Source organism: Podarcis bocagei, assembly GCF_964188305.1.
Source record: "Podarcis bocagei genome assembly, chromosome: 5".
Lineage (NCBI taxonomy): Eukaryota > Metazoa > Chordata > Lepidosauria > Squamata > Lacertidae > Podarcis > Podarcis bocagei.
In genome coordinates, this window is record NC_138129.1 from 82044545 (window position 1) to 82116633 (window position 72089).

General features: G+C 43.3%; 1 long non-coding RNA gene across 1 annotated transcript; it reads right to left on the reverse strand.

The window, feature by feature from the left end:
* Nucleotides 1–15410: 15410 nt before the first annotated feature.
* LOC308587446 lies at nucleotides 15411–21055 on the reverse strand. Its single transcript, XR_014008391.1, has 3 exons — nucleotides 20978–21055; nucleotides 20190–20271; nucleotides 15411–15534 (listed from the first exon to the last, which is right to left on the reverse strand). It is a non-coding gene; the product is annotated as an uncharacterized lncRNA (long non-coding RNA).
* Between the last annotated feature and the right edge of the window lie 51034 nt (nucleotides 21056–72089).

The window sequence follows — 72089 nt, forward strand, 5'->3', positions numbered from 1 at the left end:
CCACTGGTCCCATCACCTCCTGGCAAATAGAAGGGGAAGAAATGGAGGCAGTGAGAGATTTTACTTTCTTGGGCTCCATGATCACTGCAGATGGTGACAGCAGCCACGAAATTAAAAGACGGCTGCTTTTGGGAGAAAAGCAATGACAAACCTGGACAGCATCTTAAAAAGCAGAGACATCACCTTGCCAACAAAGGTCCGTATAGTTAAAGCTATGGTTTTCCCAGTAGTGATGTATGGAAGTTTGAGCTGGACCATAAAGAAGGCTGATCGCTGAAGAATTGATGCTTTTGAATTATGGTGCTGGAGGAGACTCTTGAGAGTCCCATGGACTGCAAGAAGATCAAACCTATCCATTCTGGAGGAAATCAGCCCTGAGTGCTCACTGGAAGGACAGATGGTGAAGCTGAGGCTCCAATACTTTGGCCACCTCATGAGAAGAGAAGACTCCCTGGATAGACCCTGATGTTAGGAAAGATGGAGGGCACAAGGAGAAGGGGACGACAGAGGACGAGATGGTTGGATAGTGTTCTCGAAGCTACCAGCATGAGTTTGACCAAACTGCGGGAAGCAGTAGAAGACAGGAGTGCCTGGCATGCTCTGGTTCATAGGGTCACAAAGAGTCGGATACGACTAAACGACTAAACAACAAAATTCATTTTAGTGAAACAGAATTTCTTAAATAAGAACATTCCAATAACTGAGACTATTTCTCCTCTCCAATGAACTGTCTGTACAAAAGGAATAGTTGTGCAAGCCTAACCATATTTCCCCAGAAGCAGGCTGTATAGGGAGTAAGTGATGCTTACTCCCCGGTAAGTGAGGTTGGATCACAGCCTCCTAGTGGTTTCTCACATGCTGCTCAATGCCTTGCTTAATTGCAAGTACAGTGTCAAGATAGACTTCATTCGAGCCAATTTAAGTGTTTCTCACGCCTTTTATTTTACCGCTTAGAATACTAAATCCAATCACCCAGTATTTAGGGTAAGATTAAAATAAGAAATGGGGCAGAGAAGTCCCTGAACATTAATATGGAAAGCTGTTAAAATGCTCACTTTTAATAAACAAGAGACCATGAACTAAGCTTCTCGTGCAGACTTCTGCACCTGAGAAAATATCTAACTGGGGAAAACTTATTACAAGAAGCATCAGCATCGTAAGTGATGAACAGATTTGAAAACACCGGCATGAAGCTGGGGAAACAGGAGTTGGGATTTGGTAGGAGGAGAGGGTGGAACTGACAGCCATTGAGTTTTGAAAGGAGGAACACATAGTTTGGGAAACAATTTGGAATTCCTTCTGTGCTGTATTCTCAACTGCCTAGGCTTTCCACTGTGACATTGGATCATTCAGGGAGGAATTGAAGGGGTAGAGGATGAGAGAGAGAGTGGCAGCCTCCATTCATGAAGATCGACAGGGGGCAGCATAGGAGGAAACATCGGAAGCTATTTCATATCGACTCAGGCCATTGGTCCATTTAGTTCAATTGAATCTACAGTGACTATAGCAATACAGAGACTGCAGCAACAGCACTCCAGACTTTCAGAAGGGGAACATTCCCAGTTCCACCCAAAGATGCAGGAATTAAATTTTCTGCATGGAAATCAGATGTTCTAACTCTGAGCTATGGTCTTTCTCCACATCATGTAGGCTGGGGTGTTCTCTCCCTCAGTTTCCCAACATTTCAGATGTAAGTTCTCTTTAGAGAACCTTTTTCCCTAGCCCTGCTTTAAGGACATGCAGCGCCGTCTACTTGCATTCATCCTTTGTTATCCACTGCTTCATCTGTTGTGTTCTCCCCATTGTCTAATATTGATTTCAAGCTCTTATGCAGGAGGCCCTTCTTTCAGACTTTGCAGAGCACTGTATTCAGTCACTGATAGTAGTACCCAACACCTTTACTTACTTACTTACTTACTTACTTACTTACTTACTTATATCATCTGTGTGGCCTATGACACTTTACAAAGAACAGGTAAGGTGCATCCCTAACCCCAGGGTGTTTACAGTCTAAATTCATAATTAAATACTCTTTCAGTTATAATGCATGCACAGCCCAGCCGAATGCATGTCCCACTGATTCTAATAGTGCTCATTTCCAAGTAAGTGTGCCTGAGATCACAGCTGCACAGCCTGATCCTAAGCAGATTGGCTTGGGAGTAAGTCCCATTGAGTTCAATGTCACTTCCATCTTGATAAGTACAATTATGATTGCAGACTTAGCATGCTGCTTTACTGTGGTTTCCCAGCCCTTTAAGCACGTGCCTACTTACCAAGAGATCCTGTGTCTCAATTTCGTGATTGTTTAACTTTCACTTGATTTGTTCATGCGGTCTTTTTCTCACGGAAAAACAACCTTGGTTGGTTTATATCCTGCAACAGTTTCTGTAAAATTCAAACAATTTAAATGCATGCCCATGGGCAACGTCAGACTAATGTTGTTGTTGTTGTTGTTGTTGTTGTTGTTGTTGTTGTTGTTGTTGTTGTTGTTGTGCACTTTGCAAGATTCTAACCATTCTCAGAAGCCAGCCTACAGTATCTGTTAGTTTCTGTTTTGCCACTGAGCAGCTGCTTGGAGTCACAGGACTCTGTTTACATTCCAGAGACAGTCCAGGCTATTGGAAGTCTCACAGGAGAGGAGATGGATGTGACATTACTGGTTTCCTTTGTTCAGTTGCTCTCTGCTTTCATAGAGAAAGGATGTGTTTTTTGTCTGCGTAATTAGGATAATAAAACTCTTTGCAATGTAGCCCAAACCTCTTGTCTCTTTCCTATGCTGGAAACTCTGCTGAAGAATGTGCCTGAGGCCTCATCAAAGGCTCAGGTTGTTAAACAAGTCGGGAGGCGATTCCAAAGGACTCGGGGGAGCTTGGCTGAGCGGAGATCCCAACAGTATCTAGGGTATCAAGGTATAAAACAACTAGCCTTAAAAAAAAAGAAACAAATTATTGCATGTGTCATTTCCTAGCTGCCAAACTATCTGTTTTCTTCTAGCAGCTATTATTAGTGCCATTAGCTCAGCATGTTTAGAGGGAGCTGGGATAAATTCTGGATATGCTGCAGAGGTCAGTGTGGTACTACTACTACTACTACTACTACTACTACTACTACTACTAATGATTTATTATTTATACTCCGCCCATCTGGCTGGGTTTCCCCAGCCACTCTGGGCAGCTTCCAATAAAACACTAAAATACAATAACCTATTAAACATTAAAAGCTTCCCTAAGCAGGGCTGCCTTCAGATGTCTTCTAAAATTTTGGTAGTTATTTTTCTCTTTGACATCTGGTGGGAGGGCGTTCCACAGGGCAGGTGCCACTACCGAGAAGGCCCTCTGCCTGATTCCCTGTAACTTGGCTTCTCGCAGCAAGGGAACCGCCAGAAGGCCCTCGACGCTGGACCTCAGTGCCCGGGCAGAACGATGGAGGTGGAGACGCTCCTACAGGTATACTGAACCGAGGCCGTTTAGGGCTTTAAAGGTCAGCACCAACACTTTGAATTGTGCTCGGAAACATACTGGGAGCCAGTGTAGTTCTTTCAAGACCGGTGTTATATGGTCTCTATATAATGCCCTGGCTGGAGCCAATCTAGCCCTCCTCCTTCTAGGCTGCTGGTTAGCTACAAGGACAAGTTGAAGGCATTGGTTTTGGTTTCCAAAGCCACAAACAGCTTGGCACCAGGTTATTTGCAGGACCACCTCTTCCTGTATCGGTCAATCAGTTTAAGAAGCTCTGAAGAACTTAAGATTGGTGTGAGTTTCTGTTGTGGTGCCCATCATGAGGAATGCTCTCCCTACTGAAATTAGGCAACAGAACTACTTTGAGATGCTTTTGCTGTCATTTAGAGATCCAGCTTTGTTCCTTGGCCTTCCCTGACTGATAGAATTGGTTCTGGATGCCTGGCTTATTATGCCTTTTCAGAGTTACTACAGCCACACTAGGCATTGTTTTGTCATCTAAGTGCCTATAAATTAGGAGAAAATTTCTTTCACATTAATTTATATGACAAAGCAGCACAAAACAAATCTCATCACTTACACTGATAGAAATAACTAGGCATTAGGTTCCCATGAATTAAAAATGTCTCATATTATCAGTAATAAGTACTATGTATTATCATCACTGATTGCATCCATCTTCTTGGATTTTTAATGAAAATCATTATGCACATGCAAATTTCAGTTGACAATTACAACATACACTGCTTAGCAAAATTCAGTTTATTCAATTTGCCTTTCCTACATTCGAGAGCATGCTAATGCAGAGTTTTTGTTTCATGGAAAGAAAAGAACAACCGCAGAATTATTCTTGTGCAAAACGAGCTAATGAGCAGATTCACCTGCCGGCAGCTTTGCAATAATACAAAATGCAGTACAATGCTGGTGACGAAGATTGCATATTCATGTAGCCCGTTTTGCCTCACTGCTCTGTGATCTTTCCTAGCACTCACAGCAAGTAGTCTTCTTATGCACATTCTCACACTGACAGTTCAAACTGCTATGTATATCTCACGTACACTCCATTCTTCTGCTTCTTCCACCTATCCTTCCCTCCGCTTTGCCACATGTCCTTCAGCAACCCTGCCTCTAAACTCTTAGCTCCATTCAGTTTCCTTGGCTTCAGCTACCTGCTTGCGCATGACTCCACATATGCCCCCATTCCCACCAACAGCAGAACCCTCTTTACACCTCCCCTTCTGCTTTTCTCACAACCAAACTTGCATTCCCCTCCAACCCCTTTGCTGGAGCTGCACCCTTGACATCCGATTTTTCACAACTTCCCTCAGAATGCTGATTTCTCTAATATTCTGTGACATCACAGCAGCTCAGCCAATGACTAGCAGGTGTCACAGGTGATAGCTTGTACAGATGGTCATAGAAGTATAGGGGTGGGGTGGGGATTTTATTTTTTATTCTTCCCACAGAATCTCCATGGAATGTGTTAGGATACAAGTGGAAGCATGCAGTGTTCTCTCATGGCAAATCAGGGGTTGCAAGTGACTACAGCCTTACTCAACAATGCGGTAAATTATATCACTTCAGATTGGGGGTGGTACACGTGTCCTACTTTACAGAGGCCAGCCCTCTACTGAAGTGCGGTGCAGTCCAAAAATCATCACTGCCCATCAGCAGTAAACAGCTGTGCAGTACACTGATCAGGCAACACAGGACACCTGCTAACAATACCGTTCACCTGCTGAAGGTATTTGATCTATTGTATTCCTCTTTTGGGGGAATGCACAAGTGACTACCTGAACAGCTGGGGCTCACATAATTGAATGCTCTTCCACACATAAATCTTTATATACAGTGGGGGGTTTTTTGGTAAGAATAAAGAAATGATGTGCTGCTACTTGATAAAAGTGTCATGTGTGCCAGCACAAAATGGCTGCCATGGGCTTCAGAAAAACAACGGTTGATGGTACTCCATCCTGGTGAGTACCATTGCACACCAAAAAGCATAGCCTAGAACATCAAATAAAAGACTAGATTAGAACCCTGAAAACTTGTTTTCTACGTTGAGCAGCTTTTAATCAACTGACACCACCATCCCTACAATTTGACAACAGTAGAACCTAGACACTGGTTGATCTCCTCAGTAAAAACTAGGCCTATGTAAAGCACCTGAAAGGTGGTGAGAGGAATGTTAGGTACTTTCTGAAACAAGAACAGGATAAAATAATCTTAAGAATCTTCTATGTTTATGGTTGAAGTGCATTTGACTATACATCTATCTGACATAGGCATTTCAATTTCAATGAACAGGGAGTCTGCCTGGATTAAACAAAGTTCAAATGAATTGACCAAGCATTGCTCAGCTTCGTTAAGCAGGCAAATTAAATGATATTCAGATTTAATTGTAAAAGATCACAACAATATGAATTTGCGGACTTATTAAGGATACTAAATTCACTCATGAGGGTTCGTTTCAGTTCCAAGAAATAGATTCTTTGAACAAGAAAGAACCAATGTGATAAGCACATAGAACGGTAGCTTTACCTATGGCATTTGAAATCTATGCCAAGTTGGCTAATAAAGCACAGTATTTATGAAGCATGGAAGTAAAATTTGTGTCTTTCAATGCATGCACAATGTGTTTCTAAAAAAACAACTTGTGTTTAACTGTTCTGTTCTTAAGTGTTTAACCTTAATGCTTTTCAAAAGACTACTAACTGGTATCATTCAGAAGGGAAGCAATTAGCAGGTTGGGGAAATGGCATGAATTTAAGCCCTGTTCCATCGCCAATAAGCACGGGATGCCTTTGCCCGGCGGTGCTGTGGTCCATAGATTGCAGCAAAATACTGGGAAAGGTTTTGCCCAGTAGCTTCTCTGTGTGATGGGCTCATGAGAAAAAGCTGTCCCATGAGCCCTTGCTGAAGAAGGGAGGGGAAAACCCATATAAGGCTTCTTCCCCCTGGAGCTCCCCATTTTGCTTTGAGAACTTTTTTCGCCTTCCCCTCAGTGAAATTATGGCTTTCCTTTGTTAGGCAGAAGAACGTTGTTTGTATGAGGGAGGAAATAGCATTGGTTAGGATCAACATAGTATGGGGGGGGTCCATAAAGGGCCTGAGGGGAGGAATGACCAGGGCAAACCCGTGTGGGTTTGGTATCTGCCTGTTTGGAATCTGCACCCTGGTCCCCCAGTGAGACCTTGCTTGGTTGGCTTGCACCCACCGTACAGGTATGGGCTGCCAAGAGTAATCTACTTGTGCTAAAAAAAATTCACCCCAGAATAGTTCTGAGAGTCATAGCTGTCAAGTGTCCCTTATTTGAAGGGACAGCCCCTTATTCCAGTGCCATGTCCTGCTGCTATCCCTTATTGATGGATGTCCCTTAAATGTCCCTTAAATGATGTCCCTTAAATTTCAAAGGATGCAGCTCCTCTCCCTCCCTCCCTGCCGGCCAGGGAGGAGGGAGGCTCCAACTGTGTTGCTTGGCTGTGTTGCTCACCCAATAAGAAGTCTAAGAACGACTGGGGGGTGGAGCTTGCATGCCTTGTGTGTGGCTAGTTAATGCAAGCTGAGGAGGTTTTTGAATGCTGGACGCCATTTTGTTGCACGTGCTGCTGCAAACTTTGCAGTGCAAAGCCAGGCCGGGGAGCCATCTTAAGTTGAGGCTGCATAGGCCTTGTGGTGCATGTGATTCAGATTCTATTCAGTTGAACCTCTGGTTACAAAGTTGGTTGGACAGTGTTCTCGAAGCTACCAGCATGAGTTTGACCAGACTGCAGGAAGACAGGAAGACTGGAGTGCCTGGAACAGGTGAGGTTGTAGGTCCCTTATTTTGGCTGCTGGTCCCTTATTTTCAAGGCTGCCGGTCCCTTATTTTCAAATCTGTAAGTTGACAGCTATGCTGAGAGTAGTAAGCTTGTAGAGCCACCAATTACAGCCTCTGGGTTGCATCAAGAGGAATGGAAGTTACAGACAGTAACAACTATAATGAAACTGCTATCTGTAATCAGTAAAGCTACAAATTCCAAATATTAACATACCACTAAAAATTGTATTTTGAGCAAAAGATTTAGAAACCCTTCCCATGTTGATCTTCATGAAGACTAATGTCTAGATAGATACTGTAAGTGTTGTCTTCATTATGAGTAAGCAAATAGAACAGATCAATTATTCCCCATGCAGAAAACAATCTGATCCATAAAAATGTACGTAGCGCGCATAGCTTAAATGAATAATAGGAAAAATGCAGATTTGATGTTAAGTGTGTGCTTGCAGAACCCACATTGTTTAAGAGGGAAATAACAACAATAATAATTAGGACCCTGACAAAGAGCAATTCAATTTAATCATAGATTACAAAGCAACTTCAGAATTTCCCAGAAAAGATTTTGCAGGAGTGATATAAACAAATCTCAAATTAATCTCTCCTTTGTTCCTAATCTCTCTCCATGTCAAAGGATTATGCAAGCTTTATCTCCTATCAGATATTAAATTTCAGTTATCCATAATAGCTTGTTGGAGAGGGGTCTGTTTAAACAGCAAAGTAAAAGAACACAGAAGAAAGTTCCGAGTCCTTTCCACTTTGATATGTCTGATGTTTTTAGCCGATTGTCAAGAGGCTACAGGTTACTAACAAAAGGGATCATCACAGAGGAGAACAGCTGAAGGGACAAGGGTTGCAAAAAATGGATCTGACTCCCAGCATGGGAATAGGAAGTGTGTCACATATTCAGTAATCAGGTTCTTGAAATAAGGGTAACTTGCCCTGAATGTGAAGCCTATGTATAGCGAACTACGTTTTTGAACATATTTAGAGCAATTTGTACTCTGAGCTTTAAAAATAAAATGAAAATGAAATCCCAGGCAAAGTATTCCCAAGGCTAGGGATGAAAATAAAAAGTTGAATTCATCAGCTAGTGTAAATTATACAACTTGAGCAAATTTGCATAATGGTTCTTGTTTTGAATATCCACCCCCCCCCCAGCAACATTTAGTATTTTGAAGAGCTTCTTCTGCTATTTCTAATCATAGGGAGGAGCAATAATCTAGGGGGAATACAGATGCCCTGCCTTCCATCAAGAGAAATTTTATTCAACCACACCTCTGCCTCCTAGGGGTGTGCAAGGACATGTTGTTTGTTTGTTCCATTATTCATTGTTGTTGTTAAAAGCTTTTGATTCATAATTTATCTGTTAGACTCACATATGGTTAGTTCATTTTTACTGTTCTTTCTTTCTTTCTTTCTTTCTTTCTTTCTTTCTTTCTTTCTTTCTCTGTCTTGGCTATTGTCTTGGTGGTGGAGGTTGCAGAACATTTCCAAATCCCTGTTTCACCCCCAAATGGGCAAGTAGCAAAGCCCATACAGAATATGGGATGAAGAACACATCAAGGATAAGAGGGCAATATATGAGGAAAAGCCAGCTCATAAAACTGAGCTTCCTACCCATTCACATTGGACAAACTCACCTTGCAAGTAGAACAGTCCTCCTCGGGAGGTTGTGAACTCTCCTTCTTTGGATGTTTTTAAGCAGAGGTGGGGTGGCCATCTGTCACAGAGATTCCTGCATTGCAGGGGGTTTAACTTGATTACTCTTGAGGTCCCTTCCAATTCTACAATTCTATGATTCTACGAAATCCAGAATGGAGTCCCTGAGATGGTTGGACGGTGGCTTGTACGCCTCCTTCTGACAACTCCTGCAGCCAAGCTGGTGCCAAACATATTGCTCTGCTTTCCTTTGGACAACATCCACGAGGCCTAGTGGGGAGCGTCTTGTCATCTGGGCAGCTCAGGACCTCCATACACATTGCCCAGACTTGTGCCCTGGGAAGGTCAGTTCAGTCCTGCTAACACAGCGGTTTGCCTTCACCCCCGAAGGTGCACTTCATTGTCTGTCGAGACAGACAAATGCCAACAACTGTATTTGGCCCTGTAATATGCCTTTCCAAATCCTTCAAGACATCGTCTATAGCCTCCTTGTCTGAAAGTTCCAAACATGTTAACCGCACACTCTGCAACTTTTATAACGTTGCATAGAACTATTGTGCAATATAGTTATGGACTTGCTCCATTTGTTCAAACACTAATGCCTTTCTCTCTTTATATCATGTTTCATTTGTATCTTCCCAAGAGGAAAGTCAGGCTGCTCGTAATCTTCCACGTACATTCTGTTCACAGATTGCAGTCTGGCTGTTTGCATGACACAGAACACCCTTTTTGTGTTAAATGATGCTACAATTGTGTTGAAATCAACACAGGTACTGTTTACCTCCAGCTCTCGGTCTTCGGTTAGTTTTACTGTTGCTGTTTTACATGATAGATTTCAGTTTCCATATCTTCAGGCTTCCCATCTGGAAAGCAGACTCTTCAAACCCTTGTCTCATGAGACACAGTTTGCCTTTTGAGTTTACATCAGGACATACTCCTAACCAGACTCACCTGTAGAGGCACCTCAGAAATTTGGAGGATGGATTCAAGAGCATACTGGAGCTTTAGGTTTGGCAATTAAAGTGGATTAAAGAGCTCCTGTTGTGTCCTGTCACAACGAAATCACATTTTTAAAAGGAATGGATTTCTTGCACCTAAGAAAGTGTCAGAGAAATTCACTGAGAAATGCAGAGTGAATGCATGACTAATGAGAAGACATGTAAACACCAGGCAAGCAACTCAAGATGGATATGGAGTGAATGTTCAATAGACTACGGCAAGGAAGCAGAACTTCTCACTCTGCAGTTGTTCTTGGACTCCAACTCCCATCATCCCCAGCCAGTGTGGGCAATAAAGGATAATGTGATTTTTGGTACAGTTACAGATTTCTCATCCCTGACTGATGGGATATGCCCTTCCTGCAAGGGTACTTGACGTAGATCAGCTAGTAAACTATTTACAAGTTATATACTGTATTTTTTAAAGCCAAATATCAAGTTATCAATGCAGTGTTCCTAATTAGAACTGGAAACCAGAGAGCAGCATAGAGGGATGTCTTGCGCAGAGTTTACTTTGAGACACAAACCCCACCTGCCCAAGCAGCAATGCTGGTCCTTTTATTTGAAAACTTCAGTTACAGTCCAAGGCCATAAAGATTTCTAGCCAATGCTCTTCAGAGCAACAAAACCATCCAGTTCTTTTGTTTTGAAAATTCATTTAAATGTTAGTTTTATAATTTATAATCAAATATTCCAGCCATTCAATAGGATTGCCTGGTTGTTCACTGGAAGAAGGAAGAAAACATTAGTCCAAATGTGGACATGAGATGTGATATACTGATGGTGCATCATTGGGGGAACATGCATTTTGGAATAGATTAAAATACTGTATATATTGAGATATGTGTGCTTTGGAGCAAATAGCATTGCATAGTAAACAAATGGGATCAAATAGCATTGAAAAACCTTGCAAAGTTCCACAATGCCCGACCATTGGTAAGTCAGGATATTCATGGTGAGGCATACAAGCTAGGGGTGATGAAAATGATTTCTTTCAAGAGTGCATCAGATGGCATTAGAGACATTTTTCATATCCTGTAACATATTCCCTTAGTGGTATCAAGTGTTTTATCACTGCACACTCAGAAAGGCTTTATTTAACTGCTGCTGAAGAATAAGACAACAAATGTACAAACCCGAATCCCATCAGCATCACTTTCATCTGCCTGTCGGACCTGACTGTGAAAACACAATAAAAACATTTTAATCTTTTGTTCATTTGCTTATTTGGAGAGCTCTGGTCATATATCAAAGTAAGGCACAAGGCCCACTTTCAAGCATGCAATCTGTCTTTTGTTAAAGTTACATTTCTTGACTATAATTGACTGCTTACTTTTGAGCAGGGGTCAGTAAACTTTTTCAGCAGGGGGCCAGTCCACTGTCCCTCAGACCTTGTGGGGGGCTGGACTATATTTTTTTGGGGGAAATGAATGAATTCATATGCCCCACAAATAACTCAGAGATGCATTTTAAATAAAAGGACACATTCTACCCATGTAAAAACACACTGATTCTCGGACTGTCCGCGGGCCGGATTTAGAAGGAGATTGGGCTGGATTCAGCCCCGGGCCATAGTTTGCCTACCCATGCTTTTGAGCAACCCTAGTGAAGTCAGAGATGCTTTGCTGCTCAGGAGTGGACAAGGGAATTCATCTGCCCCATGATAAAATGTGGATATTGCTCTTTTGAATGCATTGCTTTTAATGGGACACACTAGGGATGGTGAAGGAATCTGTAGCCCTCCAAATGTTGCTAGACTGCAGCTTCCATCGTTCACTAACCATTGGCCATGGTGGCTGGGGGCTGATGGGAGCTGGAGTGCAACAACATCTGAAGAACCACAGGTTCCCCATTTCTTGGCATATATTGAAAAATGATGTTCTTCATGATGCTGCTCCTTTGCACTGCACGTACATCTCAGCGCAAGGGGGTGTTGACAAGGTGGCCAGGACAAGGATAATGCCTTTCCTCTTCTTCCAGATACCTACCCCCTTGCAGATAATTTCACAGCCTTTTCTGAGGGATGCAATAATTGCTGAAAGGGGAAATAGGCTAATTTGCAGTGGTCCAAAACAAATTGCCCCTACATTTCAGTTCAGCACTTGTTTGGAAGGTTAGATATCAGGGAAAGGGCTGTTCAGGGAATGTGTTTCCTCTAATATCTGAGTGAGGTAATGGGAATGAAGCAAAGGATGCTCTCTGGTGTGTGAAGTGTGAACAACAAACTTGTAGGATGGGTTTGGAATGTTTTGCCATATTGTCCCTGGTTTGCACTCCGGAAAGGATGCACAAATGGCGAGGAGCTCCAGTAGGCATGCCATTGTGGTAGGGTAAGGGTGTGTGTGTCAAACATTGTCTCTGTCTTTGTGTGTTTCCATCATAGTCAGGGTCTTCTCCATATCTCCCACCCTAAGATATCATGTTCTAAAGTTGGTTGGCACCATAGATGAGGCAGGTGAGGCAGAGCAGAGTGGGGCTAGACTACAGCTATGCTACAACCTCATTGTAGAACTGAGGTTTGAAATGATGTCTGCTTCATAGTTCATGCTCTTTACAATTATACCACTTTACACCATTATATGGAAGGGCTATAGCTCAGTGATCTGGGACGCAGGTGGCGCTGTGGTGTAAACCACTGAGCCTTGGGCTTGCCAATCGGAAGGTTGGTGGTTCAAATCCCCACGAGGGGGTGAGCTCCTGTTGTTCAGTCCCAGCTCCTGCCAACCTAGCAGTTCAAAAGCACGTCAAAGTGCAAGTAGATAAATAGGTACCACTCCGGCAGGAAGGTAAACAGCATTTCCGTGCACCGCTCTGGTTTCACCAGAAGTGGCTTAGTCACTGCTGGCCACACGACCCGGAAAAACTGCAGACAAACGTCGGCTCCCTCGGCCAGTAAAGCGAGGTGAGTGCCGCAACTCCAGAGTCATTTGCGACTGGACTTAGCTGTCAGGGGTCCTTTACCTTTTTTATAGCTCAGTGGTAGCATATGTATTTTGTACGCAGAAGGTTCCCAATTCAATCCCTGCCATCTCTGGATGGCACTAGAAGACAACTTGACCTGAAAGCCTGGAGAAGTGAGTTAGCACGGACAATACTGAACTAACTGAACCAATGGTCTAACGCAGTATAAGGCGGCTTCTTATGTTCCTAAGAGGGCTTAGTGTGTAGGGTTGCAGCCTGAATCAACCACCAACTGCTCATTTTTATTCTATTTTGTTTTTTTGTTAGACCACATCTCTCCCTATGTAGAAAACATAGAAAATTTGACCGTGCTCTTAGCACTTGCCACTTGTTGGAGAAGTGCAAGGGGACTTATAATTAATTTGTGCTGCAAATTGATGAGATCCCTGGTTCACCAGTTAGCAATGGAGAGATGTGCAGACAAGTTGACGACATTACCCTATCTCTCCATCCCTCAACTCTACTTGACAGAATGAAGGATCAGGGCTGCCATCTTCTGGAGCTGGCAGAGATAGATGCAAGCACCTTTCTCCTGAATAATAATAATAATAGTAGTAGTAATAATAAATTTACGACACTATCAGGATTATCTGTATCACAAAACTTTAACTTCCCGCATATATTGCTGTGCTGTAAAAAGTGCATAAATCACCATCGTACAACCCCTTTCCATTTTTGCTTCCTCAAGACCCGTCATCAATCAGAATTAATGAGTCAGAATCGGAAGTTTGGAGCTTGCTGACTTACACCAGCCTTTTTAGTGCCACGGGATATTGAAAATCCTGGAGAGGAAGTTAAAATGGGCAGCAGTGCAGTGAAGAATGGAAAGGAAAGAAAGGGAGCGTTAAGTGACTTGAGGAGTGCTGAAGCCAGGGAAGTCTCAGTGGGGGAACGCTACTTACAGACTTCACGTAAGAAAGGCCTGAGAAGTGTACAGAAACTGTATGCGGAGTGTGGAACTAGAAACACTTGTGTGCTTCTACACCTTTCACGTTCACAACCACCTAAACTTTCAGCTCCACTCTCTTTGAAACATTCAGTCCAGCACGGAATAGCAAACCAATCAATCCTTCAGCCAAATTCAGTGCCCTATTCATAAATGACAAATTTCAGAAAGCATTCTGGAGATTCTTTTTTTAAGGGTATGGGTGAAATGATTTAAAATAATAATAATTAATTATAAGGTGTCTCATTAACACCGGCTCCCCATTCTCTCTCTCTCGTTGCTCAGTCCATAAAATGGTTGTCTGGGTGATGTACAATAGAGAAGTTTAAAACAAATTTCTGCTCCTCTTTTTCTGCAGTGGCAGAAATAACTCTGCGATTTCAGCTGCCTGAGCGTGCAAATGTGCAATGGCAAAATATCACACAAAGGCATAATATTAGGCAGGTACCTTTGCTCCCTGGCTTTCAATGCCTGCTAAGAATATAAGAAGACCATTGCTGGATCAAGCCAAAGGCCCATCTAATCTTGCATTCCATCCTCACAGTGGCCAACCAAATGTCCACAAGAAGCTGAGAAGAAGTCCTGAATGCAACAGCACTCTGTCCACTTGCGACTCCCAGCAGGTGCCATTCAGAGGCATACTGATTCCAAGAATGGAGTTAGAGCATAGCCGTCATGGCAAGTAGCCATTGCCAGTCTTATCTTCCATGAATTTGTGTAATCATCTTTGAAAGCTGTCCAAATTGATGCCCATCTCTACCACGACCTAAATCCCTTTTTGTTTGTTTAGGCAATCCTACCCAGACATGTCATTTTATCCAGTGTATTTTGGTTTTTTAAAAAACTGTTGATTTTAATTTATATATTGATAAATTTATGATGTTTATTTGTCTTAAAAGTCTGCTGATTTTATTGGAACTTTCTTAGGAACTTAAGGTGGGAACAATGAGAAAGCGAGAGAATTTGAAATGGACACATTTGCCCATCCCTGTCTTTCACTATTGAGGGAGACCCCTGGGTCAACAATGAGAAGGGTGTGTGTCGGTGTGCGACTAAGTTGTTAGGACCTCTTTTATGCACTACCACTGAAAGGATCCTTAGGGACAGATAGCTGGAATCAAGAGGAGTAAATGGGGCTATTCCTCCCTCAGCTACTATTGGTTTCTCAGGTGATCAGATACATTAGCATCACTCTTCTGTGTTGTTTACTAGCTGACATTCCATCTGGCAATCCCAGCAGTTCAAATCGAGTTGCAAAAAGTGATGGGAGCAGATGCTTGGCTTATTAGGCTACTCTGGCCTAACAATAGTCAGTGGTAAATGTTTTCTGTTTTCAAGCCAATTCATGGGCTGAACATTTTTCATCCCCGTAATCTGACAGCTATTAGAAAAGGCTGAAGCCGGGAGGGAATGCAATAATACTCTCTTTCTGGTGGGTTTTAGATTAGAAAAGAAATTTCATTTGACAAAAGTATTTCTTTGCAGCTTCAGTCACAAGACGTAAGCTTAATGAGATATAAACCCCACCTTACAGCTTACAGGAAGCAAAGCAGGTTGTGATTTGCGGCACAGCTGGAATGACAAAATGGAGAGAAGCCTAGATGCCATGGGGCACATAACTGGCTCGTCAAACAGCCTCAGTGACTTCAGAAGTTGTGGTTCTTTCAAACTTATCCTCATCTGAACTTCTCCCTGGATGCTGGAGTTTTAAATGGCTATCAAAGCAATCCAAAACCTCAATCTACCATGCTGAATGGGGTGGAGATGCCCTTCTGCCCAGCTCTACAAGCATCTATAGGTCATCAAGTTGGAAGCCTCACTATTGAGGAGAACCCACCCACATGGTGGGCAGAAGTTACCACCAACAGCATCCCTACCAGTGGTAGGCAGTGGGACTCCCTCTTGAACCTGAGAATTTTGTGGGCAGGGAAGGATAAGGGTAGGTCAACCCAGCCAACATAACTTGAGGACATCAGGTCAGATGCGGGCCTCTTCACCACTGGAAGTAGTGGAGCTGTGGAAGTACTGATGCTCAAGCTGTTCCATCAAGCCCATCACTGCTGGCTAGGGATTTGCATTGACCCCCTTGGTCTTCTTTCTGAGGTGGAATAGATGCACAACTGCAGTGGCTACTAATATGTTTCCAGGCCCAGTTTAAGGGCTTGTTTATGCTATAAAGCCTTTTATAGCCCAGGATCCCAGAATGCCTGTACCAGCATGAATGTACCTGGAACCTAAGATAATCCTCTGAAGTCCTTACCTAAGTGCCCCTCTGAGGAGTCTCAGGGTGGCAACAGAGGAGAGAGACCTTCCAGTTGAGTTCTGTATCTCAGAATGCTCTTCCCAGTGAGGCCCACCTGGCGCCAACAAGCATTTGATCCACTAGACTATGATAAAGCAGTGTCAAGCTTTTGTGTTAGTCTCCTTGGTTGCTAATAAGCTTGTTTGTTGATATCTGTGGAAGTTGGTGTTCATGCATCGAAGTAGTGCAGCAACAAAACTGCTAGCACATTTACAAAGCTAAGCAGGGTCTGGTCTGGTTTCAAGTTGGATAAGGGGTTGTGTGTTGAGATTCCTGAATTGCAAAAGGTTGCACAGGGTCCCTCCCAACCCTACAGTTCTATGATTGTACAATTTATTAAATTTTAATGTTTTAAAGTACATTTTTAAACTTGATTGCAAGTCGCCTAGAGTCTGTCCTGTGTTAGGTGACTAACAAATTAAAGACAAAGAAAAGGATAATACTTAACTTAATTATTCTGTTGTGTGCCCTCTCCAACAATTTTGTACAAAGGATTATGTATGCATGGACTTTGCCCCTTTCATTTCCTTCAGTGAATTTCTCTCTCTCTCTCTCTCCCGCCACCCTCCACATCATCAATTAATAAACCACCACACATGAAAACAACAAATTAAGTAAAAACTCTCCAAATTAAGGCATAGCTTTTGGAAAAGAGAAAGACCTGATGATACTTCCAGTTAAATGTAAAAGTCTGAAATGGTTTTATTGCATATTACCATGTATAGAGTAGGAATACAATGGTGAATACATCATAAGTGGAGTCTGTGATGACCTTTTGTGGTCATTCTTTCTGGGTTTCAATAATAATAATAATAATAATAATAATAATAATAATAATAATAATAATACCCTGCCCATCTGGCTGGGTTTCCCCAGCCACTTTGAGCAGATTACAGCATATATAAAACATAGTAAAATATCAAACATTAAAAACTTCCCAATACAGGGCTGCTTTCAAATGTCTTCTAAAAGTTATGTAGTTCTTTATCTCCTTGACTCTGAAGGGAGGGCATTCCACACAGAGGGCGCCACTACCGAGAAGGCCCTAAGCCCGGTGCCTTACTCATCCACTTTCCCCCTCAGTTTAACACCCCCTGGAAGTATGAACTAAACCTATATTGTAGAGCAGCAGGGGGAAGTAGTTATTGGATCATTAAATGGGTCTTTAAATATGGAGTCATTTAAAGAAGAGATGCTCATCAACTTGGTCTGGTACACAGTGTTAAGTGAACCAAGCTGATTTGTATTGTGCAGATTAGTATGTATATCAGAATGAAAATTATCATTAGGTTTGGGCAATGCTTTTTTCTGGGGGGGGGACACAGGGGTATGCATACCCCTAAACATTTTGTGAATCTAAGTTTGGCCTCATTGAGGGGCAGTATTTCAATATGAGTAGGAAAATGGAAGTACCCCTAAACATTTTTTTTAGAAAAAAGCACTGGGTTTGGGTACTTCTCTGCATTTTGGGATACAGTTTTTGATGGCGGGGGGCGGACAGACACCTAATACATATAAAATGCATACTGTATTATTGTTTTCCTTATTGTATTCCACCATAGGACTTCCTGACAAATATTTACAATAAATATTTTAGGTTAAAATTGTTTGAAAGGATGCTTATTTTAGGCTAAGACTGGGAAGGAGTCTCACTGTTCCCTGTGCAATTTTAGTAGGATTTCCAGTTTTAAGGTGAGAGAGACACCACAGAGCAGATGAGTCTTATTTTAGGCAATAGAGCTTCATATACATATTAAAAAGCTGCATTTTACATGCATTATAGATTAAGGCCTGTGTGCATTTTTGTTGTTTTATTCTGGCAAGCTTTATATTCTGTGTAAGCTATAATTAAGGAAAGAAGGATTACAGCTTAAGTCCTAAACAGACTACCCAGGGACTGCATGTCCTCAAGCGCAATGGGACTTACTTCTGAGTAAATTTGCATAGGTTCACAGTGCACATCTCCTTCCTGGGTTGTACTTAGACCTCAATTCTCAGAATTGCACAGCTGCTGCTGCATATGCTAACTTCTAGCTGCTGGTGAGACGCGCAAAAGTGGCCATGGACAGGCCAACAGCTCATGCAGACTTTGCATGCATTGACTTTTAGCATGCTGCTCTGAGAGGGGCTTGCTGAGAGCCTTCAGCGGCAATGCTAAATGTCAGTGTCCCCAAAGCTCGGTTGGACAACCACTGTGATCAGCCCTGGAAACTAGTGCAAGACACAGCTCCCTCAACCTGGTGAGAATTGGCACTCTGAGTGCATTCAGGGCTGGAGGGGAAACCGAATTTTGGTTCAGTTCACATTTAAAGGTGAAACTTCCCCATTTAGATTTCCTAAAACTGTATGTGAACAAGAAAGCAGTCATCCTTCAAAAAATTGCACTTCTCTGAATTTTGCAATGCAGTTCTCCAAGCAAGTGATATGTGGATAAAATGCTTGCGTGAGTGAAAATAACATTCCAAAGTACATTGCATTAGAGGGGGATGGACTGCAAAAAAATGTGCATATTAGGCAATGGTCTGTTTATTAGGAGAAGTTTGCACCAAAGCTCTAGCATATGTTGATGACAGTTTTTGAAAGAAAGAAGAATACGCAAACTGATGTGGAATTGAAAGACTGGGACAGTGAGAAACTGAGATAAAACAAAACTGGCAGATTCACCCATTGCTATATGTTGCTGTTGTTAGCCACTCTGAGCACGGCTTCGGCTGGGGAGGGCGGGATATAAATAAAATTTATTATTATTATTATTATTATTATTATTATTATTATTATTATTATACCACTGTGAATACTTCAAAAGGGAGAAGATGCCATTACAAGTAGGTCTTAGATTGGCCAATGCCTGGATTAGGGATTGTCAAGGAACCCCGGTTTGAAAAATCAAGGTTGGTGATAAAGGTAAAGGTAAAGGGACCCCTGACCATTAGGTCCAGTCGTGACCAACTCTGGGGTTGTGGCGCTCATCTCGCTTTATTGGCCGAGGGAGCCGGCGTACAGCCAGCATGACTAAGCCACTTCTGGTGAACCAGAGCAGCACATGGAAACACCGTTTACCTTCCTGCCGGAGCTGTACCTATTTATTTACTTGCACTTTGATGTGCTTTCAAGCTGCTAGGTTGGCAGGAGCAGGGACCGAGCAACGGGAGCTCACCCCGTCACAGGGATTTGAACCGCCAACCTTCTGATCGGCAAATCCTAGGCTCTGTTGTTTAACCCACAGCGCCACCCGCGTCCCTAAGGTTGGTGATAAATGTAATTAAATGTAGCTATATTCTTAAATTCCTGGAAAGCCAGATGAGCCTTGTTCTTCAGGCATTTATTTAATCTTATACAGTGATACCTCGGGTTGCATACGCTTCAGGTTACAGACTCCGCTAACCCAGAAATAGTACCTCGGATTAAGAACTTTGCTTCAGGATGAGAATAGAAATCGTTTCTCTGGCGGCGCGGCGGCAGCAGGAGGCCCCATTAGCTAAAGTGGTGCTTCAGGTTAAGAAAAGTTTCAGTTTAAGAACGGACCTCCGGAACAAATTAAGTACTTAACCTGAGGTACCACTGTATATTTAATTTTCTGTTTGATTCATTTTGCCCCAGTCAATCCAAAGCAGTTTACAAGCAGACAATAAACCCCACATAGATACATTAAAACCAAAAGGGAGAGAGGAACACGTTAAAAACCTCCCACCCAGTTCTAAAAGACATATAGTTAAAGGTCAAACACCTGATTATAGAATAAAGTTTTTGCAGTCAGTCCATGACTGGCATTGTATGTTCAAACTGTATTGCCAGGTCAAAAGGATCCCCTGTATGTTGTTGGGAATTGCAGATCGAGAGAGGGCTCTTGTGATCAAGTTCCACTTGCAGGATTCACAGAATGTTGGACCAGAGAGGTATTTGGGCTCATTCAGCAGGGCGCGTCTTATGTTCTTGCATCAGCTGATATGAGAAAATATAATCCCAGGAAGACAACCTACTTAGGGAATTTGAGAATGAGGTGTGGTCTGGGGAGACAGATCTGTAGGCCAGAAGTTTCTCCTACCTGAAATAGGTAGCTAATGGTCTACTTTTCAATGAAGCACCTCAAACAGGAGATTAGGGCTCACATGATTGAATGTTCTTCCCTATCAAGAAAGGAAAGAATTAATCTTGCACATAGGAAACAAGCCTACCAGGGACGAGGCTATTTTAGAATATTACAGTGCTTCCCAGGGTTTTGTTTGTTTGTTTTAAAGGTGCCGGTACTCACCAGTAAATGGGACACGGGTGGCGCTGTGGGTTAAACCACAGAGCCTAGGACTTGCCGATCTGAAGGTCGGCGGTTCAAATCCCCGTGATGGGGTGAGCTCCCGTTACTCAGTCCCTGCTCCTGCCAGCCTAGCAGTTCGAAAGCATGTCAAAGTGCAAGTAGATAAATAGGTACCACTCCGGCGGGAAGGTAAACGGCGTTTCCGTGCGCTGCTCTGGTTCACCAGAAGCGGCTTAATCATGCTGGCCACATGACCCGGCTCCCTCGGCCAATAAAGCAAGATGAGCGCCCCAACCCCAGAGTCGGCCACGACTGGACCTAATGGTCAGGAGTCCCCTTTACCTTATTCACCAGTAAGCACCTCATCTTTAACATTGGGGATGGGGGAGATGCTGGTACTGCATACTATTGAGTTCCCCCAGGGGGGAGCATTGGGACTTTCTATGTTCTTTGTTATGGAAGAGGAGGAGCATTCAATCATGTGAGTGTCATCGAAACCTGTTAATTCAATGGTACTATAAACTGATCCTGCACCTTGAAGGCAAGGATGTACACAAAAACATTTCCTTTTTAGAGCTCACCTCTCCCTCCTCACACAGGCACCTGAACTCTGGATTCATGGAAAAGAACCCTATTTCGGTAAGTGGTTTTTATTATGCATTACTGCCACAGGGAGCACAAAAGCCAAGCTCTTCAAAAGGGCTCAGCGGTGGAGCCAACACTGCTTACATCGCTTGCATGAAATAATGTGGCAATTATGACTAGCGCTTATGCTTCCTAACCATCCCTTTCTCAAGGGTAGTGAGTCAGAGAAGAGGGCATAGAAGTACTTGAAAGGGGAACACTTTTTGACAGCAGGCTCCATAGCGACTGGCTGAAACTGACTCACTCTAGCCACCGAAGCATGACATCTTTTCTCCTTCTCGCTCATCCTTTCCATTATTAGGACCTGAGAAGTGACTTCACTTTGGCTACAGGCATATGCTCACTGCTCAGGTATTTGGCTTTTTTTTCCAACAGGAAGCCATAAACCAGATCCGTCTTGTTCCTCGATCAAGAAGTAAGGTTCAAACCATGATCACAAAAAGACAGTCTACTAACGCTGCCGGAGACTAAATCCTTATGAAACAGGTCCTCTAATAAGGAGACACCAACATTGTGCTGCCTGTCTATTATGAAGAGCTGGCAGTGATCAAGCAGTCTTGACAATCCCGGGTGGAATTTGTATGGGCCATCCTTTCTGGTTTCAACTTGTATGTTCTTTGTAACTGTTCCTTAAGGGGTGTTTTTGGAAGTTCAAAAGGCCTCTGTTAAGGCCTACTGTCGTTCAGTACTTGACCTGATTTGAGAAAGCCAGTTTTAAGAAACAGAGCAAAGAAACCAGAGGACTACATGAGGTTTGGAAGATTATATGGCAGAGAAGTTTTACCAACAAAACAAAACAGAACGGAGAAGATTTAAGTCATTCATGTACTCATGCCGTTTTGGGATTAAATCACAATTTTGTTGTTTTGGCACAGATATATCCAACTGAAAATATAGCACAGTATCTATACCATATTTATACATTATTCCAGGCAATTCATTCCAGTTTTCAGATTAATTTCATAATAACATATATCTTAAAATATAGCTAACTTTGTTTTTAAGCCAACAAGGTTCTTTGAACCACTTAATCTTGTATGGTAAAGACAGAGGATTGTTACAATTCCACCAGTGCTTAAAATTATCAGACTTTGTTTTTAGGTTCTTAGATGTGTGTAACTTCAACTAATGGAAATTTTATTAGTAATTAGAAATCATTTCATTCATTCATTCATTCATTCATTCACACACACACACACACAGAGAGAGAGAGAGAGAGAGAGAGAGAGAGAGAGAGAGAGAGATTAGTTGAGTGTTCCTTTCATTGAACCAATCCTGGCCCTATTATACTAATGGACCTTGCGCATGCACATTAGGATGAAAATGAACTCTTTTATCTTTGCCATTTTAATTAAGCATTTGAATTGTTTTGATGTGTCCTATAATGCAGTAATTTTATTGATACCTAATATCTTAAAAGCTCAGTGAATGGTGAGGGAAGCAGTCCATTTTATGGGGCAGTAAAACGAAGTGATGGGAATATCTGTGCTCAGAAGGTACGAAAGAGCATTAGAGATCAAGATTTCCTTCTCATCTGGTGGGAGTCCTCCCTCCCCTTTTCATGCCAGGCAGGGGCAGAACCAGGACAGAGGCAGCTTACGATCTCTACTGGATCTAAACCACTTTTCCTCATCAGAGAGACCCAAGGACTGGGCCCTCCAGCTTAGAGCTGACATAACTGACACCCCCACCTCAACAAAGTGGGATCTGCACTGCAAAAAGAAGAGGTCACCCCCCCATCCACACTAGTTACCCTGAGCTACAGGGCTTCGAAATTTGCCATAGATCTGCCACTTTGCATTCTTGTATGTCTGCTCAGAAATAAGCCCCATTGGATCCTATTGGATCCAGTGGAATCGCATCCTGAATTCATTGTTCACTTGAGTCTGAACTTGTTGAAAATGTTAATTTGGTATCTAATAAAAATATATTCAATAACAATTAAAAATGTCATGTGCTTGTCAATCATCCTGGTGGTCCATTTGCATCCAGTAGCAAATTCATTAGAGAGCAACTGGATAGAACATTGATGATATGTTTTCTTGTAGACTTACGTAAAAAAAAAAGCCTTGAAAAGAAAACTGGACATTTAGAGAAGCATATGGAAGAAGTCTGACACAGATTCCCCTTCTCCCGCCTTTCAGCCTGTCTTTTAACTCTTGTCCTGGCTATATTGGGGATTTTTATTTTTAACTTTTCATCTTTATTTTTACAATTGATTCCACACTTCATTGCAGTCACCATGCCAAATTTTTGTGTTTCACCAACAGGATTCTCAAGGAACGTCTGCTCGCATGCCTCAGGAGTTGTTCTTTCAAACTCTGTTCATGGCACATAAATCACCTGTTGACTCTATAATGATGACAACTGAGAAGAGGAAGCCTGGGTGTTGGAGGAAGGGATGAAAGCTTGCTTTTGAATAAACTTTGTTTTTCACATGGGATGGATATGATACGGAACTTGTTGAGGTTGTAGGGATATTTTTAAGGCATGTTCTCTGGATTTCCATTGTGTCCATCTATGTTTTCTTTCCACAGGATTCTTATCATTGATTTTTATTAGGGAGCAATTGTTTCTGGAAAGATAAGGTTCCATCAGTTGATCATGTTTTATTTATGGCTTGCTGTAGTTAAAGCTCTTGACATCCCTGAGAGACACACTTTTAGCATCTTGTATCAGTTTTTAACTAAAAAGGCTGAGTTCCATTTTCAAAACAAAACTCTTTCACCCAAAGACCATAACAATACAGTGGTACCTCAGGTTACATATGCTTCAGGTTACAGACTCCGCTAACCCAGAAATAGTACCTCGGGTTAAAAACTTTGCTTCAGGATGAGAACAGAAATAGTGCAACGGCGGCGCAGCAGCAGCAGGAGGCCCCATTAGCTAAAGTGGTGCTTCAGGTTCAGAACAGTTTCAGGTTAAGAACGGACCTCTGGAACGAATTAAGTACGTAACCAGAGGTACCACTGTAATGATGATAATAATAATTTATTATTTATACCTCGCCCATCTGGCTGGGCTTCCCCAGCCACTCTGGGCGGCTTCCAAAAAATATATTAAAATACTGTAATACATCAAACATTAAAAGCTTCCCTAAACAGGGCTGCCTTCAGATGTCTTCTAAAAGTCTGGTAGTAGTTGTTCTCTTTGACATCTGGTGGGAGGGCGTTCCACAGGGAGGGCGCCACTACCGAGAAGGCCCTCTGCCTGGTTCCCTGTAACTTGGCTTCTTGCAGTGAGGGAACCGCCAGAAGGCCCTCGGTGCTGGACCTCAGTGTCCCAGTAGAACGATGGGGGTGGAGACACTCCTTCAGGTATACTGGACCGAGGCTGTTTAGGGCTTTAAAGGTCAGCACCAACACTTTGAATTGTGCTCAGAAACGTACTGGGAGCCAATGTAGGTCTTTCCAGACCGGTGTTACAGAATTCATAGCAGCACACAATATTAATTTAATAAACTGGAGGAACAAGATGAATAATATGGAAAGGTTGTTTGCATAGGGTTATGGCCAAAATCTGCCCAAAATGTAACTGACCTAGATTTCTCTCTCCACTCACCACTTCTTTCCTTCCCTTGATGAAAGCAAGTCACCAGCCCTTATAGAACCAGAGATGCAAGAAAGATAGCAGCATGGTATAGTGGTTAGAGTGTAAGACTAGGATCTTGAAGAACATAGTTCAAATCCCCACTCAGCCATGAAGCTCACTGGGCAACCTTGGGCCAGTCACTGCTTCTCAGCATATCCTACCTCACAGGGTTGTTGTGAAGATAACATGGGGAGGGGGGGAGCCATGTGCATCACTTTGAACTCCTTGGGAAAAAAATGGTGGGATTTAAATGCAAAAAATAAATAAATATGCACAGGTGGGATTCAGGGAAATTGTTTTGTGATAAACAAATCCATTCCTGCCTTGTTTTAGCTAATACAGTAGTACCTTGGTTCTCAAGCTTAATCCATTCTGAGAGTCCGTTTGACTCCCGAAACCATTCAAAAACCAAGGCACAGCTTCCAATTGACTGCAGGAGCTTCCTGCACTCAAGCAGGAGCCGTGTCGGAAATTTGACTTCTGAAAAACGTTCGCAAACCAGAACACTTACTTCTGGGTTTGTGGCGTTCGGGAGCCGATTTGTTTGACAACTAAGCCATTCGAGAAGCAAGGTACCACTGTATGCTCAGTCATACCTGTAACTGGTGTTTAGAGAAGTATAGAGAAAACAAAACAAATAAATAAAAGAATAGAGTTACACCGCTGATCCCTGGAGTGCCTCACTTGGTGGGGCAAAGCAAAAATACTGCTCACCGGAAAAGAGAGGGGATTGCTGAGCTGGTGGTAAGATCAGGGCAGGAACACTAGACTGGCTCAGCCTCTGCTAACCCAACATTGCTGCTGCCCTGATATTCCTTCTCCTGGAAATCCAGAAGCATCTTGAGAGGTGGAGCAGAGCCACTATGCTAGTTCCACAGCAGTTGTGTGGCTATTGCTTCCCGGGAAGCAGGTGTTGGGAGGTGCCGGGGGTGTGAGTGCAGTGTAAATGCAACAGCAGAAGCACTTGATTGGCACCGCTGTTGCATTTGCACCACGGTGGTTAGCAGAGGCGATGTCACTGCCAGGAAGCTATTCTTATTCCACCAGGTGAGCTGCTCCTGCCTAACCCCCCCCCCCCAGATTCGCTCCGGTGTGCAAGGGAAGTTCAAGGATGACAAGAAGTGGGTATGAGTGATGATTCATCCTCCTCCTCTTCAAACCATCAGTAATAATCCATTCAACCCATTCCCCATGGTTTAGAGAGTCGAGTTCTGTGTGAAACTACACTGTGCAACTCTTTCTCCATTAACATCTCTAGTGGCTATTGAACTCCACTATATATGGAAAACACAGGAATGATCTCCAAACCATTCTAAAGCAAACCTTAAGATAGATTTTCTTAAAGTCTTTTCTTAGGTTGAAATTGTTCATCCCTCTTATCGACAGAAAGCCCATTAAGGGCCTTGTGATGAATATCTTTTCAGTGTCTTGATAACTCTTTCTATTCATTAATTTTATTTCCCATTTATAGCCCACCTTTATATTCTAGAGAGCTCTCAAGGTGGCATACAGTTAAAGACTGCAACAACATGCACAATAAAAGAAGCATCTGCATAAAGGCTAAAATGGATCAATTGCACACAAACAAATTTTAAATCTAGAAAGCATAACAAAACACTGAAGTATTCCCATCTGTATTAATATATTATGGACACAACCAGCCTTATCAGAATAAGTAGGGGGCCACCACTAATAAAGTCTTGCTCATTGTGGTGATGTACCAAATCTCAGAGAGAAAATATGTCCACAGCTGCTCATGTCAGATGATCACAGAGGCCAAAGTGTTCATATTGAAACATGCTATCTCAGTTAACATAAAAATCACTGTAATGATAAACAGAGCTGACCTACACCATTTTGCTGCTGTGGTGAAAAAGAAATCAGTGCCCTTATAGTATCTATGAACATGCACAGAACAGGTATGTTTTAGAGTATACATAATGCATACTGCAAGGGACGCAGGTGGCGCTGTGGGTTAAACCACAGAGCCTAGGGCTTGCCGATCTGAAGGTCGGTGGTTCAAATCCCCGCGACGGAGTGAGCTCCCGTTGCTCGGTCCCTGCTCCTGCCAACCTAGCAGTTCAAAAGCACATCAAAGTGCAAGTAGATAAATAGGTACCACTCCGGCGGGAAGGTAAATGGCATTTCCGTGCACTGCTCTGGTTCGCCAGAAGCGGCTTAGTCATGCTGGCCACTAACCCGGAAGCTGTATGCCGGCTCCCTCGGCCAATAAAGCGAGATGAGTGCCGCAACCCCAGAGTCGGTCATGACTGGACCTAATGGTCAGGGGTCCCTTTACCTTTACCTAATGCACACTGCTATGCCAGTCTGTTTCCTCTTCCCATGGGACTGAAGATATGTCTTCCAACAGATTCAAAGAACGGAGGCAAGGTGAGAGATAAATATTTCCATGGCAATCAGTGAATACATCAACAGTGCTCAAAATGCACACAAAGCAGATCTCTCTGGATCATAAAAGCAGACAAGGGGCAGTGCACAAAGAATCCCAACCAATCTGCCACACAACAATCAAACCCCAAATCTGGCACCTGAGGTGAGGCATCAACAAATCTGTCAATTTTGTTTATTTGTCGTCGTCCCCGATCTTAAATTCTGTTTGCCACACTTCCACATCAGTTTGCCCCCCCAAAAAAATGTCCTCACAAAAATCACCATAATTTCAGTGTTCACTTCTAATGTACACACTTTTATATGCAAATTTGGCAAGGAATTTTATGCAATGTAATGCTGTTTTTTGCATGATTTGGTTAGAGCATGGTGCTGATACCACCAAGGCTGAAGGTTCAAGCTCTGCATGGGACAATTGCATATTTTTGCATTGCAGGGGGTTGGACTAGATGATCCTTGGAGTCCCTTACAACTCTATGTTCCAGGCAGGGATCTGCTAGTGCAGCTGTTTTCAGGCACACATTCTCCTAATATAAAGACTTTTGTACACTATGTTTTTGGTGTGGTTGTTGGAGAACAGCATTGCAAAATTTATGGAAGTGTGGATTTTGTAGGATAGCTGTGTTCTGGTTCATACGTTCTTTTAAAGTGTGAATTAGGTAGATTAGATTCACATTCAAAAGAGCTGAACTAATTGTGTGTCCCCACCCAATCGCTAGCTGGAGACAAGTGACTCTCAACCCATCTCATGGTCAGGCTGGCTTTGACTGATCACAGGACAGTTCTGAAGGCCTCATTTTTTTATGGGAAGGAAATAGGTTCCCTCCATTCAATCTCAAGCAGCCCAGTGAAGTGGATGCTTCTTTTTTTGTGATTTCATAGAATCTTATGTCAAATGTATGTCAGTTGCCAAGGAAACTGCTAGAACGCAGGTGAGGTTCAAGGGTCATCTTAAGAAAGGATTGAATGGTGTCACATTTAGAGAAAAGGCTGCCAAAGAAGTAAAGTACATCATTCATAGATTATGAGTACTCAGTTGCCTCAAGATTCAACGGCTGACACAAGAGAGAGAGAGAGAGAGAGAGAGAGAGAGAGAGCGCACTTCCCTTTCTTTTATTAACTTCTGAATTAATTACTAATAATTTTGCATACTTCTTACTACTTGTGCATTGCCATTTCACACTATTATTATGTATCTAAGGCTGCAGCCCTCACCCCACCTTCCTGGGAGAAGCCCCACTGAATTCAAAGGGCTGCTTTCAGCAGGGATGTCTTCTGCTGCTCTGCTGAAGTAAAGTCCAGTGCTCCACACTCCAAGCCCATGCTGTCCCACGGAACTCCAAAGGCTCCAACACATACAAAAATATGTGTATTGAGAGGCATTCAGAGTAAAATGCTAGTGAATTTTCATGTGCCATTTAAAAAAAAATAAAAAAAAAAATACAAACATAGGTGGAAATTTGGAGAACTTAATTTGGGAAAATGAGAAGGTGGGAGAAACTGAAATGAACAGATTTGCCCATCCCTAAGAGCATGGGTAGGCAAACTAAGGCCCGGGGGCTGGATCTGGCCCAATTGCCTTCTAAATCTGGCCCATGAACGGTCCAGGAATCAGTGTGTTTTTACATGAGTAGAATGTGTGCTTTTATTTAAAATGCATTTCTGGGTTATTTGTGGGGCATAGGAATTCATTCATTTTTTTTCCTTTTCAAAATATAGTCCAGCACCCCCACAAGGTCTGAGGAACAGTGGACCCCTGCTGAAAAAGTTTGCTGACCCCTGCCTAAGAGAAACTGAGTGGCAATCCTAATAGAAATGTGGTTAATTTCTCAGTTACCTGGTGCTGGTCCAGAATGAGACCTGTTTAGTACAGTACTGTTGACTCTCACTGACAGCTGATGCCCACAATCTCAGGCACGGAGCCCTGTTATTCTATGATCTTTCTAAAACTGGAGACACCAGGGATTGATCCTGGGTCTTTTGATATGCAAAGCATGCCCTCTGTCACTAAGCTATGGCAAGTCCTGTTATATTTCTGTACAAATTTATGCTGCTGACTCAGAAGTCAAAGGTGTGTTCGCAAAAATAAAAGTGTGAAAGCTCTGAAATGCCTTCATGATGTAGACAGACTTTTTAAAAAAAACAACAACCTAAGGAAATAATTCTATATTTAAAAGGAGTTGCGAATCCAAAACTGCACTCCTCTGATTACTTTGCGTTTGTGATGCTTGAAAAGACCCCTTGGAAATGCAAAGTTCTATGATGAGAGATGGCCTAGCCTGCTTAGGGCAACATCATTCCTTGCTGAAATAACTCAAGCCTAAACAAGGGCACCTCTATTTGTTGTGACAATAATTGCATGTGCTCTTCAAACGTTTCACATACGTTATCTCAGTAATCCTTTCAATACACGTGCCAGGTAGACCTGTATGATGAGGTTAGCACTGCAGATGGCAAACAAAAGTGACTATGTGAGTCCATCTCGTGAAGGCATGCACTGTATATAAAGTTTCTTAGTGAGTTGGTGGTTTATATTTGAATTTGTGCGTTCTCATAAGCTCCCTGAACAATAGCTATATACACACATTACTTGTGTGTAGCCATCCGTTATGTGATTTCCACATCACCAGATGCTCAGCTGTCCACCAGCACAACTTATGGCATCCATTAAAGGTCTCAGCACCATGGGGATATTTTTGGATTTGGACAAGGCAACAAAGTACACTGGGTCTGTTCTTTAATCAACAGGTTTTATTTATAGGATGAGGAAATAAAGAAGAGAACATTAGCTTTGTGCAAGCAAATCAGAACCAGTGTTCAATTAGCAGGTTGCCTTCAGAAGACCGTAGACATATAAACAGGTGTTCAGCCTCCCTTCAACACTCCCTTCCTCACAACCAGACACACAAATGTTTTCCCCATTGTCGCATACAATTTCACAAGAGCGTGCAGGCTTTAACTTGCCTCCCTATGGTCTTAATTATTTAATTTTACTTACTTGTTGCATTTATATCCCAATCATTTCTCCAAGGAACTCAAAGTGATGGGTTCTCCTCACCCTCATAAAGGTTGAGAGGCACTGACTGGCCCAAGGTCAACCAGGGCGGTTCGTGGCTGAATGATGGATGGGACCACCCATCTGTCAGTCACTTGATATAATTATTACACCAGGTGATTGGCACCTGTCAAACATCCAAGGAGGTCAGTTGTAAACACCAGTCAGCTGGTGGTTGTTTAGAGAAATCTCCTCTGAAGAGGTGCTTTGGAAGTAGATCAGGTGACTGGCACAGGGGAACACACCTTCAAGTGACAATCACTTGATTATTGGTTAGAGGGAGCCCATTTGAAGTCTCTGCAAAGGAGAAAAGGCTCCCAAGAGTGGAAAATTCCCCCTTTCCAGAGAAAGCAGTGTTCAAAGTGTTGGGGGAAATGCTTTGAATACAATGCTTTGAATACAGTGATTCTTTTGGAAAGGAAGGGAAGAAATGCTCATTTTAAAATGTCCTTTTATACAATGTCAAGTATGTGGCATGCAGGTTTGGCTTGCCCCAAGGCTAGCCAACATGGGGCCCACCACCATATTTTACCCTTGGCAATGCTGGCTGGGGCTGATGGGAGTTGTATCTGAAGCCATTACATTGGCTGCCCCTTGCTTGCCTGATATGACCTTATGGGACAAAACATGGGAGGTTCAGCAGGCCTTATTTGGTCTAAGTGATGGAGGCTCCCCGGCCCTTTGTTAGCAGGTAAAAAAACAACGTTGTTCGCAGCAGCACTGGATTTCACCTGCAATTTGTAATGGTAGGTTTTGACATATAGGCAAAATGAAAAACCACAAACGAAACGGAAGCCTGAGATTCATCAAGCTCTCACAGTTGCTCAAGAAGGAAAGAAAATAGTTAGAAATACACATTGGTATATTCAGGGAAGAGTTTGTTCAAAATTAAAACCAAACCACCTCCTGTTTTTAACTAGGGCATTGCATCCCAATGTGCAGGAATTAATTTGCAAGTTCCTCTCTCCGACATTGTCTCTGAGTGCTTTTCACCTCCAGACACTCGAACAAACACATATGGTGACTATCACGGAAAACTTTTTTTTTTTTTAATAAAAAGAAAGGATCAGGGGAAAACATTAAAACAACCCAGTTTCGCAATTTCCTCTCTGCAAAATTCAACTCCATGTTTCAAACAGTTTGATTATAAACAAACACCATTCTGGGATTCACTGCTGGTAAATAAAACACAGCAACTGCAGATTAAAGTGAATACGCCGTGCATTTATTAGGTATATCAGACTAGGCACAGCTCCACTCTGCACAGTTGAAATATGCATGGGGGGATGTGTGGGAGGACTTGTCCCTTGTAGAGTGCATTTCCCAACGTTGCATCCCCAGATGCTGCTAGACTGCAACTCCCATCATCCCCAAGCAGTATGGAAAGGGATGATGGGAGTAGTAGTCCAAAAAATATGGAGACCCAGTGTTGGGGAAGGCTGCTTTGAGTCATCACAAGAAACACAGATATCTACCCTCCACACTGCTAAATGACCATGCAAGAAATTAATGGAGTTAAGGCCACAACTTTATTTAAATACAAGGATCTGGCTTGTAAATACAAGGATCTGGCAAGGATTTATTTAAATACAAGTGTGGGGAATCTAACCTGGTGAAGATGATAGGAGGGATTCCCATTCTTTCACTTGAGCAACACCACCCCAGTCCCAGAGAGCAAGTCAGATGCTTAACTGATCCCTTCACCATTCATTTGTGTTAAACTGGGTTTTTAGGAAGCGCATCCAGATAGAAATAAGGGGTAGGTTGGGGGAACATCCCATCACTATGATGGCACACTTGGATGGTCAAAAAAATCTTATCTAAATCCCACCTTCCCCTCATTACCAGCCCTTTCTGATAGCCATATAAGTCAAATCAAATACCGACAAATCCCAGATATTTGCAATGGGAAGTAGGCAAAACAACAGAAGCAAGTGCACTCAAGGGCAACCAGGGAACACCAACCCCAAATCCTGTTCAGCCACAGAGGTATTCAAGGCCAATCAGGGAAGATACAAAAAGAAACACCCCTACTCAACTTCAAAGGTGACTGATTCATGCTACGTAAGGAAAAGGTGATAGAGGTGCTGCAGAAGATGTCAGATGGTTGGTAGCACCAGATTACAGTGGTACCTCGGGTTACAGATGCTTCGGGTTACAGACGCTTCAGCTTACACGATTTTGGGTTGCGAAACCGTACCGAACCCGGAAGTTCTGGAACGGGTTACTTCTGGGTTTCAGAGCTCGAGCATGCGCAGAAGCACTAAATTGCACTTTGCACATGTGCAGAAGTGCCAAATCACGACCCGCAGATGCGGCGCTGTGGGTTGCGAACATTGTGGCTTGTGAATGTGCATCTAGCACAGATCACGTTCGCAACCCGAGGATCCACTGTATAATCCAGGAGATATGTGCACACAATGATTTAGGCATGTAACTCTTACGAGAGTTGTCAGTCTTGTGTGAGTCATTCCAGAACATATAATTTCTTCCAGCCTTCAGGAATAGTCAAATTCTGGAACAACAGGAGAACTGAAGGACACCCATCATTCAAAATCCACACCTGCCAGAAATTTTGCAGTGTAGTTCTCCGACAAAATTTCACAAAAATGCATATACTATATAGCAGTGCACATAGAATGAATGAATACATCCATGAAAATAACATGCAAAAATGCATGATATGGAGAGAAATTGCTTACAAAGGCCTATGCGCTAGTCAAAACTGCACACAAAAACATGTTTGATTGGGAGAAATTGCTGCAGAAAATACTAAAATGCTGAAGAAATTTTCCTGAGGATTTTTTCTTTAGTTGCAAATGGAACGTTGCAAATACCTGTAGAAATGTGAAGAACTCGATTTATAACGGTTCCTGTTATGTTATATTCTTCATAGTGAGCCATTTTAGTATGTGAATAACAACAGCAACAGCAGCAGCAGCAGCAGCAAAACAACAACTATACTATTCCACAAAATAGTCACTAGAATCCTTTTACAACACTCAAGGGCAGTCTGGCTGAGTCTTATTTTACATCTCACTTGAAAGATGTTGGATGTTAGCAGACACTTTGCAGTTGTGTTCAGTTCTGCTTAAACATTTTGATTAAGTAGTTCAGGACTTGTCCGTGGAGTTGGCAAGCATGGGAATGAAGTGATGTTCCAGCATCATGTCAGAAATGATGAAATTTAAAGCCTGACCAAGCAGAGGAACTGGCCAAATGCTGAAGCCTTCACACTGGCTTGCTTAGATTAAATAAACACTTTTTTTAAGAAGAAGAAAAACCACTCTTTAAAGCTGCCAAAACAAAGCCGAAATGCAGGAGAAACGCAGCTCCATTCTCAGCAACCAATAATTGGTTTACAATTCAAAAGAGCAAAATATCTCCCCAATTTCAGATGCTAGCATATAAAGAACACATTAAAAGCTCAGCTGCCTTGCAAAGCCGTGTGTCAGGGACTGAAATCTGGGGTTTGAAAAATTGTTTTGTTGCGGGTGTGTTCACTGCCCTGAGCTCCTTTGGGAGGACAGGTGTGAGATAAATTCAGGACATAAATAAGGGGTGGCATATTATAGTGGCTTGAAGTTCCAGTTGTGTAATGTCCAAACTGGCTGTAAGCTTGAGATCCTGAATACATTTAAGCTCAGTTCATCCATTCATTGAGCAAAGGAAAATTTTCATATACCGCTCCCCACCATCATGCAGATATTAAGTACCGGTACATGCCCAACTTGCTGATTCCCACAACCCTCCTTAAGGCAGGGAGATTGGTTGCTGGTGTCTATTGTTTGGTAGATAGGAAGCAAGTGAAGATTCTTGTAAACACAGTGAGTGGCATAAATCAGGCATCAGAACCCCTTTTCATGACCAGTTCTTGCACCACAGTTCAAGAAGGACACTGACAAACTGGAACGTGTCCAAAGGAGGGCAACCAAAATGGTCAAAGGCCTGGAAACGATGCCTTATGAGGAACGGCTAAGGGAGCTGGGCATGTTTAGCCTGGAGAAGAGGAGGTTAAGAGGTGATATGATAGTCATGTTCAAATATATAAAAGGATGTCATATAGAGGAGGGAGAAAGGTTGTTTTCTGTTGCTCCAGAGAAGCGGACACGGAGCAATGGATCCAAACTACAAGAAAGAAGATTCCACCTAAACATTAGGAAGAACTTTCTGACAGTAAGAGCTGTTCGACAGTGTAATTTGCTGCCAAGGAGTGTGGTGGAGTCTCCTTCTTTGGAGGTCTTTAAGCAGAGGCTTGACAACCATATGTCAGGAGTGCTCTGATGGTGTTTCCTGCTTGGCAGGGGGTTGGGCTCGATGGCCCTTGTGATCTATTCCAACTCTATGATTCTAGGATTCTAGGATTCTAGGATTCTTCATGTTCACTGCAACCTTCCAGCACTATGACCAAAGCAGGCATGAGCATTATAAAAATTATGTGCAACACTAGGCACATGTTGCAAAAAGCCAGAAAGCTACAACATCAATGTCATGGTACAAGTTGCACCATGAAGTCACAATGCACATCATTGTCAGTAACAGCTATATTTAAACCTCTGTTCTCTAGGGCTCAGCAGAGTTGCCCAACAAATGCATTTTTTTGTTATAATGCCAGGATCTCTTTTTCCTTGCTTGTATAATTCCCACAACTCAAGAGTTCAGGAACACTCAGAGGCTGGGATGGATGGAGTCACTCCTAGTCCCCTTTTCATTCATTTGGAGGGATTTCATAAAGAGTCTGATACCCATAGTGTGGCTTCTGGGTTGCATCTCATGCTGCCCTCACTGAAGGTGCTCAGGCAAGAGGAATTCCCTTTCCCCTCTTTTCTGCATACCTGGAAAAGTCCCAGAAAGACCTTACAATTATCACTAGATATCAGCTCTCCAACCCTAAACACCATAGTATCAAACAATGTCAAAGGCTAAGCAGCATTGGATACCAGCTGTGTGATGGCCTGGGAATCTGATTCAGAGGCTGAACTGGAGGAATCCCAGCCTGCACAGGAGTCCCCGCCTCCAGGGCCAGCTGAGCCGGGGCAGGGCCTTGAATCTGAAGCACCTGCACCTTGCTGGATCCTCAGGAGCAGACACCAGATGAATCCACTCTGGCTCCGGAGGTGATTGAGGACCCATTGCCTACAGGTGCGCCTCTCCCAGCCCTGTCAGGGGAAGGTGAGCCTCCCCCTGGGTCAAGTAACCCTCCAGCCTCTCCTGAGCTGCAGAGGCTCAGGGCAGAGAGGCGGAGGGAACTGGGTTCTCTCAGGAGGAGTGCTCGCCTTAAGGCCAGGAGAGGCGAGTCACCTGTGGGCCGGGACCACCCCTGGCCTCAGAGGAGATAAAGGCCAGTCAGCCAGGCCCCAGGTTGCGGGAGCAACGTCGTTGGAAACCTGTTTCTGCCAGCACCCAGATCTGTTCTTCCAGAGTTCCCGACCTTGCCCGGCTTCTTGCTTTGGACCCCGCTTTGCCCTTGGTGGACAGTCTCCAGACCCTTGACCCAGGACCGGACTCTGACCACGCCTCACGGTAACCTCCCCCCAGGACCAGCACAAGCTGTTGGGAATCACAAGTAAGGAGAGTGCCCTCAAGGTTCTGCATGAGACTTTTAATCTCAGGGTCATGGGGTTTGAGCCCCACACTGGGCAAAATATTCCTGCATTGGTAGGGGTTGGGCTAGATGACCCTCGTCCCTTCCAACTCTATAATTCAATGATTCTATGACTGGGAATCTGGTAGCTCAGCCCCTGATAAGTTTGACCTAGGAAAGTCTAAACCCATCACTTGAGGTTCAAGACAAACTTGGCTATCCTTGGTTTAGAATGTGAATGATATTATATCTCAGCTACAGTTATGGTAAGGATGAATATTTTTGGCTCAGAGAAGAGAATTTTGGAGCAGAGATGATAAGAAATGCTTGTACATCAAAGACTATCCCATGGGTTATGATTAAAAATCTTTAAAGCTTACAGACAAATGTGACTAGCCAGGGTAGTCACAGATAAAACTCTTCCCCCACCCAGGAAAAACCCTCCATACCTGATATCTCCTACAGACTCTTCCACATTGCACAAATGTCATCTTAAGATCTCATGTTTCAAATTCTAGCACAGGAAATGGCTGGTGGAAGCTTTAAGATGAATAATTTTGCACTAGAATGAAATATTTTTAGAGCCTCCACAAAACCTTTGTGCTTCAGTGCTCCATCATAAGGGCTGCTGAAGACAGGGGAGAGGGATAGCAGAGCATCTTAAAATATGTGGAATGTACCAGCAGTGAAAAGAAGGCAGCTGAGCTAGGAATCCAGATACCATCTTTACCCAATGGCAATAAAATTCATTATAGAGACTATCATAGAACTGTAGAATTGGAAGGGACTATGAGAGTCATCTAGTCCAACCCCTTGCAATGGGGCTTGAACCCACAACTTTGAGATTAAGAGTCTCTTGCTCTACCAACTGAGCTATTGTGTTGCATATGATAAGATTCTTGTTTGTTTAGTGCTTTAGGCAGCATGCATACTACTTACAGGCCCAGTGGCACAACCAACAACAACAACAATTTATTTTTTGTACCCTACCCATCTGACTGGGCTGCCCCAGCCACTCTAGGCAGCTTCCAACAGAATATAGGAGAACACAACATCAAACATTAAAAGCTTCCCAGTACAGGGCTGCCTTCAGATGACTATGGAAAGTCATATCTTTGTTTATCTCTTTGACATCTGATGAGAGGGTGTTCCACAGGGCGGGCACCACTACCGAGAAGGTCCTCTGCCTGGTTCCCTATAACTTTACTTCTTGCAGTGAGGGAACCACCAGAAGACCCTCGGAGCCGGACCTCAGTGTCTGGGCTGAACGATGGTGGTGGAGACGCTCCTTCATGTATTCAGGGCTGAAGCTGTTTCGTGTTCACCTCCTTTCCTAGATCGCCTGCCACTGAGATTAGACAGCACTGTGCAAGATGGGTTGTTGCTTTTCACACACACCCTTTGTCCACTTTTAATTGGTCAACCTGCACAACCCATCTCTATCTCTATCTCTATCTCTATCTCTATCTCTATCTCTATCTATCTCTATCTCTATCTCTATCTCTATCTCTATCTCTATCTCTATCTATCTCTAATTTATATTCAGCTGTCTCTATGTGAGCACATCTGAGTCTCTCTCTCTGTTCTCCATCAGAAAGCTGCTTAGAAATCTGAGAGGAAATAGAGAAAGTGATCTGTTTGATTAAAGACCTACCTTCACCTGGGAAAGTGAACTCCAAATATCACAGCCCCCTTGGAGAAACCATTAGGAAAATGTCCTCTCAGTGCAGTGCAGAGTTAAGGGTCATTCTGTGACATCAGGAACCAGTAAACCAATCACTGCTCTTCCTCTATTTGCATATTTGGAAATCATGAACTGACAACAGCAAACTGTGCCATGCTGCAAATTTCAATCATTCTCTCTGTCTTGTAGACATCTTCCTAGTTTTCCCTGATGCCTATATATTGTGGCATTCATCCAGCCAAGAGCCATGTGAGGTATGTGGAGATTTCTTCCTATGGTCATCTAACTTTATGGAAGTTTAAAAGAAGTTTTTCAACATTAGCTTCTTTCAGTCAGTTCCATTTCTTTTTCTCCCATTGGGGATTACAGGATCAAGCTTAGATTTTCTTTCCTGCCATTCAGGCTCACAAAAACATCAAGCAAAAACCTTGCAATATGGAAAATGCTGAATGCAAAACTCCATTCTCCTCTCTAGGAAGGCATAAGAAATAAAAGGACATTGGAAATATTAGAGGTCATGGTCTGTCCTTCTTCCAACTCATGTATTGAATCACATCACTTCCATTTTCTCTGATTGCCCTTTCAACTTTAGGTTTACCCAACTCCCACCCTCAAAGGCTGATTCTCTCCTTCCTGCTACTAAGGATGGTGATGTAAATTTGATTCAGTTTTCATTGAATGGTGAACTTACCTAATTTGTACTTTGCAAAACAATCTGAGAACTGAAATATAGACATCCTTCTGAATTCACACTTCTCTGAATATTGCACTGCAGTTCTTCAGCCAAGCAACATGTACAAAAATGCATTTACTTAGGTAGTGTGCACAAAAATGCATATATTCATAAAAATAATATGCAAAAATGCCTTATATTAAAGGATATTTCTTTGCAAAAACATGTATTGGGTGGAAAGTAGCATACAAAAATGAGCATGAGAAATTTGCAGAAAAATGCTGATAAATTTTTAGGAGAATTTTAGGGGAGGAATCACATACAGATATGCTCCTTTGATTTATCTTTATTATTTATTTTTATTACAAGGGAGAGGTACATGTGGGATTTTCTGCCTCAGATACAAAAATACCTGGTCAGCCTTGGGTACTATGAATTACTATTGCTATTAATACTACTAATGCTACTACTACTATTAGTGCATTTTCTGTTCAATCACAAGTCAGTCCTACATCATATTGCTTAATTCTACAGCTCGATTATGTTGCTTTCATCTTTTCCTTCAGTTGTGTATCTAATGTTAGACACATGCACAGTAGACCCTCTGAAATCTATGTAAGTCCATGGATTTCTATGGGTCTACTCTAAGTAAAAATGTATCGGGGGGGGGGGCAACTGGTTATAAGGCACTCTGGAAAGGAATGTGTGTTGAAAATGTGGAATATTAATCTCATAAATAAAACCAAGCAACCAAAAGGTGCTATGACTACTCTGCAGTTTTGTTTCATCAGTGCTTCTCAAGTGAAAACTCACTGGTGGGGAAAAGGTTTGACAATGCAGGAGAGAAAGAAACAGCATTAGCACTAGAATTACAAACAGTTGGTGCCAGCTTGCGAAGAAGCAATCACAGCAGTTAGAGTAACACTTCACCTGGCCTGGCATTTCCTCCCACACGTTAATTCCCAGTTTATTTAACAACATAATGCATATACAATTGCAAACTGTCACCTTGCCATTTGTAACATAATTCCGAGGTTACCCATTCATACAAACTCTCCAAAGTACATATTAATGGAAATCTGATCTCTCTGCTAAAAGCAGCATAGATCTTTAGGTTGTTTCCCAACGAGGGCTATTTGCGTCGAGAATGATTGTGTGCTGTGCTTTGCAACCAAATCATTGTGTGGTTCAGTGGAGGAACTTTACAGTAGTTCTCTGTGGGCCAGGACGTCATATACTGTGAGCTGAGCTGGGCAAGCTAGAGATGGACAGGAGCCAGGACAGACATCAGTTCGCATTAGAATTCCCAGAAACTAAATTCTTCACACTCTCCTAAGACCAAGGATACCCATAAGCACTATAAGACCACCTGCTTCCTTCCTCCTATTGGCTGACCTGTCTGGCTAAATGTGGTTGTGCTCTCCCTCTCTGCAAAGGAAAAGGAGGCAAAAAACCCCCACCCCATCCAAAGTACCAGACAGGAAGACCACCACTCCGTGAGGATGATAAATGATTATCACAAGCTGTTGTGCTTGGCCCAAATGTCCCCATTTTAGATTTCTTATATAATAATAATAATAATTTATTATTTATACCCCGCCCATCTGGCTGAGTTTCCGCAGCCACTCTGGGCGGCTCCCAGTCAATGTTAAAAACAGTACAGCATTACATATTAAAAACTTCCCTGAACAGGGCTGCCTTAAGATGTCTTCTGAATGTCAGGTAATTATTTATCTCTTTGACATCTGATGGGAGGGCGTTCCATAGGGCGGGTGCCACTACCGAGAAGGCCCTCTGTCTGGTTCCCTGTAGCCTCACTTCTCACAATGAGGGAACCGCCAGAAGGCCCTCGGCGCTGGATCTCAGTGTCCGGGCTGAACGATGGGGGTGGAGACGCTCCTTCAGGTATACAGGACCAAGGCCGTTTTGGGCTTTAAAGGTCAGCACCAACACTTTGAATCGTGCTCAGAAACGTACTGGGAGCCAATGCAGATCTCTCAGAACCGGTGTTATGTGGTCCCGGCGGGGTCCCAATGACAATACTTCTCCCCAGGCCCAAATAGCTTCTGCAGGAATGAAGTGTTTTTCTCAAACATCTTTCTGATCTTGTTGTTGACATCTAACTTCATTTCCTTCCTTACAAACCCTTTTTAATTAGTTGCCAGACACTCGGCAACCAGGAGACTGAACTTCTTGCTCAGGTGAAATGTCTCATCATTTCCAAACAAAGGAGACTGCTCCACAATGTTCTCATATTTGTTCCATTTCTATGCAAACTAAGGTTTTTATAATAGTGGTGCTGGTATTTTGGAACACTGTTTGTATTGAAATCCGACAGGCACCTACAATGTTGATATTGCTGAAAACTTTTTGGTTACAGCAAGCATTTCTTGAGAATTAAATTGATTTGGTGCTGGTCATCTGTTCCGCATTTTATATTTTTGTGGTGTTTTAATTATTTTATTGTGAACCACCATGATTTATTAAAAAATATGAGACTGCAGTTTATACATATTCTTATAACTGGCTAGATACATCCTAGAACATTTGCTGATCTTTTATTGAAAGGGTCCTGTTTATTTAAGAGTTGTGTTCTCTGTAGCAAAAAAAAGGAGGAATTTGGAAATATAAACGTTGGTCCAAATATAATCAGTAGAAATCAGCTCTCAGCATGATTTCTTAGTGATGCTAAGACCACAAGGAAGTTGGTGTTTATCCATTCAGTTTGTGTGTGTGTGTGTGTGCACGTGCGCGTGCATACACACACACACACAACACACACATTTCAAAGAAGGGCTGTAGGTCAAGGTTGGGCATTTTCTGTGCATTCAGAAGATCCCAGTTTCAATTCCCCAGCATTTTGAGGTAGGCTGAGAAAGACCCTTGTCAGAAACCTCTGAGAGCCACTGTTGGTCAGTGCAGACCATACTGGGCTCTCTGGACTGTTGGTCTGACTCTGTCTAAGACAGCTTCCTATGTTCCTGTCACCACAGCTTCAAAACACCCTCTCCCACTTCTTCCTCAAATGAGATCCAAAGGCAAGCTAGTCTGCAATTAGACATCAAAACGACTCTGTGCCGTTAGGTTATTGTCAACCACACAGAGTTCTTGTGAAGTTGCTCCTGCGAATGTGTCATGATAAATCCCTTAAAACATATTGCCTTTGCCAGCCACAGGCCACACGGCAGCCTCCCCATTTGGTAACCAAACTGTTTCATGTAGAGATTAACCCAGTGATCCTACACTTGAAAGGGAATGCTGCCGGATTTAATTCACATCCCTGCCTCAGTATTCTGCTGGGGGAGGTGAAGGAATCCATACTAAACAGGGAAGGAAAGGACCTACATCATGAGTGGAAATGACAAGTGCCGTCTCTCGATTAGGTATGCGATGTGCAATGAAGGAAGGGAAGATGTGTGAAGTGAACTAGTAGAATCTTTCCATGCTAGCTTTATAGACTTGGAAACAGGGGAAATGTGTGATGTGTATTAATGGTCATTCTATCAACAGACATGTACAGAAAAAGTTCGGTTTATCTACATATCTACGGCTGGCCGGGGCATTATTCTTATTATGTTTCCAATAGCTTGCTGTTTTAGACAGTCCTTTTCTACATAAACGTGTGCTGAATTGTTAATATTTTTGTTTTATTATTGTTATTATTCACATTACACTTGCACTGCATCATAGATTACATATATAACAATATGATTTCAGCAAACAAGTCATCAGACTGGCATGCAAAGGGCTTTTTCAGCGTCACCTTTCCCAATAACCTTCTGAGGCTGGGAGGCAGTGATTGGCCTGGAGCTACAATTTTCATTACTGATTGGGATTTGAAATCAGCTCTTCTACCACAGCAATCCTAACCCCAGCTGGACAACAGACGGGCATGATACAGTGGTTCAGCTGCCTTCTCTTTCACAGCCCGCTCTGTGCAACCCCCTGCTCTGTGTTATTCCAGTGGGCAACTTAAAACATCTGTATAATTCTCTGCAATGCACAGGGAAGCCTTCATGACATACATATGGGGAGGGAGACATGACAGAGCACATGCTTGGCAGGCAGAAGATCCCAGTTCCAATCTCTTGCACCTCTAGTTAAAAGGTAATTGCAGGGTGAGGTTCTCTGTTTGAGGTTCTAAGGAGTCACTGGCAGTCCGAGCAGGGAATAGCAAGCTAATAAGACAAATAGCGTCGTGGGTGGGGATGCTGGTGGTGCTGTGGGTTAAACCACAGAGCCTAGGACTTGCCGATCAGAAGGTCGGTGGTTCAAATCCCCGTGACGGGGTGAGCTCCCGTTGCTCAGTCCCTGCTCCTGCCAACCTAGCAGTTCGAAAGCACATCAAAGTGCAAGTAGATAAATAGGTACCAATCCTGCAGGAATCATAGAATTATAGAATCATAGAGTTGGAATAGACCACAAGGGCCATCGAGTCCAACCCCCTGCCAAGCAGGAAACACCATCAGAGCACTCCTGACATATGGTTGTCAAGCCTCTGCTTAAAGACCTCCAAAGTAGGAGACTCCACCACACTCCTTGGCAGCAAATTCCACTGTCGAACAGCTCTTACTGTCAGGAAGTTCTTCCTAATGTTTAGGTGGAATCTTCTTTCTTGTAGTTTGGATCCATTGCTCCGTGTCTGCTTCTCTGGAGCAGCAGAAAACAAACTTTCTCCCTCCTCTATATAACATCCTTTTATATATTTGAACATGGCTATCATATCACCCCTTAACCTCCTCTTCTCCAAGGAAGGTAAACGATGTTTCCGTGTGCTGCTCTGGTTTGCCAGAAGCGGCTTAGTCATGCTGGCCACATGACCTGGAAGCTGTACGCCGGCTCCCTCAGCCAATAAAGTGAGATGAGCGCTGCAACCCCAGAGTCAGCCATAACTGGACCTAATAGTCAGGGGTCCCTTTACCTTTACCTTAAGACAAATAGTGTGACCAGGTTGTCAGGGAACTGACATCGGAGCTAGAGGCGGAGGGAAGGCTCTCAAATGATGCTGGACAAGGGCCAAGCAGGGAGAGAGGCAGCTCCGCAGATGGGGAAGCAAATCAGCGCAACACCAGGGATATAGAGGGGCTGATGGGGGAATAGGCGAGAGGGCTCCAGGACTCTTCACCGCACACCAGCAGGGAGAGCACGGGTCCTCCGCTACCCACGCCCACCCTGCGCAGAAGACTTCCGCGCAGAGAGAGTAGGAGGAGACTGGGTGTCAAACAACTTCTATGTTGGAAAAGATTTAAGAAACACCCACTGACGGATTCTGCTAGCGACTGAGGCAGCCACGAATTGAAGGGCTGTCCAGACAGAAAGGTTTAACAAGGCAACATAACCAGGAGAGGCGGCAACTTACGCACGAGCAATCCCATACCCACTACACAGGTATAGGACAACTCCATGGATTTCTATATTTGGGGTGCTTGGCAAATAAGTTGATTTAGAAAGTGTTCCCTACACAGAGACTGTTTGAAACCCAGACCTCTAGACGTATCTGCAAAGGATGAAAAGTGCTGTACATTTCAAAGAATGCCATATATGAAGCTCTCATTTTCTTCTTCCTATGGGCATTCCTGCAGTTTTGGTTGAATTTTATTTTCATTTCTTCAGGTTTGACCTGAAAATGCAAGTTCAGAGCTAAGCTCCACTGAGGAAAGCCCGGGAGAATCTAGAAGAAGACATTCACCCCCCTTTCCCCCTTTTAAACCAGTCCATTGATTTGCACAGAGCCCTTAGCAGAGCTGAAATCATTTGACTATTTGAAATGATGGGGGGGGGGTGATGGGAGATCTTTCTATTTTTAGACATTCTCTCCATGAATTTAACATGGAGAAGTTGCTTACTTGTCTGCTTTGGTGAAGGAGAAAATGCAAAATTATTGGCTGATGATAACACCCCCCGAAATACCGATGTCCCAGTGGGGCAGCTGAAGATGGGTAAATTTAAGCATCCATGCCCAAACAAACTAAGCACATGAAGTGGTATTTTGCCAGTCGAGAGGATTGCCACTATTTTTTTTATATTATGGCCATCTAATGTTTTCCCTAATCACTTGGAGGGTACTCCTCATGTGAAACACCTCTAGAAAATCTAGGATTATTATTTTTTAATTCAACTAGATTACTGACATTTCTCTGAGAAGTTGCTCAGATTTGGAAAGTGAACTGTAAAACTTTAGTTTGTTGGAGTGGCTTGAATGAGAGGAAGCTTATAGGAGTACAAGTAAGGCAACCCTATGGCTAAAGGTGGATGAGTCACACACTGAATCATGGAACCATAGAATTGGGATGTACCCATAGTTGGGAGGTACCCAAAGGGTCATCTAGTTCAAGCTCCAGTAATGCAGGAATTATAACTACAGAATCCCTAACAGATGGCAATGCAACCTCTGTTTCAAAACCTACAATGAATTTCAGGGTTGAGTATTTTTTTCAGTTTCTCCTTTTTCCATTCTTAAGTTCTCACAGTTCCACATAAGTTTGCAATTTAAAAGGAAGTTTACACAGTTCCACATAAGTTTGCAATTTAAAAGGAAGTTTAAAAGGAAGTGTGTTAGTGTGAATGTCTCCTAATTTGCACATTTTTGCCAATAAATTTCCCTTAATATAATGCATTTTTGGTTCTTATTCTCACTAATATGTTGAGTACACTTTACCTTAGAATATGAATATTTTTGTGCATATAACTTGGCTGGACAACTTCATTGCAAAATTCAGAGAAGCGCAAACTTCAAGGAACAGCTGTGTTTCAGTTGGCACACTCCCCCCCCCAAAAAAAATACAAATGTGGTATGTTCTGTTCTAAATATGAACTGAATTGACTGTATCCCCAATCTCTACCTGAGGGATGATCTAACAACACACCTGGCCTGTGTGTGGGATGGAGGTGCCCATCCCCAGCAGAACAAAGAATGGAAAAGCAACTCCATGTGACCACAGAGGAGTGGCTTGTAGCAATAGCCTCCTAGCATCAGCAACCTTGCTTCTTGATGGGAGAGGGAGGGCCAAGGCAGTGGCAAAGTCAGGGCTGTGCAGACACACTGGTAAAGCTTGTACACCTGTACAGCCCTGACCACACTACCATCTTGCCCCTTCTAGTTAACCATAGTGACATCCCTGCCAGTAGGCTATTGTGGTGACCCCATCTTACTGGGCAAGCCACTCCTATGAGTGCTTTGGTCATCAGACCCACTGAATCAGGACTTTTCTCCCCACGCCTCCATTCTGTTGTGCAGAAGCAGTTTCCATTCATCCCAGTGTGTGCATTGCATAAAAGAGATGCTTAATGGGGTGTTTTGAAGCTTAATTAACCATGTTAACACCCAAAAGCCTCTGATGAAAGATGGTGCAGAAAGCCATTATTGTTTCCAGTGATTAATTAGCTTGTTCTGCAAAACCACACGGTCAGTTTGTAAGCTCCTGAACTCACAACGCTTTATCTGCCGTTTTGCGGACCTCTTTACAAGTCCTCTTTACAAAAAATGACATTGTAATGCTTTAAGAGATAAGTGAGAAAATAAAATTCAGGATAAGAAGTCACCTATCAAGGTCCAGGCACAAGCCTGCTGCTGTTTAAAATTTGGTTACTATAGTAACCATGACATCTGATTGTACAGAAAGCTCCCCTAGATACAGAGATAGCTGGGTCTTCAAACGGTGTGCTTTTCCCTGTGTATATATAAAAACCCAACTGTCTCTTTCCAAAATCCATTTCCTGCCTTCTGTTTGACTCTCTCTTTGACCCTAGGTGGTCTTTAGGGAAATGTATTCTGACCATCCTGGGTTAGAGATTCTTCCTTTTACAGCTGGACAAAAACTATTCCCAGCATTGGCTAGATGATAACACAAGCTTCCTTTCCTTCTTCATGAGGCTGAAAGGGGGCATTTCATAGATGTACATATTACGTAAATTGACCACAGGTCTAGTCAACATGGGCCCAATTATTCTGTTCTCAGTAAATGCAAACTGTGGTATATTCACAGTGAGTGGATAATGAAATTCAACTTTGGAAAAACCCAAAGCAAGCTCAGCCGGCTGAGTTCATCATCACCCAATTATTTGTTGCTGTCCAACAAAGAGCAAAAACAGGTTATAGAAGATGAATAATCCTTGCAGTCAAACCTTACAAATAAGTAGAAGCAACAAGAAATGCAAGCAATTATTAGTATTAATATTAGTATTAGTATTATTTTATTTTATTTGTACCCTGCCCCAGCCACTCTGGAAAGCTTCCGGCATATATAAAAAACATAATAAATGTCCACCTGTCTCCAGACATTCCAAAGTCAAACAAGCAGATTTTGTCCTGCACTGTTATGTAATATAGATGAGAGGTAAAGGTAAAGGTACCCCTGCCCGTTACGGGCCAGTCTTGACAGACTCTGGGGTTTGTGCGCCCATCTCACTCTATAGGCCATGGGCCAGCGCTGTCCGGAGACACTTCCGGGTCACGTGGCCAGCGTGACAAAGCTGCATCTGGCGAGCCAGCGCAGCACACGGAACGCCGTTTACCTTCCCGCTGGTAAGCGGTACCTATTTATCTACTTGCACCCAGGGGTGCTTTCGAACTGCTAGGTTGGCAGGCGCTGGGACCGAGCAGCGGGAGCGCACCCCGCCGCGGGGATTCGAACCGCCGACCTTTCGATCGGCAAGCCCTAGGCGCTGAGGCTTTTACCCACAGCGCCACCCGCGTCCCTTATATAGATGACCCACATGCTAAAACAACAAATCTATTTCACTGCAGGTCAGGAGATCAGATCCTGCTACTGGACAAACAGATAGCCATCTCAGGTAGGATGCAATAGCAGCTGCTCCCATCTGTTATAGCAAAATGCAACCTGTGTTCCCTAACCTGCCCTCTATTTCAAGGCTAGTATGGTGGTAGATGCTTCCCACTCACCAGTCTTAAAGAAGGATTCAACTACCAATCAACTTAGCTTTTGTATGTGGAATAAATGTATATTGTCATTCTCAGGTAATAATAATAAAAATAAATTTTATTTATACCCCGCCCTCCCCAGTCAAGACCGGGCTCAGGGTGGCTAACACCAGGTATAAAAACAATTGATTAAAATACAACTTAAAAACAAGATTAAGTACAACATTAAAAAGCAGCCTCATTTCAGTAGAAACTCAAATCAAAAACTTTTTGGGGATGAAAATGTCAAATCTTCACCAAGGCCAACTATCCAGACTGGTCCTACGTGGGACAGAAAAAGCCAGGGAAGTCCCCAAATAGGAGTTCCATCACAGAAGGAGAAAGGAAAAAGGAAAGAGGGGGAGGGGATCAAGTTGATTCCAAGCCAAAGGCCAGGTGGAACAACTCTGTCTTACAGGCCCTACGGAAAGAAATCAGATCCTGCAGGGCCCTGGTCTCATGAGACAGAGCGTTCCACCAGGCCGGAGCCAGTGTTGAAAAGGCCCTGGCTCTGGTTGAGGCTAATCTGACTTCCTTAGGGCCCGGGACCTCTAGGGTGTTGCTATTTATGGACATTAAGGTCCTCCATGGGGCATACCGGGAGAGGCGGCCCCGTAAGTACGAGGGTCCTAGGTAGCAAAGTCTCTTGGACCAGACCTACAGAAGATGATGGAACCCGAGCTCATGATCACCAAATGAATTCAGTTCCATCTGTTGATTAGCTTCAAAGCACCTTAGATGACCCTTGGGGTCCCTTCCAACTCTATGTCTAAGACCCACTCACATTGACTGGCATGGCGAACTTAGGCCTACTGATCTCAGTGGGTCTACTCTGAGTATGACTTAGTTGTATACACCTCTGAGTGTTCTTTGCAAGAATTCCTGCAACACTAGGTGGCTCATTAGAAATCAGTGGTCTGCTGATCAGTAGACCAGTGGTCCCCTATCATAGTTCAGCAGTTCTCCCATGGTGGGGCAACAATTTACCTTTATGGAAGAGGTGTTTGGTGGATTCTAACTTTTTGAGCAAATGCAAATAAAACATGTAAGGAAAAAATGTTGCAGTACATTTCATGAAACTCTGCCTTTTTGCCTCTTGAGTATAAAACAACATCAAGGACCATGGGAGAATGCACAATTTTTCCAGGGTTACGGTCACTGTTTCTCCTATGCCAATCATTCTCTTTTGCTTCTCGCTGCTCTTGTCCATCATCATTTTTGACAACACACTTATATTTCTGTCTGTATCATGTGAAGGGTTTTTTGTTTAGCTTTTTTTCACTCAGAGAAAGAAGAGATTTATCTAGCAACATGTATCTCTTTTTATGCAAAGTTTCTTATTCAAATCAAATCACAGTATGGTGTTTGGTCAATGAAAGAGCATATGTTTTAAAATTAAGGCTGTAATCCTTAATGCCCTTATCAGTAAATTAAGTCCCACTGAATTCAGTGAGACTTATTTCTGAACAGACATGCATGAGATTGCCCTATAAGAATATTAAATACAGAATGATGATCATAAATATTTTGGATAATACTTGGAAACAGAGATCCTAAGGGGATGATAAAATAAAGGAAAAGACATTTGGAATGTATAGGGGAACTCAGTATATAAGAATATATTTTTCCTCTTTGAACAGAGATCTATAAAATTCAGTTTATCATGGTGTTATGCAGAGCTTGTGAAATCTTTGTTTTCGGAAGAAAACACAGTCAATTCAAACTTCTGATACCTGTGATGCCAGGAGGTATTTGTCTTCAACTGAAAAGTAGCAATGAATGAATCTGTCAATTTCATTTTATTTCAGTTTCTCATTTCTCATCAGTATTATTTCAAAAAGAAAGTGCAGGCAGAGAAATGAAATTATTCCTGCTGGTATTGTGAAATGGATCTGAAAATTAAACACAAACACCAAAATTTTAAAATGATTTTTGTTGATATAAACTGAAGAGACAACAAGAGCAGTAATTAAAATTATTCAATCTAGGCAAGAAGGTGACACTGGAAAAAGTGATTTTTAGGGGGAAATCATGCCACAAAGTCACACAAGATCATAGCTACAAAATGGCCACCGTGCTCTCATGAAAAAAATGGGATATCCCATATTTTTTTCTGTGACACTTATGGGCTATGTTTCATTAATGCAAGGATTTCTGCTTGTGCAATGGCATTTCCTCTCCCTGAGTGCCCCTTGCACCCCCCAAATCTGTTCTGGGTCTAAGCAGATTTGGGGGGCAAGGGGGTACAGGGAGAGGAGAGGAAGTCCTGTTGAACAGATGGAAGCACTAGACAGATGGAAGCACAGGACAACTTCATTGTTACAACCCACAAAAAAATAAATTACATTGTTTACGCTCTTGGACTGCAAGACTTAGCTATTTTATTTTATTGTATTTTACAACATACTCATAAGTACATTTGCAAATACTGTTGGCAAAATAAACATTCCAACCACGTATGCTTAACATCTCTCTCTGTATATATTTTCAGTTTGCTGAGTGTGTAAGACTGTACAAACCACAGTTTTGTAGTGGAATTTGCTGAGAGAATGTGCATCCTTCCTGAATCAATCTACCTTCAAAGCAGATGTCTATATCCATTTCTTATTTAGACATTCAGGCCCTGAAATTGCATCCTGTTTTCTGTGATTGTCATTACGTATCCATATTAAATAGATTGGCTAGCCTGCCCAACTGCTTTTACGTCCCTGCCTTTAGTTTAGCAAGTTTCTAGTAATTAACATGCATATTGGTGTGTTTTGTTTTATAAAAAAATATTAAAATCTGTCTAATGGGCTTTTCATCTAACTACACTACAACTTCATCCCTATACTATAAATGGAGGAACCTCTTTAGACATCATCATTTTCTCTTAAAAAACCCCACGGTTTTTGGTTTATGGATTTACATTTCTTTCGGTCCCTAAACACATTACTTCCCTAAAGATGCCATGCACCTCATTATGTAGGCCATTTACCTTTATAGTTATGGACATTTTGAGGAGTACAGAAGTATTAAATGCATCAGGAAAACATTATCTTTTCTAGTTCAGTGGCAAGAAAAATATATATCCAAATACTCTGTTGCTTTAAATGGGGGTAAGGAATTGGATGCAACTAGTGGGCCAGATCCCTAATTCTCCCCTCACCCTTAAGGGTGCTTGCAATTGTAGCTCTGTGAGGTATCTCCCAACAACTCTCAGCACCCTTAACAAACTACCGTTCCCTTGCGGGAAGCCATGAATTCTTAAAATGGCATCAGAGTGCTTGAAAGGCTCAGTGTGGTTGTGAAGCTTACACACTTTCCCAACTAGCAGGCAGCTGTGTCCTGCCAAATGCCAGTTTCTGCCACAGCCATCTCTTTGCACTCAGCGCAATCATAAATAATACCCAATTCACTGATCATCTTTACAAGAAATCCTCTTGAAATGGCAAGAGGAGGAAGAAGAAGAAACCCTCTTTCCTTCGCTCTTTAGCATCCTGCCCCCCAGACATTGCAGTCTGGCAATTTGAGGCCGAAATGCTCACTTTAAGTGAAAGACTTTATCCTAGGTTAACTGGGCTTTATTTATCCACATTTTCTTTTCTCCCAGATGTACAGATGAGGCACTAGCCTGAGGTAACAGGTTCATATCTCTGTGATCCGAGGCCTTTTATTTCCTAAGCCTTTCTACCGGAGATATTACAGTTTACCCATAATTACTTCCCCCAACTGTTTCACAAGACACAGAGCAAACTGTGGCTGCAACAAATCACTCCAGCTGGTTTCAAATTTCCAGAATTTGACACAGTCAATAATTACAAGAAAGAGGCAGGCAGATACGACTCAGGTTGCAATCCACTCCAGTATGGTGCAGTGGGGCCATCACCACACATATGGCCCTGCCAGAAGCTGGGTGGCAAATGGATTGATGTGCTAGAGCAGGTCAAAACTGGGCTCCATGGGTGGAATTCAGCATCATGCTAATATGATTGTTCCATCTGGCAAGCAGGAAGGCTTGTGCTGAAGGAAACATCTCGCTTCTCCCCCAGCTTGCTGTTCTGGGGGATCTCTCGACCACACAGAGATGATTTCAGGGTGCAGGGTTGGAGCAGAAGGCAAAAAGTGTCGGGATCTCCGCTCGGTCAAGCTGATAAAGCTCATTTTCCTCTGGAATCATTCTCCCGACGAATAATGAGCCTTTGATGAGGCCTCAGGCACATTCCATTCAGCAGAGTTTCCAAAGCAGCAGAAGTGATGAGATTTATGGCTACATGCTATGCTTTATTGCTAAGCTACGCAGAGAGCAAAGAAAAATAAATCCTCTCCCTGTGAGAGCAGAGAGCAACTGAACAACAAAGGAACAGGAAACCAGTAATGTCACATCCGTCTCCCATCTCCATGAGACTTCCAACAGCTTGGAAGGTCTCTGAAATGTAAACAGAGTCCTGTGACTCTAAGCAGCTGCTCAGTGGCAAACAGAAACTAACAGAAAGACCCATTGCTGCACAGGCTCCCACTAGTGTGAGTTGAATCCAGCCCAACTCCACTGCATGATGGCACAAAACCTTGCTCTGGATCCAACCCTCACTCTTCCTGCCCTCTGAATGCTGCCAGTAGCAGGGATCATGAAAATACTGAGTGAGACCATTGGTTTTTCTAGCCACTGGCATCACAAGGGGGGACGGTGTGCCTCAGGTGCCATGTCTGGGGGGGGGGTGACAAGAAGGCAGCCTGCGGGTTGCTCGCACCGCTGCAGCCGCATGTGGAGGATCCTCCGTTCGCGGGTGCAGCCGCGAGCAGAGGATCCCGCCACCATCTGTATGGCGTTTGAGCGGCACCGGCAGCAAACTGCTACGTACAATGCATGTGTGGTGTCGCATGCATGCGCTGTACATAGTGACACCACTCATGCACTGTACATAGTGCTTTGCCGCCGGCACCGGCCAAGCAGCGTACGGACGGCTGTGGGATCCCTCCGTCACCGCTACAGCCACAAGCAGAGGATCCCACTGTTGCCGCTGCTGCTGTGAGCAGAGGATTCCATATGGCACTTGGGCAGCGCCGGCGGCAAACCACTATGTACAACGCATGTGTGGTGTCGCACGCATGCGCTGTACGTTGCGACGTTGCACATGCGCCCTATGTAGCGACGCCATGCCTGCGTTGTATGTAGCAGCACAATGTGTGCGCAGCCAGTGGTTTGTCCCACCCCGGGTGTCGGTTAGCCTTCATTCCCCCTGTTTCTAGATCACCATGGTCTGGGGCATGAGTCTCTCCCAGTCCTACCTAGAGATATCAAGGATTGATCCAGGAACCTTCTGCATGCAATCAAGGGCATCTGGCCACAGGCTACAGTTATCTCTTTATGCCTGTGGGACCCCACCACCAGCTTTTTTCGTTGGCAGCAACGGGAGGCTGTCTAAGCTGGCCGGACACCTCTGCTCATTCCAAATCCCAGCCCAGCATAAGGGGTGGAGGTTGAATTGCTCTGCCCTTTTGCACAATTGTTGCCATTACAGAGAAGTCACTACCTTAGCAATATATTATCCAAGACAAGTAAACCCTTTAAACCTTCTGCCTTTCTGCGCAGCTTGATTAATAGTACGGGTTCCAGCTGAAAAGATCTAACTCCAATTCATATATAAAGAAGAGGTGACCTTGGCATTTAAGTTGAGAGATCAAAGTCATTTTCTTCTTCTTCTTCAGAAAGAAGTCCAGATCATGAGGAGAGATGATTTAATAGGTTGCCACCACAGTCGGTGCTGCTGCCCCTTGCAACTGCACCAGAAAGCAAACCGTAGGAAAGTGAGAATTGATGTCCTTGAGTATACTTGAGCGAACCTCCTGCACCCAAAACACACAAACACACTTTCAGAAAAGCCCTTCTACAGGTGAAAGAGGTGACTGCCATTTCCTTAGAAACCCCCAAAACAATACACAAGGACCATCACGACATCAAGGCTGCCACGACATCAAGGTTGGCCACCCCTGGTGTAGACTATTGGTAGAGCATGGAGATGTCATCCATGCAACAGCATTTTGATTTATGCTTCTAATGATAGCATTATCAGTGGAAGACAGAGGAGGATAAGAACGGTAAGATTGCTAAAAGGGAGCGATATGGCTAGAACATATAACTGTTGCCATGGGAACAACACATCTGCTTCACATTTTCATTCACATGTGTGTTTCATCCCTGTGAATCAGAGATGTGAGAACACACCGTTTTTACCTAGAATTTTGTATCAGGATGTGAAATCTACACTAACCTGGAGCTGGGTGGTTGCTGGGTCTCTAATTTGAACCCCTGTCCTCTCCCCAGAGTGGCAATTGGCATTAGTATTAAAGGACTCAAATATAAGAATTTATTTTGCCCCCACCTCCCGCAAAGCTGAATAGCCCTGTATACAACAGGAGAAAAGTTCTGCCTGCCACACATTTCTTGTTTACCACTCTAGGGAGGCTCATTTTCCCATAAAGTTTACTGTTCGGTCTTGAATGAATCCACCTTGCATTAAAAGAAAGTGCGTGGCAATTTATAAATTACAGTTACAAGAGGAACCGAAAGCCCGCCTATAGCAAGGAAATGGATACAATGACAACCGCAGCTGACATGCTGTCTTTTATCAAATACAAAATACAGGTGATGAACTTTCTACTTCTGACTGATGTTAAGCCCAGGATTGCAACAGTCACCTATTCAACAAGAAGCTGTTATAACAGCATTAGCCCTTCTGGATCTCTAAAAGCGTTAAGAGCAAAAGAGTAATAGTGTAAGCTCTTTCGTTGGGCTTATAAATAACTACCAGTAGGATTTCCACACAGCATTAGTGGGCCGTAACTCAGATACCCAAACACCTTGTTTTACGCTTGTCTTATACTTGTCATTGTGTATCTCTGGCCACCAGCGCACCAACATGTCTCGATGTTTTTAAAATAGCTCCAGCTTCTTTAAACACAATAAGCTCCTTTCAGATCAACACAGGCTTTCCCGTGTATGCCAACCCAGAATGATACAGAGGACAGATTACTGTATGCATGGAATTTCTTTAAATAAAGGAGCTTACTAGATGGCCTTGGACCAGCCACAATCTCTGCCAGCCGAACTTATCTTGCAAGGTTGTTAGGTACACAGATATGAACAATTTGGAGAAATGGATGGATGCAAGTATGGTAGACATAATAATTGTGTGTGTGTGTGTGTGTGTGTGTGTACATACATACATACTTGGTATGTGCACAGACCCCCAAATTTGCCTTGAATGGGTGCATTAAAAAAAATCTGATCTACTCTGAGTTACTCTGTGCTTTCTCCAATTCAGCCTGTGACGATGAGCCTCTCTGCATAAAATGAAGCTCTGTGCTTTCCCGTTCACTATAATAGGGAATCTAAAAATAGTTACAACCTTCCTGAGCATGCTGCTTTATGAAAGTGAGTCGTGGGCAACTTACAACTGCCAGGAGCGATGCCTCAGTGCCTTCCACATGCGCTGCCTCAGGAAGATTTTGGCAGGACAGAATCTCAAACAAAGATGCGCTCTCCCAAGTCCACATTCTCAGCATGTTCACACTCCTGTCTTAGTGATGTTGGCTTGCTCATTTTCACAGCATGGAAGATGGCAGGATCCCTAAGGACGTGCTATATGGGGAGCTGGCTTCGGGCCCCAGGCCCATTGGCAGACCAAATCTGTGTAGACATCTGCAGATGTGATATGAAGGCTGGCAACACCAGAAATATATTTAAATTTTTAATCCATATTTAAGGTTTCTATGGTGCTAATTCTCTTCTTTATATCTTCTCATTGACAGAGTCGTTGTATACTTTATTATTGTTTTTTAAAAAATACATCATTAAATTATATCATAAATATCACAATGGGTGTTACCTAAAAACTATACGCCAGTCTGAGGACCAAATTCCCTTCTGGAATGTGCTAGTTCCTTAGAAGTAGAAAATAGTGTATTTTATCAGTGATGAAATGTGAAGTTTTTTATGGTTAAAGTAAGTGTGATTTTTTATTTTATTTTTTTTAAAAAGATGGTTAGAAATGATTATATATGTAAACTGCTAAAGATGAAGTAAAATGAAAATCAGATAGGTGGGGCTTGGGGAAGCCCACTTAACAATGTTTAGGAAAATAAGGATATGACAAGAATTTGTTTGCATTATTCGTCTTTTCTGTTTGTGTTTTTTATTTGTGTTATAAAATGAATAAAAAAAATCGAATATGGAATGTGCTAGTTCCCTCACTGTGAGAGGTGAGGTTACAGGAACCAGGCAGAGGGCCTTCTCAGTAGTGGCGCCCGCCCTGTGGAACGCTCTCCCATCAGATGTCAAGGAAATAAACAACTATCTGACTTTTAGAAGGCATCTGAATGCAGCCCTGTTTAGGGAAGTTTTTAATGTTTGATGCTCTACTGTGTTTTCAATAGCCTGTGGGAAGCTGCCCAGAGTGGCTGGGGAAACCCAGTCAGATAAGCGGGGTATAAGTAATAAATTATTATTATTATTATTATTATTATTATTATTATTATTATTATTATTATTATTATTAGTGGTGGATGCAGCCAGAGGCATAAGTGGGTGGAGCAATTGATGTAAATTTTGCTTTTGTACAGCAGTTTCTACACATGCTCACACATCTCTGTATCTTCCATCTAGGAAAGCAAAATGTAGAATAGAATGTGAAGGAAGGCTATTGAGGATTGTGGCTTGGGGAGGGAGACATGGCTGGGAGAGACACACAATGGCTAGATAGAGAGGCCTGGAGGGCTGCATTCACCTCCCAAGTTTGAAGTTCCCCATTCCTATCATACATACCTAGCAATAACTAGGGGCTGAACCCCTGCTTGCTTTGCTTGCCAATTCCACCTACCTTACCAAAAGCCATCCACATCACCATCACCATTTGTACCCCACCCATCTGACTGGGTTCCCCCAACATTTCTAGGCGGCTTCCAACATATATAAAAACATAATAAAACATTGCATATTTTAAAAAAGCTTCCCTATATATTCCATCCCTAAATCCACCCCTACTCCTTCCTTTTTGCTGAAACCACCCCTTCCTTCCCCTGAAAGCCAACTCTCCCCATTCTCCTCATCAAAGCTACCTCTCACTCTACCACCTATCCTCTTTCCCCTTAGACATTGCCAGACCTCCAGTTACTGCCCACTTGCCTCAGCCATTCACACATCTGCCTGCTTCCATCTCTGGTTCCCTCCTCCTTGACCTTGGGCACTTGTTGTGATGGCTCAGCAACTCTGGTAGCCCACTTTGTAATCACACTGTAGTTCACAGCACCACCCACCAGCATCCACACAATCTGCAGTGTGACGACGTCATTAGGAGTATGTATATATATATGTGTGTGTGTGTGTGTGTGTGTGTGTGTATATATATATATATATATATATATACGAAAGCAAATATATATATATATATATATATATATATATATATATATATATATATATGAGAAAAATGTCTCATGGGAGCACAGTGACAACGCACAATAAATTTGTTCTTACAAGGCATTGCAACAGAGAGAGCAAGACATGGACTTGCTATTTTTATACAGCAGCCACATTTCCTCCTTATCATCTCAGTTCTGGCCTGAGATTTAAGAGAAGGTTACATGAGCCTGGTAAAATGTTACAAGTAAAACTTGGGGAGATCTAAAGGCACGCCTTAGCTTGAAGTAATGCTACTCAGACTTTCAGCCTCTCCTACTCAGAAATGGGGTTGAAAGACTTCTTAGTAGTCCCATAAATTAATTGCCTATATCACCCTGTGCTCCCACATGTAGGGAAGCTTCCTGAGGTAGTACTGAGTACATAAATAGGAAGGAAATTGGTTATATAATGCTGCAATTATTTCTAACTTTAAGGCCTAAAACGTTTACATTTTACAGCCCACTCTCGCCTCACCAGTAAGCTTTTTTTTGCTCAGTAGTAATAGGCAAATACCCACTCCCCTTGGCTAATCAAACTTTTTACTATTTGTGCACATTGAGAATGATAGCTCCATTCTCCAGTGCATTTGCCAACCAATGCAGGAAAGTAAATATTTAGTACAGCATCCTGGAATGGAGCTGTGCTATTCTTATTAACATGAATAAATGTAAATATTTACAGCATATTTTCCCCAGAATATTTATGCTGAGATTTTAGCTTAAATGCAGAACTCCAAGAGAGATGGGGGAAAGGGGTGGGAGAGAAAAACCATCTACAATGAATATATTTTAGCATCCAATGCAAATAAGAACCCGATCTACAAAGTGCTTACTCTTACACCATCAACGTGTTTCCCAATAAAATGAACAGGCAAGCACTTCTCAGACAGTGACATAAACTACTGAACCTACTTGAAAAGCACTTCAGGAAGAAAGAGAAGTTCAGAACCGGGTACTGTAGGATGTAAGGTAAAGGTAAAGGGACCCCTGACCATTAGGTCCAGTCGTGACCGACTCTGGGGTTGCGGCGCTCATCTCGCTCTATGGGCTGAGGGAGCCGGCATTTGTCCGCAGACAGCTTCTGGGTCATGTGGCCAGCATGACTAAGCCGCTTCTGGCAAACCAGAGCAGCGCACGGAAACGCCGTTTACCTTCCTGCAGGATTGGTACCTATTTATCTACTTGCACTTTGATGTGCTTTCGAACTGCTAGGTTGGCAGGAGCTGGGACCGAGCAACAGGAGCTCACCCCGTCACAGGGATTCGAACCGCCGACCTTCTGATCGGCAAGTCCTAGGCTCAGTGGTTTAACCCACAGCGCCACCTGCGTCGCGTTCACTGTAGGATGTATCACTGACTATATAGATGCTTAGCAAAATACTTGCAATCCAAAACTAAAGTCAGGGGGTTGGAACCTGCAGCCCTCCAGATATTGATGAATTGTAACTCATTGTTCCAGAGCATTGACATTGTTTGTGGGGGTTGATAGGAGATGGAGTACAACAACATCTGGAAAGCCACAGGTTCCCCACTGCAAACCTATGGAAGGCTTAGAGTTTTTGTCACCTCATGTCTTTTTCCAGTGCTTCCTCATAATAGCTAGGAAACCACAACTTTGGTTATAAGATATGGAGCAGCGCAACACATAATTCAATCATCCCATCCTTGCTGGGCTTCAACAACATCTCAAGTTAGATTCCAACAATTTTGTGAAAGTACTATATTAGCTAGCCATGTTATGGGGGTGGAATGAGATGCTGAATGGCAACACTTCTGTGTCTTGAGTTACATAAATTTAAGTCATTAGTTGAGATTGTAGTTCTCTACAACTCCAGGCATTGGAACAGTTCAACTTTAATGAAATATCTTCATTTCCTAGTATGTGTCTATGCCTCAATGAGCCTCAGGATTGTCTACCACCCTCTCCTCGTCTTTCAAGCACCACAGAAAGAGATCAGAAACATCAGCTTGAAGTTTTAATATCTGAACTCAGGGAAGAGAAGTTTGTCTAAGCTATGGTTTGAGAACAAGCCAGGATCAGAAATCACTGTTTGGTCCTGATTTGTTCTCAAACCATAGTTAAAACAAACCACAGTTACTCATGTTCAGCCTTCATAAGGAACTGTGGTTAGTTTAAAATTTCAGATGGATGCTTTTGATCCCTTCCTCTGGTGCTTGAAAGAGGAGGATTCTCAAAGCTCATAACAGTTCAACTGAATAGTGAGAAATCATAGTTTCTCATTACATATGAACTAAGTAATTATCCCTTTCTTTCCTCTGGTACCACTGCGCTCTCTCTCTCTCTCTCTCTCTCTCTCTCTCTCACACACACACACACACACACACACACAATTCATACTTTTTCTGATTTCTAAATCTAGCCCATGTAATCCAAAATTCTGTAACTTTGATGAAAATGCACATCTCTGATGCCTCTTAAAGACACACATCTATATCTTCATATGTTTATAGGTGTGGTATTTAGATCAGGCTCCAAACTTTCAGAGTTTGAAACACAGCTGTGCATGGATATCTTGTCATAAAATACAAAGTTTCCTGGAAATAAAACTAAACCCTTGCAACAATAGCATAAATTCCATCCCTTAGCCATAGAATTTCTAAGGAAATTCCAAAGTGACCTGTGAATGAAGAAGAAAAACATTCATTGAATCTTTCATAAGGCAACTAAGCTTTTAAAAAATGGAGGACAGAGTCTGTCACAGCACTATAAAAGACTGTTTTGTCCTCATTTTTTTAAGATAAATTCTTGTTGAGTGTCTCAATGCTAATTCATCTCATTCTTGTAAACAACACGAAGCCCTTTTTTAAAGACTTTTATTGAATGTTTGGCTACCTAAGAAGATCCTCTTTCTACTTGGGAACAAGAAACTGCCATAAATTCAATATATCCCTGTGCTTTTTAGCAACAATAACAACAACAACAATTCTATTCTGATGAAAGTGAGAAGAGCCTCCCAAACTAATCACATATCCCAGTTCTTTCTTCACCAGCTTGATTAAGCAAATCATCATCACAAACTGGCACCCAAACCAAATTAGCAGTGAGCAAATAGCCTTTAAAAATATCCCTTATTCATGTCGGCTGGCTGCGTTGTGCAGTCTCTGAGCTAGTGCCCAATGGCTCTCCCTTTCTCTGAGCACCACATCCCAGACGGCATTGCCCTGTTCAAATAAATGGGCTTCACATCCTCTGCCAGCTGTGCACATTGTTATCTGTCCAGCATCCATTCTAATCCACTTTCTTTCTCTGTCTTGAACTCTCTCCACTATGATCAAAGAGAAAGAGACGACCAACAATGGAGATAGCACAGCTGCAGCGAGCTTGACATTCTGCAACGCCGTTGCCGAAATTCAATTTACGAATTGAGAAGGCTAAAAAAAAGACCCCCAAAGTCCCCTAAGAATTAATAAAGGACTCTGAAGCATCGATGGGACAGGAAGCAGGGAAGAGCATAGAGCTGCTTCACACATGGCATGGCAATGATAATAGCCAAGTATCTCACAGTAAACGTACAAAGGAAAAATGCATAGAATCATAGCAATGTAGAGTTGGAAGGTCTTAAAAACATGAGTGGATAAGCTGGGGAGAAGCACTGGCTGGTCAAGCAGATGTCAACTAATGTCAGGGGTGGATGCCAGGACCAGCTGAGTAATAACTCACACTGCATCAGTGAAGTTAACTCTTTATTCAAAGAAACAAACAGCTCAGGAGGCCAGACCTAGGGAGCACAGCAACTTTTCCTAGTAAATCTTCCCCCAATGAGGACTGAAGGTTCCCATCTTCCCAGTTGCTTACAGTAAGTCTCCTGCTTCCCCAGGTCCTTCCCACGCTATCTGAGACTCTGGTACCATGTCTGTCTCTGCTCTACCCTCTTCATATCTCTTGCGGTCCTGGGAAACCAGGGGAAGGGGAGATGGTCACAGCAGGAGGGGGAGACCCCCTAGCGTCTTCTGCCACCTACTGATCTCTGTCTCTTGGCTTCAGAAAGCTCTCTCCAAACTGGGCATTAAAACAGCAAATGTGGTTCAGTGTAAACAAATGTAAAGTGGTACACCTCTGGGCAATATCAATGCCAGGAACAGGCCAGCTTAACTCATATCTGCTTCTTGCCCTGCCCTGCCCCCATCCTCTCCAGCCTCTGCTTCTGTCTCTGATTCTGAACTGCTCTCTGCCATAGCCTCTTCCTGCTCACACTAAACCCTGTTACCTCTTCAGTTTCTGACATCTCCTCGCAACCTCTTCTCCCTCAGACCATTCATCATTGTCCCACTACCAATCCCTTGGCTCTAAGCCTTCTTCCCCTGGGGCTTCCCTTTGGGATTCCCCAGCTGGTGTCTCCCACCTCTCCTCAGCATTCAGCCAGTACATGGCAACTAACCACTTCTAAACAAATCTAGCCTTCAAGCAGTTTCTGGGGTGGGAACATGCACTTAGGAGCTGATGTCAGTTCTGGGCCATAACCAGTCTACACAGAGCGATGGACCTTCTATTTGTTGCTTGCTGGCCAGATTCAAAAGTTATAGGACATCAGGAGGCATCTGACAAGGTACAGGCAGGCTGGAGATTAGGTACAGGAAACCTGTGGCCCTGCAGATACTCCAACTCCTATCAACCCCAGCCAGCATGGCCAATGGTCAGGAATGATGGGAGTTGTAGTCCAGCAACATCCAGGGAGCCAGAGGTCAGCAGTTCCAATAGTATCACAACAAACACATCTCTTTCAATGCATGGTTTTTCAACAACCCTCCCATATTAAACAGCAAGCATTAAGGTATACCCTGTGTTTATACATTTCCAGCCAACTCTACCACCTGCCATGTTTCATCCACCACCAAGCGGCACTTAGAAAAGTGTGACATGCTGGCTGCTAGTTTTGTGTTTCAGGGTTGTATCTGTTTCACCTTCAAAGCATGGCAAATTTGCTTGTGATATTTCACAGAGTTCTGAAAGGTGTTTAATCAATCACTTGACAGCTAGGCCATAAGGTATAACACACACTGATACCTTGGCTGCTTTCTCTGAGAAGCAGTTGCCTCCTTTATTCTGAGCAAGAACCATTTCATCCAGTAAAATCACTGCACAAGTCGTATTACCTCCAAAGAGGTTATTACATCTCCCCGCCCCCCCCTTCTGCCAGAAGCTTGATTTTCTAACAGTACAAATCTAGGCATGCTTACTCTAAACTCACAAAGTTCATAGGAAAGTGTGCATAGGATTGCGGTCTAAATGTCTTTAAAAATAATTAATAAACACATGAGACGTAACCGGCTGTGCTCTTAGATAAATAAGGTATACTACTCATTGCATCAAATTGTAAATTTTAGACTGCAGCTACTACTATGCCATAAGATCCACTGTCCTGCAATATCACATATGAGTTTTAACTACTGATGAAGCCCAGGACGGCGAAACAAGGCCACTATTCCAGAAATCCTTATCTTAGACTCTGTGAAGGATTCTGTGGAACTGTAACTACCTTTCACGTGGATTGTTTGGACTTTATGAATAGACAGGTTGAATAGACACTATTACATGGATGGACCTTATGCATGAACTAACTAAAGAATGAGCTGATCCACTGGGTCTTCTGCTTTGTTTATTTGTTGATCTTTATGAGTTACTTCTGTTGAAATTTACAATTTGATGCAATGAATAGTGTACCTTATTTATCTAAGAGCACAGCTGGTTACGTCTCGTGTGTTTATTGAGTATGTTTTACATGACCATAGGTTTGTTTGTTGTTGTCTTGCTAGTTTTAAAATAATTAGGCAAAAAAGAAGATAACTATACTTCAAATATTTAATGAAAAAGCATGCCTATTTTAATTTTAAAAATACTTCAGTTTTGCACTTGCAAGCACTTTAAAAAGGGGGGGGATTTAACTTCCATGGTACTCAGGATCCTTTTCTTTTTTTTATAATATTTTTATTCATTTTCCAATACAAATTTATACAATTCATGCATCTTAATTATATCCCCTTTCTCTTTTTTTGACTTCCCTCAACCTGACTGAGACTCCTTCATAATTTTACTTCTTCCACATTTCTAAAATCATACTTCTATTATTGTTATATATTAAGCCTTATTTTTAATAATATTCTAACATTTCTTCTCACAGAGCTTCATTAAAGATCACAAACGTTACCTGATTATTACTTAGTTTTTGCATATATTCTGTAATTTTTTTCTGTAAATCTCTGATCTCATCGATTTCGGATCCTTCCAGTCAGTCTATCAAGCTCTGCATAATCCATCATTTTCATTCTCCATTCTTCTAACGTAGGTAGCGCCTCTTGTTTCCACTTCTGGGCCATCAATATTCTTGCTGCTGTCACTGCATATAAAAATAACTTCTGGGACTCAGGATCCTTTTCAAGGGGAATGGATAGTGAAGGATGCAAAGTTCAAACTCAGTAATTCAAGATACAAGCATATACATAAAATAAATTAAGTTGGCGAAGTTAACAGCAACCATAAGGCATTAGACTAATCAGCATTTAAGGTCAGAATGGCAATGCTTTGAGGATTACATGAAAATACACTGTTCTAAGGATAATATGTTGATATGTATAGACTAAGTTTGTAAAGTAGAACTAGAAAAAAGTAATATATTAAGGATATTAAGGATGACCAAAAGACACAATGTTAATAAGAATCTAAAGATTAAGAGATGACGAGTATTGGGGGAGGGAAGCCGCATGGGTGTATGATATGTTTTTGTCTTTTTTTCTGTTTTTTTTTTTTTTGTTTATTATTATTTTGTATTGTTACTGCTAATTGAATACTGTGTACCTTTGGAAAATAAAATAAAATTATGGGGGGGAAACAACTACGGAACTATAGTACAAGTAAAATTGGAAAGACAGAAAAATTCTTGCTATCTAGAGAACACACTGGTTAAATCTCTTCCTTCACTCAGATGGGAGTGGAGAGAAAGGGTTGGTTGGAGTTAGAGAGGAAACCTTAATTCATGGATATGTCAGCTCTAGTAGGCTGAGCCTTGGAATATGTGCAGAATAAGCATGCACAGATGAACTTCCTCCATCAAACAACTACAGCCTGTCACCGTTAGGATTAAAGAGCAAGGATTTCAGGGCAGATAGCACCTCATTTTTTTAGAGGACTGGGAATAAATTGTATCTGTTAATTGGCTTGTTAATGCCAGTATATATTTACTATCTATGACTGTTTTTTGTGAATAATTCCCTGCCCCACTATAGGTGTTTATTCACTCAGTGTTGCTGAGATGATTGTCAAGACAGTCATACCTCTGGTTGCGAACGTGATCCGTGCAGAAGGCATGTTCGCAACCCGCAGCATTCGCAGCCTGAAGTGCTGCGTCAGCACATGCACGTGACGCGGTTTGGCGCTTCTGTGCATGCGCGTGACGTCATTTTGCACTTTTGCACATGCTCAAGTGCCAAACCCCAGAAGTAACCCGTTCTGGTACTTCCAGGTTCGGCACGGTCCACAACCCGAAAATCTGCAACCCGTAGCATTCATAACCTGAGGTATGACTGTAAGTAATCTGCTGTTGTAAAATGTGTGCCTATGTAAACATATGTTTAAATTCTAAAGGGGGAAAAAAGTAAGGTTGGAGTACTAGTCAATAGACTAAATGGTCAAATGCCTACCTATTATTTAAGTATATTGGTTGGCAGTCAAATACTGTCAAGAATGCTATTCTGTCTCTGGCAGTCTCTTTTTTTTGGTATCACCCAACACAGGAATGGGTGAATCTATCTGTTTTGGTTTCTCTCAGTCTCTCATTTTTCCAATCTTAAACTCCACACTTCAGTTTACCATTACAACATTCTCATCAGCGTTTTAGTGCAATTGTCTCCAAATATACAGATTGCTGTATGAATTTCTGCATGCATTGTTGCAACACAATTTTACCTAGTACAAAGCATTTTCACTCCATTGTTTGCACACTTTACCCTAGAATATGCATTTTGGACGCATTACTTGGCTAAAGAAATGCACTGCAAAATTTGGAGAAGGCTGAATTTTGAATGATCGCTGCACTTTCAGTCTGTATATTGTTTCCAAAAATGTGAGTCAGGTGGGTTCACCTTTAAATGTAAACTGAATCAAATTCCTTCCCCATCCCTAAACCAGCACACAGAAATACTAAAAAAAAAGAAGGCAGAAGTGAAGGCCCCTTGCTCCCAAGCCCTTCCCCACACATGGACCCTTCCCATAGCACAACCATTAAAAAAATAAAAAAATAAATGTTTCTTGTCTTTTTCATAGCTGCTTCAAGCATCTTTAATTTAATTTAAAGCTAAACTAACAGTTACTCAGGCTATATCAGGGCCTCCAAATAAAACCAAGAAAAGCGGTTTGATGTTACGAAAATGCTCAACATTCATTACCAGCTGCCTGACACTGTTAGCTACACAATTTATAAATAATAATGGATTATAATGGTTTAGAATTTAATTTCTTTGTTTCAGGCAAGCTCCCACTCTCATGGGCTTTTGGTGGCAGGGGGGAAAACCTTTTAATTTTTGTTCTGCCGCTCCTTTGAGTAACAGGAGGAGGGTACTATTTGCTGTTTATTTTTCAGAAGTGAGAGGCACTATTTTTAACAAGTTTTTATTATTAGGTTGTATGTTGGGGAAGAAATGGAGGCAGTGAGAGATTTTACCTTCTTGGGCTCCATGATCAGTGCAGATGGTGACAGCAGTCACGAAATTAAAAGACGCCTGCTCCTTGGGAGAAAGGCGATGGCAAACCTAGACAACATCTTAAAAAGCAGAGACATCACCTTGCCAACAAAGGTCCGTATAGTAAAAGCCATGGTTTTCCCAGTAGTGATGTATGGAAGTGAGAGCTGGACCATAAAGAAGGTTGATCGCCGAAGAATTGATGCTTTTGAATTATGGTGCTGGAGGAGACTCTTGAGAGTCCCATGGACTGCAAGAAGATCAAACCTCTCCATTCTGAAGGAAATCAGCCCTGAGCGCTCACTGGAAGGACAGATCGTGAAGCTGAGGCTCCAATACTTTGGCCACCTCATGAGAAGAGAAGACTCCCTGGAAAAGACCCTGATGTTGGGAAAGATGGAGGGCACAAGGAGAAGGGGACGACAGAGAATGAGATGGTTGGATGGTGTTCTTGAAGCTACCAGCATGAGTTTGATCAAACTGCGGGAGGCAGTGGAGGACAGAAGTGCCTGGCGTGCTCTGGTCCATGGGGTCACGAAGAGTCGGACACGACTAAACGACTAAACAAATGTTGGGGACATATACCATATTTTGGACAGGATATAAATGCTGGAATAAATAAAATGAAGATAGTTTACTAACTTGGTTACTAACTTGGGTAACTACCATCCTATATGCTGAACTTGGCATGGGCCTGCCTTAAAACATGGCAGCTCCCAAATAGGAGCTCTGCCACCAGTAACTCCAACCCATGTTTTGTCACAAGATTAACTATTATCCTGCCCCTCCCCATTCCACATCATTGACTGCTATTGGGAGTTGTGGGGTAATGATGTGGATAAGTGTGTCTAAAAGTTAGAAGAATAGTGGTAGGTGGAGGAACTCAACACGACAATGCCATTATCAGTGGTAGAGCTATGCCAAACAATTTATAGTTCCATGCTGAGCCTTTTCCTTTCATGCAGTTTTATTAAATGAATGTCACTGTTGTTTTACAAGATCTGCTAACTGATGAATCAACCACACACACACACACACACACAACTTCCATGAGGTACGTCTTTCAAGAGTGCAGCCTACTGCACATTGCACATGTGAGCTAACACAGAATTTGGTCCTACACATATTTGATAATGAATGTGTGTTTGGTTGACAGCTCAGTGTTCTGAAGCTAAGAAAAGTTTCCCTAGGAATCTGCAAAAGCATTTTAGGCCAGCAACTCAGGCTGATGGATGACACCAAGGGCAATAATAAAAGAGCTTGAGTCATAAAAGAAAGATCATAGCTGATGGAAGCTATTGTGAGGATGTCACCCTAACAAGCACACAGATTCATTGACTAGGTGGAGTTAGTCTCATCTTTAACTGGGGCTCTCCCTTGCAGTATAAACAATGCTAATATTGCTGCCTCCCCTTTCAGGAACCTGAATGCTCTCAGGATGGATTGCATTAGTGTAAAATATGGAAATGAATGTTTCCTCGCTTTGTTTCCCTTGCATGTGCGCACCTCCCTATGCATTTGCTCACATGCGAGGAAGAAGAAATATAAACACAGGGAAACTTTGGGGTAAATCTGAACAGAATCCCTTTCCCCCTGAAAAACCAATTCCTCACCTTCTTATTGTCACATCAAACTTTTGAGATAAGCTGCTAAATGAGCAAGGCATCGCAAAGGAGTCTTACAGCTAAACAGGAATTGAACCCAGATCTTCCTAGTACAATATTAGCACTCTATTCTCTATCATGCTAGCTCTCCTTCAAGAGAGCTACTTTGACAAGGAATGTAATAAGAGGATTGCCTCAGAATGTAGTCTCCAAGCTTTAAGTGGCCACCAAACCACAAAAGATCATTTGGACCTACCCTTTAGCTCTTCAGAGCAGGGAGTATCAAAGCCATCAAGTTTAGCCCCTTGCCTTCATGCGTAGTCATCCCTCCACCAGCTGCATCAGCCCATGCAGTCTAAAATTCCCTCAACAGCCAAGGAGACCACCTGCCCTTGTCTAAACCCTGTGAGGTCACTATGATCTGCCTTTTCATTTATGGCATCCCACGACTCAAATGCTCTCCCTGGGGACAGAATACTGAGTGCATTGCACTGACTGTACCACATGCTAAGCATTTTTTAATGCTCGTGGATGGTTTAATAATCTTTTCTGTTTTAATTTGTTTTAAGTTTTGGTTCAGATAACTATAATCGGTAGCTTACCCTGGGAATTGTCAAATGCATAGGATATTGTGATGGGATGATGAGCTGCTTGTGTGTAAAATCCAAACCCTTCAGAGTTTGGTCAAGTTTGCAAACCTCTGTCTGTAACGGAGCCCCTTAAACATGGCTCCGTCAGTCGCTAGCAGATTCCGACAGTGGTTGCTTTCGGAATCGCTTCCAACATAAAAGCTCCTTAACGGAAACACGTCTTCTGGACTCTCTGCGTGACAGTTTCCGGCGAGGAGTGGGTGTCCCTACGGGAGGTCCTGAAACCTCCCCACTGTTTTCGCTGGAAGTGTCTCTGAGCCATCCCTCCAGCTGCCTTTCCCTCAGCTCACCTCCTCTCCCCCTACTGGTTCCCTCTTCAGCTGCTGAGTCTCTCCCAACCTGTGTGAGCCCTTTCACCTCCCTTCCTTCCGATGGCAGTTCCCTGACATCCACCTCCCCTCCAGGGCCCCCTTCACCCCCTCCCGCCACCTCCTCTATGGGTGGTGAGGAGGCAAAACCCCGGAAGGAACTTCCTTCATCTTCCGATGTCTCGAACACTTCTCTCCACCTGTTGCGGTTCCGGGTCTCGAAGTACTCCTCCTCCTCAGAGTCCATCTCCCCTTCCCCTTCCGAGTCCGAGAATCCTTCCAACTCCTCCTCCTCATCGGTGGTCCCAAAGTATTCCCTCCGGAACCTTTCCACAGGCTGAGGTTTCCTTGGGAACCTTTGATGGAACGTTTCTATCAATACCTCGTCATTGATATCTTCTGCCATTACCCAAGTGTTTTCTGACTCCGGTTCTCCTTCCCACGCTACCAAATACTCCACCTGATCCCCCTTCCACCTGGCATCGAGGATTTCTGCCACATGGCTGCTGCATTCCCTTTCTTCTATGACCGGTCCCCGAGTGGACATCCCTTCTCGTCCCCCCTCATACGGTGACAGTAACGACCTGTGAAATACTAGGTGCAGTTTCATGTGGTTGGGTAACCGGAGCCTGAAAGCCACTGGGTTGACTTGTTGAATGACCTCAAAGGGACCCAATCTCCTGGGTCTTAATTTCTTACAACCTCCTTTGAACGGCAACCCTTGGGTTGACAGCCACACCTGATCTCCCACCCTTATGGTTTCACCTTCCCTTCGGTTCTTGTCTGCCTGCCTCTTAGAAAGGACGAAGGAAGAATACAAGTTGAGTTGGAGCTGACGATGGATTGCTTCCATTTCTTCTACAAAATGCTCGGCTGCCGGGACGCTCCATCTCTCCCCTCCTCCCCCTGAGAATGCCCTGGGATGACACCCATAATTAGCCAAGAAGGGGCTCATCCCTGTGGACACATTCTCTGCATTGTTGTAGGCAAATTTCGCCAGCGCCAACTTTTCTACCCAGTCATTCTCTCTGTCATTGACATAACACCTCAGGTATTGCTGGAGGACACCGTTTGCTCTTTCCGCCTGCCCGTTGGTTTCAGGGTGCCGGGCAGTCGAAAAGTTGACCTCCACCTGCAGTAAGCTCATGAACTTCCTCCAGAACCTGGAAGTAAATTGTTTTCCTCTGTCTGAGACCACCCTCAATGGCACCCCATGCAACCTGAAAATGTGTTCTACAAATAACTTCGCTGTCTCTTCCGCCGTGACTGCATGCGAGCAGGCTACAAAGTGGCACATCTTTGTTAGTAGGTCTACCACCACCATGATGGCTGTTTTCCCCTTGGACTTCGGCAGATCAGTCATAAAATCTATCAACACTGCCTCCCAAGGTCGTTCTGGGGTTGGTAAGGGTTCTAATAGCCCTGCCGGCGCCCGCCTCTCCCCTTTGGCTCGCTGGCATTGCTCACACCCTCTTACATACTTCTGTACATCTTCCCTCACCTTAGGCCACCAAAATTCCCTGGTGACCAACCACATGGTTTTGTGTTGTCCAAAATGCCCCGCCGTGGGGCTGTCGTGCAACTGCTTGAGTACCCTCCCCCTTAAGTCTCCTTCGGGGATATACAGTGCCCCTTTGTAATACAAAGCTCCATTTCTTTCCTCAAAACCCCCTGGTTCCTCTCCCTCACCCCTAAGACCTCTGAGCTTATTCTGGGCGTATTCATCATTCTCTGTTTCCTCTACCAGTTCTCTTTGCCCCACCAATGCTGCCCCACACACCCAGCGGTCCTCTGGGATGACATGTCTCTCTTCGGGTGCCCCCTCCCCTTCCAAATATTCAGGTTTGCGTGAGAGAGCATCCGCCCTAACATTTTCTGGACCTGGCACATAACAAATTTCAAAGTGGAATTTGGAGAACTCCTGGGCCCATCTCACTTGCCGTTGGTTGAGCACTCGTGCCGTTCTCCAATACTCTAAGTTCTTGTGGTCCATGCACACTTGCACCTTATGTTGTGCCCCAATTAATAAATGCCTCCATCTCCTGAATGCTTCATGAATGGCTAGTAGTTCTCGGGCATACACCGTGTAGTTCCTCTCAGATTTGTTCAGCTTTCGCGAAAAAAAGGCACACGGTCTCCACTCCGACTTCTCCTTCCCAGGCTGCAGAAGCACCGCCCCCACAGCCCGGTCTGATGCGTCCGTTTCCACTTGCATCGGTTTTTGTAAATCCACATGCAGGAGCTGTTCTTCCGAAGCGAACGCCCTTTTCAGTTCCTCAAAAGCTCGCTCCGCCTCCGCCGTCCAAACGAATTTCCTCTTACTGCTGAGACAGTCCGTAATGGGAGCCGTCAAGTGGGCAAAATTTCTGATGAACTTCCGATAGAAGTTTCCAAATCCAAGGAATCTTTGCACATCCTTCCTTGTTTTCGGTGTTTTCCATTCCAGTACCGCTTGGACCTTGCCAGGATCCATGGCCAATCCCTTGTCCGACAAGCGGTACCCCAGGAATTCTACCTCCTTGGCATGAAACTGACACTTCTCTAGCTTCACCCACAGCTGATTGGCTTGCAGTCTGCCCAACACTTCCCTGACGTCTTTTACATGCTGCTCCTCATTCTCTGAATATACTAACACGTCATCTAAGAAGGCCACACAATTCTTGTAAAGCAAAGGCCCCAGTACGTGGTTCATAAACGATTGAAAGCACGCGGAGCCTGCTTGTAGGCCGAAGGGCATAACTAAATATTCAAATGCCCCCAAAGGGGTGAACATGGTGGTTTTCCATTCATCCCCCTTCCTTATTCGTATCAGGTTGTACGCCCCCCTCAGGTCCAGTTTAGTAAAAAAATTTCCCTTCCTGACCCTTGTCAAAATGTCATCAATTCTGGGCATCGGGAAAGTCACTGGTTCTGACACTGCATTTAAGGCCCGGAAGCCCACTACAAGTCTAGGTTTGTCCGTGTTTTTTTTGTCCACAAAAAACACTGGGCTGCCCCCCACCGCCCTGGACTCTCTGATGAACCCTCTCTTCAGGTTCTTGTCAATGAACTCCCTTAGCTCCTGCATCTCTCTGTCTGACATGGCGTACAGCTTGCCTACTGGGAGCTGTGCCCCAGGGAGTAAATTGATTTGACAGTCAAAGGGTCTATGTGGGGGTAGTTTGTCTGCCTCCCTCTCGCTGAAGACGTTGCTCAGGTCGGCGTATTGTTGGGGGACCTTCCCCTTCTCCGTCACTTCCGTCCCTGCTAGAGTGGCTCTGGCCCCTCCTTGAGCCTCCCGCTCTTTGCAGTGTTCTAGACAATGTGCTGACCCAAAGGAGACCACTCTCTGATGCCAGCCCACTAGCGGATCATGTAACGCTAGCCAGCTCATCCCCAGAATAATGGGAGCTCCTCCCAAGGTAGCCACATTAAACGCTATTAGCTCAGTGTGTCTTGCTACCCTCATTATCATTGGGACAGTCTGCTGGCTGACTTCTCCTCCCAGCAGCTCCCTTCCATCGATTGTGGTCACCTGCAAAGGGTTACTTAAAGGGATAGTCTGTATCTGGTGCTCAGCAGCAAACTCCTTACTCATGAAATTGCAGGAGCTGCCTGAGTCCAATAGCGCCTTTATCTTTAGTGGGTGTCCGTTAGGCAGCTCTAGTAACACCTCTATCACTAGGGCGGGTTTAGGAGGTTCTGGCGTGGGCACTTTCACTGCTCTTTGGCCTGGCTGCTGTGCCCCGATGGTGGCAGCCAGGCGTTGGCTTTTACTTGCTCCGGTACCTTTTCCTCCCTCTCCCCAACAGCTCCCGCCATCCCTTGCCATTCCTTTCTTTGGGGGCAGACTCTGGCAAAGTGACCTGGCTGTTGGCAGAGATAACATTTCTTGGCGTCCTTCCCTTCCTTCTTCTGCTCTTCACTGGGCTTTGAAACTGCGCGCACGCTGTTCTAATTTCCATCGGCTCTCCCGGCGGGAACGGTGGCTCTGGAATCTCTGGAATGCGAAGCTCCCTCCAACGTTCCCCTTTCCCTTCCCGCCTCTCCAAGGCTCTCGCCTCTTGGCGTGCTCCTATGGTCAGCGCTGATTTGGTCAGCTGGTCCATAGACTCCGCCCTGGGCGCCCGGGAAAGTTCATCCTTTACCGCCGAAGAAAGCCCTTCTTCAAAGAGCATTTGAATGGGTTCCGCCGATAAATCCCACCCCAATTTATGGATCAACATGGTAAACTCAGTCCAGTACTCACGAACAGATCGGCTCCCCTGTTTGCACGCCATTAACTGTCTGCGTACCACTCCCTGCTCAATATCGCTGGAAAACATAAGATCAATTGCACGAAAAAACTTCCTCTTGTCCTTCAGGATGTCATTATTCACTGCCATCAGGGGCCTCACCCAGTCTCTCGCCCCCTTTTCGAGATGCCCAATCACAAAAGCCACCCGCGATTCCTTGTCGGG